The sequence below is a fragment of the Nicotiana attenuata genome, unplaced genomic scaffold (genome assembly GCF_001879085.1).
Source record: "Nicotiana attenuata strain UT unplaced genomic scaffold, NIATTr2, whole genome shotgun sequence".
NCBI classification, from domain to species: domain Eukaryota; kingdom Viridiplantae; phylum Streptophyta; class Magnoliopsida; order Solanales; family Solanaceae; genus Nicotiana; species Nicotiana attenuata.
Genome location: NW_017672241.1, coordinates 121,740 through 184,591, shown reverse-complemented (window position 1 = coordinate 184,591; position 62,852 = coordinate 121,740). Strand labels below are relative to the sequence as shown.

Sequence of the window (62,852 nt, the reverse complement as noted above, 5' to 3'; positions counted from 1 at the left end):
CCCCCCCTCAAAAACGCCCAGCGTTCTGCCCGTACCTTCCCCTTCGAAATTTTTTTTGTTTTTTTTGTTTTGTATTCTCTCAAGTTCTCAAATTCTTCAACTTTCTCTTGCTCAAGTTACTCTAAGGTATGTTCCTCTTGTTCTCTTTTCTTGTATTTTGAAATTTTTTTTTGTAAGTTTAGTCTTCTTTCTCAAACAACCCCAAAAATCCCATAGTTTGCATTGATATATCTTGTTGAATATGGTGGTCTTACGATGCACGAAAATTTGGTGCAAGAATTTGGTTGTAAATGTGTTTGACGTAGTAAACTATAAGTCCCTCTACTTCATATAAATTTGGGAGGTCCACCTTGTTCCACCATTGTTGAAATAAGAGAGCAAAATTGATGCCCACAAGGTGTTCGCTAAAATGCCTAAGAGAGTAAATTTGCACACCAGTGAAGTCTAAGTAGCCGAGTGTATTTGTATTTGAGTTTGGGCGAAGTGTGGGGTGTTTGGAGATTGTGTATGTTGTTGTAAATGTTTGTAAGTCATTGTTAGTGAGCAAAATTTGGTGTAGTAATTTAGATTTTAGTTCTCTTATGCTTGCACCATAGTTAAGTTACGGGCATATTAAACTACTTGAATTGTACGGCATAGGGAAGTCTTGAGTACCTATAGCCTTGTGATGACACATTGATGCATGTTGAGTCAATATTGTGATTCGATTATGCATAGCCTTCGATTTTAAGTGTGGGGTCCTCTTAGCCCCTCACAATGACCTTAGGCAAAAATTTCTTGATTCACTCTCATCTTTGTGTTTGTCATGTGTAGGTTGCTATGGCTCGTGACAGTGCCGCTAAAGGAAAAGGGGTGGGGAAGTCCTCCACTACCGCTCCCCCGCCAAAGAAACGCAAGCAAAGTGAGAGCTCTTCCCGACAAGCCAAGGGAAAGCAAGTGGCTAGCGGGTCTACGAAGCAATCACGGCCTCGGTTGGAATTTGTAGATGATGACGCCAAGAAATGGCATGATACTTTTGTTCCATACGGGAGATATGTGTCTGAGATGGGGATAAATGTAAAGGCTTTAGAACGAAGCTTCCCCGATGTACTTGCTACATTGATCGACAAGAAGATGGGTAAGTTCCTTGAATGTCTGGGTCCGGCAAATCTCAGCATGGTCCGAGAACTATATGCAAACTGGAGCATGAGAGATGATGAGTCGTGCGTCAAGGGAAAGACCATTCCAATGCATAGGGAGGCTTTGTGTCATTTTTTGGGAGTTGATAACCCGAACCCACGAAAGCTTATAAAGTTTGTTAAAAGCCCACGCTACCAAGCAATACGTCACACACTTTGTGGCGTTGATTCCAATGCAACATGGACGCGGACTAAGGGGGATGTTCACCTTGAAATGCTTAGGTTTGACTTCAACAAGACGGCTAAAGTTTGGCAGAACTTTGTGCAAGCTAGACTAATGCCAGTGGAGCATAATAGTGAGTGCACTCGAGCTCGAGTGTTCTTAATCTACTTTTTGATGACCGGGCGCCCCATAAATGTAGGTGAGCTCATGCTTCGGGAGATGGCTCGAACCCGTTTTGGAAGGAGGATCAAGAGGTTCTTTTATGGCAACATCCTAACACAGTACATGCTATCCTTTGAAGTACTGGAATAACCAGGCTATGATGAGGTGGTGGAGACACCCAAGACATTACTAGACATCACATCCTTATTAGAGGAGGAGCGCACACAATTGCGCAATGACTCTCCAGTTCGTCCATGGAGATGTTGGGCATAGCAGGGGGTAGTCCTATTCATCCCTCTGAGGATGAAAACACTCACAAGGGGTCTGATGATGAGGATGCGGAGAAGATAAAGTTACGGGGCCCATGGCTTTGGTACCCTTAGGAGATGATGATGAGCCCATTGCTACAGCTGGTGGGCATCCTGAGAGGGCAGTCTCCGACTAGCAGGGAGTTCTTTCTTTCCACCTTACTCTATTGAATTTCTTATGCATCGGGGACTATGCATTGTTTAAGTGTGGGGTGGGAGAACACTATTTGAGTTGTAATTGTATAACTTTTTTTAGTTTAGTTCAAGATTAACATAGCTTAATTTAGCTAGATTAAAAAAAATTAGAAAAAGCTTGGACTTTTCCCGACGATGGATCTGTTGGAAAATTTTCTTGAGGGATTAAAGTCTGATTAAAAATACCAAAAAGATTTTCTTTTTTTTAGGTAGTTAGGTAGCATCCCTTGGTTTTTCTTTCGACACCGGTTCTTTTCCAAGGGTGTAGCTCTAACCGGGTATTCTAGTTTAGATTTTTTGTTTTTATTTTTTTATTATTTTTTCTTTCTTAGGAGTAGGAAAAGGGAAATTGAGGTGCTTTGAGATACCTATTGACATGGTTGATGTTGGCAATTTAAGTTATGGCATGCGCTCTGTCTTTCTGCATATATTATTTAAATTGTAATGCCCAAGTAAAGTAAGTAGCCTACTCTTTGATGCCTTTCTCTCAGTTGATTGACTTGTATGCTACCTAGTGCATTGTTGCTTAAAAATTCTCAACTTGCTAGCTTGCTTGACTTAAGAGTTGCACAGAACCATCTTGAGTGAGTCAAGTGCCATGTGTGTGTAAGGATTTTTGATACTCTGTGCTATTTTGTGTAGTCTAGAACTTGCCCCGTGTGTTAATCAACGCGAAATCATTAAGTTATGCTAGTCTAGGAGATGATGTAGGCGTTTCTTGCTTGACCATGAAGGTGCTTGTCACTTATAAATAAAATTTTCCCATTGCTAGCCCTTTGAGCCTATAGACTATTTCCTTGGCACCCACATTACAAGCCATACTCCTACTTTGTTCTTGATTTGAGAATGTTGAAATTTTACCTCCTAAGGCACTTAGTCGCTAAAAAAAGTAAGGGGAGAGATTTGGGAGTTACTTTCGAGTGGAACCATGGAAGAGCCCTTAAGGTGCACTAAGATTGTGAATAAAAGTCACTAGCTTAAGAACTTCAATGCATGGAGTGTGTGTAGAAAAAAATGTGCAAGAAAAAGCAAATAAAAGTTCAAATAATGTGAAAAGATACACACCTCTTAATATTATTTTTTTCATTCGTGCTAGTGAATCCATGGAGGTGCTTAATTGAAAAAAAAAGAGGGCTATGTTATATATGGTGTATGACAAGTGAATGGGTTGAGAAGAAATTGAGCTTGATTTTCGAGTGTAGTATACTAAAGTGCTTAGGAGGGTTAGTCACTATTCCTAAATATATCCCACCCGTCCCTTAGCCTACATTACAACCTTAAAGTCCTAATTGATCCTAGATTTGGCTAGCTTAGATTAGTAGAGATATACACTACGGGCAAGCTTATGGTACGACCACGGAATGCACATGAATTCTTTGTGAGAGTGAGTGAATGTTGTTCAATTGTGTGATATCCTTAATTTATGTTCAATGACATATTTGAATATGTGGACTACTTTGATAATCACTCTTTGGTTTGTGGTGAGGGCACTTGGTCTCATGATGGATTGGTGATGTTTTACACTTTCTTTTGTTGGGTGAGTGTGTAAGTTGAGGATACTTAGTGTAACGAGTCATCTCTTGAGGTAAGGTGTTTGTGGAGAGGTTGCTTGAGTTGGTTGAATAGTATTGTATATACTTGGGCTAATTTGAAAACGGGAAGAATGTGAAATTTTCATGTTCATACTTAATTGCCAATATCGATCATAGTCCAAAGGTAGGGTGCTTGATTGAATCAATTGTGAAGTGCTCTTTCATAGTGATAAGTATGTTTTGGGGGATTGATTTAGTTCCATTGCTCGAGGACGAGCAAGAGTCTAAAGTATGTATATTTTGATATATATGGCCTCGCATTTTGCTCTTGTTCGATGATTTGAGATGTTTAATATGATGATTTGTGCTAAATTATGGTGTTTCTATGTGTAGGAATCATTCGGATGCAATTTGGGACGAAAGGGCGCGAATTAGAGCGAAATCGGAGCAAAAAGGCAAAAAGTCAATTTTGAGGGCCACAGCCAGCGTGGGGCGCTCGCTGTGGCCTAGTTTCCAGTAGTAAATTATTTTGAGCGCCAGGGCCAGCACCCCACGCTACCCTGGACGCTCGGATTTCTAGAGTGTCCTATTCCGACTTGGACTCGGTTATTTTCACCCCAAGACACCTCCAATGGATATAAAAGCCATCCTAAAACCTATTTTGAAAGGAGAACGTGATTTTGGAGAGAAAACAAAGGAGCAAAACACTTGGGAGCACGGATTTGAGCAATTCTTCCATCCCTTTTCTAGTACTCATTGATTTTATGTTAAAAACATTATTTTTGATGATTGTATGAACATGAATGGCTAAGAACCCTATTGTTCTAGGGTCATGGGTGAAACATGAATGTTGTTGTTTGAAGTTTAATTTGACGAAGTTGATTTTATCATATTGGGTTGTTTATTTAATTCAATTTTTAATTATTTTGCTGAGTAGCTAACAGTGAAATACTATCTACGAATCTAGAACTGAACTCGAAAGTGGGAATTCTAGATTCCATATAGAATTAAATAGACCAAGTTCTTGAACCCGGGTATCGGGGAACAGATTCGCAATTAGGATAGACATATACCTAATTGTCTTGCTTGATTGAAATACAGGAATTGTAAATGCATTCGTGTTAATCTTAATTCCATAGACATATAGGCATTAAGTTAACTTGAATAGGCGAGTAAGGACTCGACAGATTCTTATGAGTAATATCAACCCTGTCAATCAACAATCTAGATAAATCAATTAGTTATTTTAAACCAAGAACGCAAGATGGCTATGAGGGAGATTATGAAATATGGATACAGGCCAGGAACAGGGTTGGGAGTCAAGTCAGACGGAATCACAGAACCAATTAAACATAATGGGCAGAAAGGAAGGGGTGGCAAGTGATATCAGCCTCGTACCGTTAGCTCCATTAAAAAGGTTTTTGTGCCAGAGCATGTTGCAAGTCCAGGACAGAGTCCAGTACCCGAAGATGATATCGTCGACGGGATGGGAAAACTGTTCATGAGTATGATTGAAGAATGTTGCGAAGGGATTGACATCAAGACACTGACTATCAGGGATGCCGAACTAGGGGAAAAGCTGTGGAATTGGAATGCAAGTCCATCCTTGGTTTGCCAGGAGTCTTGGTAGTATGGAACTGTAAAAGTTTTCTTTTGAAAAGCGCATGGTCAATAGAGGCTTGTACCGTGTCTGTACCTTTTTGTCATTTGTCTCTTGTGAATGCTTAAGACGTTCCTCTTTTGATGAAATAAAAAGAATCATTTTCCTAAATATTGCAACATTATTTACCGCTTTATTTATACTTAGCCTTTTCTTTTCAGTAATCAAAACGCTAAAAAACCGCATTCCATGATTATGACATGTCGAAACCGCCGAGTGCAACGACCCAAATTACGAGGAGTATGACGAGAGCATGATGCTCAACAATCTTCCATAGGAGATCGAGCAGTTGGAGAGTTAGAAAAATCCCAACCTTAAAGAAACAGAAGTGGTCAATCTTGGACGTGAAGAATATGTAAAAGAAACCAGAATCAGCATTCACCTAGAAGCCGAGCAGAAGGAAAAACTGATTGAGCTCCTCCGACAGTACGTCGATGTGTTTGCATGGTCCTATGATGACATGTCGGGATTAAGCACTGACGTTGTCTCACATTGACTGACCACCAAACCTGCCAGAGCGTCGGTCAAGTAGAAACCCAGAAAGTTTAAACCTGATTTAAGTTTAAGGATAAAGGAAGAAGTGACCAAACCGATTGAAGCAAATGTGGTAAGGTTTACCAACTATCCAAGCTGGTTGGCAAACATCGTCCTAGCACCCAAGAGAGACAGAAAGATCACAATATGTGTGGACTACCGATACCTCAACAAAGCTAGTCCAAAGGACGATTTCCCTCTACCAAATATCTACATCCTCATCGACAACTGTGCAAAGCACGAACTACAGTCATTTGTGGATTGTTTCGCTGGGTACCATAAAATCTTAATACACGAGGAAGATGCAGAGAAGATGGATTTCACCACACCTTGGGGAGTCTACTGTTATAGAGTTATGCTTCTCGGCCGACATGAGGACCATGACAACCCTCTTTCACGACATAATTCATAAGGAGATTAAAGTGTATGTGGATGATGTCAGCATAAAGTCTCGAAAAAGTTTGGAGCATTTGGATGACTTGAGGAAATTTTTAGAACGCCTGCGAAAGGTACAATTTGAAGTTGAACCAAGCAAATTGCACGTTCGGAGTTCCCATTGGAAAACTATTGGGCTTCATTGTAAGCAGGAAGGGGATAGAACTGGACCCATCAAAACTCAAGGCCATCCAAGAATTACCGCCAACAAAGAGCAAAAAAGATGTCATGAGTTTCCTAGGCAATTTAAATTACATCAGTTGTTTCATAGCCCAGTCCACGGTTGTGAAACCATTTTCAAACTGTTGAAGAAAGATGCCCCCACAAAATGGACAGAAGAGTGCCAGAAAGCCTTCGACAGAATCAAAGGTATCTCTCAAACCCGCTAGGGTTGGTTCCCCCCAAACCAGGGAAGTCACTGTTGCTCTATTTGTCAGTCTTGGATAACGCCTTTGGCTGTGTATTGGGGAAGCATGACCAAACTGGGAGAAAGGACCAAGCCATATACTACTTAATCAAGTAGTTCACGCCATGCGAGGCCAAGTATACTCTGATAGAATGCACTTGTTGTGCTCTGACTTGGATTGCGCAGAAGCTAAGGTATTACATGTCAGCATACACCACACATCTGATATCTCGGGTCGACCCGCTCAAGTACATTTTTCAAAAGCCAATGCATACCGGAAAACTAGGCCAATGACAGACTCTCCTCAGCGATTTGACATTGTGTACATAACTCGAAAGGCTATCAAAGAAAAGCTTTAGCCGACCACCACGCAGAGAATCCAGTGGATGGGGATTACGAAATGCTTACCACGTACTTCCCCGATGAAGAAGTACTATTTACTGGAGAAGATATTGTAGAATCATACCCCGAATGGAGAGTGTTTTTCGATGGAGCAGCAAACTTCAAAGGAGTCAGAATTGGGGCAGTCCTGATTTCAGAATCTGGATAGCACTATCCAGCATAATATGGCTAAATACGAAGCATGTATCCTTCGGATCAGAATGGTAGTCGACATGAACATCAAAGATCTTTTGGTCATAGGAGATTCTGATTTGCTGATACACCAAGTCCATGGAGAATGGTCCCCCAAGAATGTCAAAATACTTCCGTACCTGCACTACGTGAAGTAGATGTGCAAGAAGTTTACAAAGATTGAGTTCAAACCCATCCCTAGGGTTCAAAACGAGTTCACCAATGCCCTTGCAACCCTATCATCTATGATTCAACATCCATACAAGAACTACATCAACCACATCAAGGTAGAGATCAGGGATCAACATGCTTATTGCTTCCACGTGGATGGAGAACCAGATGGTAAGCAATGGTATCACGATATCAAGAAATTCCTTGCGACCAAAGAATACCCGAAGATTGCTACTAATGGTCAAAAGTGAGCCCTCAGGAGGCTGGAAAACCACTTTTTCTTCAATGGGGAAGTCCTGTACAAGAGAACCCCAGACTTAGGTTTGTTGAGATGTGTAGATGCTGCTGAAGCAACCAGACTACTAGAGGAAATACATGCAGCAATGTGCGGACCCCATATGAATGGGTTCACATTAGCCAAGAAGATTTTGAGAGCTGAATACTTTTGGATGAATATGGAAAGCGATAGCATCCGCTACGTGCAGAAGTGTCACCAGTGCCAGATTCACGGGGATTTTATCCAGGTTCCACCAAATGAGCTAAACGTAATGGGTTCACCTTGGCCGTTTGCCGCATGAGGCATGGACGTGATTGGACCTATAGAGCCTGCAACATCAAACGGACATTGTTTCATTTTTGTATCTATAAACTATTTCACCAAATGGGTCAAGGCATCTACTTTCAAGGCCGTCACGAAAAAGGTAGTGGCAGATTTTGTCCAAAATAACATCATCTGTAGATTTGGAATACCAGAGTCTATCATCACCAACAATGCTGCTAATCTCAACAGCGACCTTGTGAGAGAAAACTATGAGAAGTTTAGAATTGTCACTGCAATTCCAGAACCTACAGACCATAAATAAATGGGGCTGTCGAGGCAACCAACAAGAATATCAAGAGGATTCTGCGAAAGATAGTGGACAATCACAGACAATGGCACGAGAAACTGCCTTTGGCTTTACTAGGTTATCGGACTACCATGAGAACATCCACTGGGGAAACACCATACATGTTAGTATACCGCACTGAAGTAGTGATACCCGCAGAGTTCGAGATACTATTTTTAAAAGTCATTCAAGAGGAAAAATTGGACGATGCAGAGTGGATACGGGTCAGGCAGGAACAACTCATGCTCATTGATGAGAAAAGAATGAACGCATTATGTCATAGTCAGCTATATCAGAATAGGATGTCATGCGCATTTAACAAGAGAGTGAAGCCTCGCCAATTCACATCGGGGCAGTTGGTTTTGAAGAAAATCTTTCCCCATCAAGAAGAATCCAAAGGAAAGTTTGCACCAAATTGGAAAGGTACCTACGTGGTTTACCGAGAACTGTTGGGTGGGGCTCTAATCATGGTAGCGATGGAAGGAAGAGTCAACACGAAGCCTATCGGCTCACACGCAATCAAGAGATACTATGTTTGAAGACGAATAGAGTTAGGTTTTTGATGTAACAAAACTACATTCAACCTGACTTCCTAGAGAGGGATACGTAGGCAACCTATGTAGGGTTCGGTTTCTCCCCCCCCCCCCCCCTTTTCTCTTGTAATAGAAAAATCGAAAGGAATACGTAGGCAATCCTTATTAGATTCAGTCATCTTTTGTAATTGAACTATGTTCTGGCCTGATTCCACTTGGATATGTAGGTTGTCTGAGTCAAACTCGGCCATTTTCATTCTTAATCTCATCATTTCACATCTATTGTAATCAAACTACATCTTGACCTGATTCTAATTGGATACGTAGGCTGCCTGAGATTATCTCTCCTCTTCCTTTACTTAAATTTTTCTTGTATAGCTAAGGCTAATCTTTGAATCCATTGTAGGCACCTCAGAATCAGACAGCTGATACGAAAAACCTATACATCACAAACCGTCTGCTCAACCAATCGGAGCATCTTGTACAAAACGAACCGTCGGCTTCACCAATTAAATTACTATACATAGCAAAACCTCTGCTCATCCAATCGAAGCATCTTGTACAAGTCAAACGTCAACTTCACCAATTGAAGTCTTGTATATAGCAAACCGTCAGCTCAATCAATCGGAGTGCCCTTTACAAATCGAACATCGACTTCACCAACCGGAGCCTTGTATATAGGAAACTCCAAACTTTGCCAAAAAAGCAATTCACATCGCCGCTCTATCGCAACGGACACCAGAATAGACAATCGCAAACCTTGTCACCGATGTTCTACCGATCGATGGCCGTAACTTAGCTTCACAGTCAAGAGTATCTCTTGGGCATTCTTTATTTTGTTTGCCATTACTTTTGAATGCTTTTAGCGTTTTGCTCCTGCAGCTTTAGGCATGATTACAATTTTAGTCAATCACTCCCGAGTAGAGAATACTTTACATTTCAGTGCAAAGCTCTCCCAACAATCGGAGATGCACTCTACAAATCAAGCTCTCCCGACAAACGGAGACATTTCTCAGTGCAAAGCTCTCCCAACAAGCGGAGACTCACTCTACCAATCAAGTTCTCCCAATAAGCAGAGACAATTTTCAAATGCTCTGACAGCTGCGGAACGGTACACAGCCCGGCGAACAAATCGAATCAAGATCAAGTATCCCATCATCCCGATCCCAAATAACAGCTCACCGGCAACTAGGCATCATCATTCCTGCATTATTTACATCACAGCTTAATATATTTTGTATTAAGCCCGAGATACGTAAGCAATTCAAAGCCAGAATTCGGCCCCAATATTCCAAAATCTTTCTATATTCTTCTTTAACTCAATACTTGCCTAAAAGTCGGGACAAAATTGGCTTTGGTTCAAGTTCTTTGCCCGAAAACTCTATCATCGTCTCCGGTCAGAGGGGGGCAGTTGTTGACGGTCAGTTTTGACCCTCCCCTTTTAAACTAATTAATTTATACTTAGTAATTTACAATAAAAATTTCAAAGTATTCTCCAGTAATAAATATCTATTTACAAATTAACCAAGCATTAGTTTTAAAATTAACCACATAGTATTAACATTATGTAATTACAAACATATTTATTATTTTAAGATTATTAAAATATTTCTTATATATACATTATAGAGGTTCTATAATTAATTTGATAGATTACTCTCTAATTTCTAGTTAATAAGATTATTATGTGAAAATTCAAAATTAGTGTTACAATGCGAAAAATAAAGTATTTTGTATTTTTTATAAATAATTAATTTAAAGTAACCAGTAGTATATATAATAATTATAATTTTTACCACATTTATTGAAAACTATTAAGTTTATCTAAATTAAATTCAAAAGGGGTTAAAAAACCAAAAGGCCACAGTTGCAATTCTCAAATCAAAGGTAAAAATGCCCATTTTTTTCTTCAAATTATTCTTCGCCCAATTGACAAGACTAGTTCGAAAATACACCCAACCCAAACACCCATCTCTTTCCACCATGGCGATCCAAGTCACTCTATTTGCACCAATCAATGCTTGCCACGTCAACCTTCTTCAACACTCACATAAGAAACACAAATGATCTGAGCCATTTATCAACACCATTGACGGCCCATGATTATTCCCATTTTCTTTTTTAATTTTGACCCACTACCAGATATTATCTCCACCATTGGATCATACAAATCCAATGGTTCCCGTATTTTCCTAAATTAATTTATTTAGCCACAATTTATCAAGGTCGTTGATCAAATGATCAGACATCCCATATTACATCTTGCAAACATAACCTTAGAGAACAACCCCCAATTACCCAAACCCTAAATCATTGTCTCTAACCTCGCCGCCTCTCTTTCCCCCTCCTCTCTCTTTTCTCTCAACCTCACAAGCTAAATCAATCACCAGACCTTGCACAAATTCGTGCAAGGTCACGAGTTCATCAGGGATTCATCTCTTTTTCCTTCCCTAGCCGTGATTCCCGCTGAATTTTCTTTGCTCATCATCAGAGACGTAAACCCCCAAATCCGAATCCTAACCCAAAAAGATGAAACCTCAAATCGCCATTGTTCTTTCAAATACGTGCCATGCAAGGCCATTTGTTTTGCTCCTGTATCTTAGACCTTTTCACTCTTTCCCTTTTCACCATTCGATTTCAAAGTTCTAATCGAGAAGGTCAGAACAAAAGAGTGAAATTTCATCTCACCAGATTTCTTCCTTCGTCTCTTCAAATCAAAGTAAGTTTGAGATGCTAAATGGCTTCAATATTGGTATTCAATACCCAGAGGTCAAATGCAATGACCTCTGAGTACTAGGGTTCTGACCAGCGATCTCTCATGCTTTAACGATCGATCCCTCATCTCAAGTAAAATCGACCATGCTTTTCCCCTATGTTCTTTTTTAATTTTCACTCGATTCGCTATCATCGCCTGTCATGCGTCACTCTCCACTACTGATATTAAATTTGTGAAACTCTAGAGCCTTAAATGGCACTATAAAAGGGGCCTTTAATGTTCTCCCCACACAGACGAACACGACGACCTAGCACGGAGATCACTTAGAGTATGTTCTGAGATTAAAAGCCTAGGGTTCCTTACTGTTCTTTTCTTTTCATTTTTTGAGTATTGTCACTTATTCGAACTTGAAGTTCTTGATGTCTTATGCAACTAAGAGAGCCTTCGATTGGTATGCTGCCATCGAAAAGGTCAGCACATCCCTCATCTCTCTCTTTTGTTCATCTCATTTGAATGCTATAAATGTGTTAGTTATCTTGTGAGAATTACAATTGTTTATGGTGTTTGTGATTAGTATGGGAATGCTTATGTTGTGATAGTCTAATGTCTGCTTATGATTATTTGTCCTGCCTTTCGAGTCTTTAATTGATGATTGATCAAGTCATTAAATGATTCTTGATGATTTTTGTTTCTGAGTTCTAACAGTCTACATATTAAAGATGTAATGTGTCTCGAATGATTATTCACACTTACCTAAACTCCACAGCCTTTCATTAATGATTCTGTAGTGATCTTTGCCTTTTACATATTATTTTCCCTGTACTCTATTAATCTTATAGCCGAGTCAATTGTTGGATAACCATGATTGAGATGAATCTGAAGGTTCCTAAGTTTATATCATCTACCCTTTAACTTAAGCATGAAATCTAAGTGCTTTTCTTCTCTGTACTTATGTAACGACCTGATCGTTCGTTTTGAGTTCTAGCGCTCCGTTCAGCAGCCTGAGGCCATGAGCAGCTTCATTTCAGTTATTATGACTTGTACGCATGGTCGGAATTAAGTTCCGAGAAGTTCAAAGTCCATTTGGGAAGAGAATTCTCATTTCAGAAGCTGAAAGTTGAAATAATGAACTGGGATCGGATTTTTGAGTAAACGACCTTGGAATTGGGATCTGAAGGTTCCAGCAGGTTCGTATGATGATTTCGGACTTGGGCGTATGCCCGGTTCGGGTTTTGGATAACCCGGGAGTGTTTTGGCGCCTATTGTGGAAGTTAGCATTATAGAAGAAATTTCATAAGTTTGGCTTGAAGTGCATTTCAGTGTTATCAATGCCCGTTTGGGATTCCGAGACTACGAATAGCTCCATATGGTGATTTGGGAGTTGGGGGCGCGATCAGAAGTGAATTCGGAGGTCCGTAGGTCATTTTGGAGCCATTTGGCTAAAGATAGAAATTTGAAGGTTTTTGAGAAGTTTGACCGGGAGTGGACTTTTTGATATCGGGGTTGGAATCCGATTCCGGAAGTTGCAATAGGTCCGTAATATCAAATATGACTTGTATGCAAAATTTGGGGTCAATCGGACATGATTTGATAGGTTTAAGCATCGAAAGTAAAAGTTGGAAGTTCTAAAGTTCATAAAGCTTGGATTGGGGTTGATTCATGATTTTAGCGTTGTTTGATGTGATTTGAGGCCTCGAGCAAGTCCGTAACGTGTTTTGGGATTGGTTGGTAGGTTTGGTTGAGGTCCCGGGGGCCTCGGGTGAATTTCGGGTGGTTAACGGATCAAAAATGGATTTTTGGGAAGGCTAAGGTCTGCTGGTTGCTGGTATTTCCGCTTCTGCGGAAATGGGACCGCAGAAGCGGCCCCGCAGAAGCGAGGGATGGACGGCAGAAGCGGCTGGAGACGATGGGAGCTGGGACCGCAGATGCGGTCATTTTGCCGCAGATGCGGGACCGCACCTGCGGGGGATGGAGCGCAGAAGCGGAAACCGCATCTGCGGGACCGCAGAAGCGGTCTGGGAACCGCAGATGCAGAAAGAGCTTGGGCAGAATGTTGTTTTAAAAATCCGATTTTGGCCATTTCTCATCATATTTTTCTTGACTTGGGGCGATTCTTGGAGGATTTTTGGAGAGGATTTCCATCACCAATGGCAAGGTAAGTTACCCCCACCTATTTTGAGTTAAATACATCAATTATGTATGGATTTGAGCATGAAATTGTAGAAAAACTTGGGGTTTGAGGGAAGATCTAGAAAATTAGTGTTCTTGAATTATGATCACGAATTTGAGCATGGAATTAGGAGTAAATTATATATTTGAGCTAGTGAAGCCATGGGTAATCTTTATCTTCGAAAAATTTTGGATTCCGGGCACGTGGGCCCGAGGGCGTTTTGGTCAACGTGTTGATCAGAGTAAGGAATTGCTATGAATTAGTTTGTAATGAATATTTAGGCATATATTAATGGATTTGCGTAACCGTTGGCTAGTTTTGGAGAATGGTGCATCAATTAGAGTCCCCGAAAGGGCGTGGAATGCCGGTTATGAATCTTCGGAGCGAGATGAGTCTCCTTTCTAACCTTGTGAAGGGGAAACGTCCCCATAGGTGAATTAATTGGTTATGTGCTCCTATTTGTGGGGGCTACGTACGCACGAGGTGACGAGAGTCCGTGCGTAACTACTATTATGCTATTGTCCGGGTAGCTAGGACCCAAAAGCATGAATACTTGGATTATTTGTAAACTCTTTGATAGCTTAAATTGCTTATATCACATGGAATTTGTAAATGAATTTCTAAAGGGATTTAACCTTACTTCTTAAAATTTGTTAAAAGAGAGTTGGATATATTATGATAAACACTCCCTGATAAGTTCTTACTTGATTGATTTAGCATGTATCTCTATGTGTACCTGCGTCGCATGTATGATTTGCGAGCAGGGTATGTGTTTATTTTATGTTGACCGCGTCGCATGATTAATTCGCGAGCGGGGAAATAGATGCATCTATAGGCGCGCCGTCAATCCTCGGCAAGTGCACATTTAATTCTGTTGGATCGGGCCGTCGCCTCGGTATGATTTGCGCATGATATCTTTTATATATTGATGCATGAGAAATCTTAAATGATGATATTGCCTTTCATGGCTTGGGATGAATTGATTAAAATGAAGAGAAGTAAATCTTGAAAATCTTTGTTAATTGTTAAAAGGGTGTTTACCTGTTTTACAGCTTTATGAAATAGAACATGCTATATGAATCCATGATTTCCTCACACATTTAGTTTATTATTATTGGACCGTTAGTGAGTGTCCAGGTTGACCATCTCGTCTCTACCCCTTCGAGGTTAGGCGGGATACTCACTGAGTACACGTTGACTACGTACTCATACTACATTTCTGTGCATTTTTGTTGCACAGGTATATGCTACTTTAGATAGCAGCACGGATGATTCGGGGACTAGGTGAGTTGCAGTATGCGAGGCGGCCCGCAGCTTGTAAAGTCCCTTCTAGTAAATTGTATTTTCTTTCTGTCCATTGTATTCCGGACGGATGTCGTATTGTATTTGATATCCTTATCAGTAGATGCTCATGCACTTGTGACACCGGATTCCGGGATGGTATTGAAATATTTTGTATTGATATCTATTATTTAATTTTAAATGAAGCAGCTACTTTTGTACTTATGAAATTTAAAGGAAAAATCTTGGTCTTTTCAAAATTGTTAAAATTGGAGTTTAATTAAATATTTAGTTGGCTTGCCTGACAACGTTGCCCGGCGCCATCACGACCCACAGTGGATTTTGGGTCGTGACAACATGGTATCAGAGCACTAGGTTCCTAGGGTCTCACGAGTCATGAGCAAGTCTAGTAGAGTCTCGCGGATCGGTACGGAGACGTTTGTACTTATCCTCGAGAGGCTGCAGGACTGTTAGGAGTACTTCCCTTCTTGATTTCTTATCGTGCGATTTGACTTCATGTGAGGCTTAAGCCTTTGTTTCTTTCTTACTCAATCTTATGCGACGCGAAGCGCTTGATGTAAATCGAAAATTGAAGAACTGCAATGGTACTACAGATGTGATACGAGATGTTTCTCCCGGTATAGGTGATCAGATTATTGTCGTCGCCTTATGGAAGAATATTTTATTGTTTCAGCCCAGTAGCAGTATTTTCGAGGGCTTTGAAGCTAGGCACAAGTTGCCGCGATGCTTATGAACGAATGTTGCGCAGGAGTGATATGATGGTAGGATGATCGCCTACGTGTCGGGGCAGTGAATGACTTGAAGGAAAGTTTACTCAATACATAATCAAGAGATTCAGTATTTTATTTCCGGGAGGGAAGGACAATCGAGCTAAGGATGGTCAGATATGGACTGATGGAAGTAATGAGACTTGATAATTGCAAGCGTGGGGGAATCTTTCTTCTATATTGGGGTGCCGATGTCCTAATTGGACGTATTAAGTTGTCGGTGTTATGATCTTCTACAATTCGCCTTTAAGGCAAGGTATTGGGAAATAGTATCGGAGATACAACTATCAGATATCGCAAGATGCGGTGGTTCAGGATTGAATCAGTATTTCTATTGTTAACGGTTCAAAAAAAAAGATGACCTTCGAAAAGGTTTGGAGTTAGTAGCAAATTGAGGATTCAAGTCCCATGAAGATAAATTTTATTAAGGCAACAACTGAGCAGCACAAGATGAGAAAGGCATGTGGGAAGTGTCAGGCGGAGTTTAAATTGCTAAAAGGCCAGGTATATTAAGCAAAGGTTGAGTAGTTGATTAAGGGGATGAGTTCCGCCAAAGTGGGAGAATGGCGGAGATGCATATGGGCTTGCAGTGGAAGGACCACGTACCTTAAGGAGAGTTTGGAGTGATTTGATAATATTAGTGATTGGTGATTGGGGTCTACGGATTCAATTTGAAGTAGGGGTTCTTGTGCGGCCGGAGGTTCAATATAATGGAAAGGAGCCGCTTAAATAAAGAAGGATGCAGCATGGCTTTGAATTGAGAGGATGTTGTCGCACATTTCAATGATGTCCACAAGGGGTAAAATGGACTTGTGCAACTGGAGTGTGAGCTCAGACTCAGGAAGGGTCATTGATGTCGTAGTGATTGTACCCTGTGCAGTAGTGTTGGAAGATGCCGGGGAGAGCCTTCTATAGGTGAGTTAGCCAAGTGAGCAGATTAGCAGTCGTGTGGTTGGCGAGGCTTCTACGAAGAATCTTATCGGGTATGTAGCGAAAGGATCGATCGTGCGAATGTGGTGGATGATTTAGAGTATAAGGAGGGGGTTTTACAGAGGGATCTCGAGAATTTTGGCGGTTGATTGTGCAAGGTTATGTCAATAAGAAATAAAGAGGCCGAGTGAGTTCCAGATCGGTGAAATTATGGCTTCAAGCTAAGTGGGATAGTCCCACCGCTTGTGATGGGGTTGCAGAGTTGATTACTTGCAAGGTTTCTGGTTATTAGCATATTGATGGGATATTCTAGCTACGGGAAAAGAACATAAGAGGTGAATTGAGCAAAGGGAATGTTGAAGGTGTACCATGGTTGGTCTTGTTGGCTCATGTTCAGATCTGAGAAAGGATTCAGGGTTTATGCCTCGTATAAGTGTGGGTTTCAAGGGAAGTGATTCCACCAGGTACATCACCAATGGGGCACTCATGTGCTAGAAAATTTTTGGAATTGGTTATATTCGAGGCCGAGTCAGAGCGGGTGGCTCTCAGCAGCGGTCCTAGTGAAATTCAGAAGATGAAGTATGATACTTAATGATTTCGAGCCTATAGGTGCAGTTGAGAATCAAGCTTTTGCAGCAGCTTACGAATGGAGACTAGGAACGGTCTGTGATGTTTTGGCTTGTCGTGTAGCAGTTGAGAGATATGGGTCAGTTCATGGGATTTGAGACAGCATGGTCTCGTGATTCCAGGTCACTCGAGACGAGTGCAGATGGGAAATGCTATGTGTTGGATGGAATTAGTATTATTTCTAAGGCAATCAAGGATAAATTGGGAGAAGATAGATTGGTTAGCCATAATTTAGTTGGCATATTGGCGGTAGGGTTCAGCTCTTTTAGCGTGATTAAGTTATGGAAGTGATCTGTGGCGGTGCATATGAGGCTTGTCAGCCGCCGTAAATGATATTATTTTGAAGCATTCTACCGTTATGGCTTGTTATGTGGAGGCAGATTCCGGAAGGGCTGTGGTGGCTTAGACCACTACTTAGATGTTTGCATATTCTACGGTTATGGGAATTTACCTGTGTGTTGCTATGATTTTCCTGAAGTGAGTTAAGTGAAAAGTTCTTATATGATGAAGTGTTAGAATATTAATGTTAAAATCGTGTTCTATCGTATGTCGGCACATTGGGTGCAGTAAGTAGCATGGAAATTCGAAGTGAGGATCAAGGTTGCAGCTTGGTGCTGGTAAGCATGTCACGAGCTCGGATGAGCAGGAAAGGAACTTCGCTATTTAAAGTAAGTCGGCAATGTCTTCAGCGTCACCTGAGATTGGTGTTTTGTAAAGAGGGCTTGGATCATGGTTAATGATTCTTGATCGCTTTTCAACGTTAGTGCGGTCGGCGGGTTGGAGGTAAGACCCAGTAAATTGTTATGGTAGATTGTGGGGGAGTGTCCCACAAGAAGGTTTCATAAATGTGGCACGTAGTCACTTGATTGATTTAAGATCTAGACCAAGTATGAGGATTGTGGTAATATCATTAATTTGAGAATTTATGCCTGGAGGGCACTCTGTTTATTGGGTTATGGACTGTGGAGGTTCGCTCTGGTTATGATGGTTGTCCTTGTGTGTGATGAGAAGAGGAAAAATTAGTATGGGCCTTTGAAGGGTTATTGGCTTAGTTTGATATGATCAGGACCGACTTGAGGTCGGTGGATGGGTGTAAATGTGAATTTGGGCCCTATGTCAGGCCAGTTGTGTTCATTTCAGTAATGCGCTCCTTATGTGAGAGTAGTCAAGGTGTTATTTCATTGGCAGATATATATCATGAAGTGATGCGTTGCGCCGTGCGAGTTGTGAGACGGCCTGAGAAATTGCTTATGTGATGAGGATCCGTGTAGAAATGATGTATTATGAGCAAGATGGCTCTTGAGATCCAGTTTGTATATCGCACCCTAGTTGTGCTTGAGTTTTGTAGCTTATGACGCTATATGTTCCCTCAGGGATGGCATTATGCACTTAGCATGCTTATGACCGATATTCGGTACGTTGTTATAATGAGCAAATTTCGCTCGGTGGGCAATCTCCTTATGCGAGATCTATGATATTTGAATCGGGTGGTACACCGCAACAGGGTGATGTTGAGCACAGTTCCCTATATCTGTTTGATGTGCTTCATTTCCTGTTTTTTGAGGGAAGCTCATATTAGCCGTGAGCCCGCGTCGCATGTATGATTCGCGAGCGGGGTGTCGGTGTAGTATGTTACCGCGTCGCATGTATGATTCGCGAGCGGGGTAATTGGATTTCCTTCCAGAGTTCGTTTTCCTTTGGTATCACGTTCGAATTGGTAGCCTATCGGCACATTGTTGCATCAAACGAGACTTTTGGTTATGTCGGGATGGCTCATTGCCTGAGCAGTTCGTATTGGGTAAGACGAGATTGTTGGATTTAGGATCAGTGCAATCTGATTACGTGAAATATGTTAAGGAGCAAAGATCGCTATTTGGTTCAGAATATGGTAACGTTTCCTGTCAGAAGTATAGACTCAATGATTGGTTGGCTCGGCAGTTGATTATGAATTTCTTCACATCTCTTCTGTTATGACGGTATTGTAGGAGTTGGAGTAAGACCGTGAATGTTATGGGGTGCAATGGGAGCATCAGATTCGTGGAATTTCAACTAAGTTGAACAGAAAATGTTATCGTGGTCCGGTAAGTAAAGAAAAGGTATGAATTCAGCAAAGTTATACAGTCATGTTTGGGTACAGCGTGTAGTGCTTGATATGGTGATCGTATGTTGGAAACAGGTCAGGCATAGAATTCCGGATGTTGGAATTTGGCTCTAAGGCTTATTTGCCTTAATAAAAGGGAATATCTTCAGAATTGATCGAGCTGATGTGCTCAACAGAGTTATGGTAGCACGGGAAGGTGCATGAGGTGTTAAACAGTGATTTCAGACTACTCCAGTATAGTTCTCAGCACGTTCGAGGACGAACGTTTATTTAAGTGGGAGAGAATGTAACGACCCGACCGGTCATTTTGAGTTCTAGCGCTCCCTTCAACAGTCTGAGGCCATGAGCAGCTTATTTTAGTTATTATGACTTGTACGCATGGTCGGAATTAAGTTCCGGGAAGTTCAGAGTCCATTTAGGAAGAGAATTCTCATTTCAGAAGCTGAAAGTTGAAAGAATGAACTAGGATTGGATTTTTGAGTAAACGACCTCGGAATCGGGATCTGAAGGTTCCAGCAGGTTCGTATGATGATTTCGGACTTGGGCGTATGCCCGGTTCGGGTTTTGGATAACCCGGGAGTGTCTTGGCGCCGATTGTGGAAGTTAGCATTATAGAAGAAATTTCATAAGTTTGGCTTGAAGTGCATTTCAGTGTTATCAATGCCCGTTTGGGATTCCAAGACTGCGAATAGCTCCGTATGGTGATTCTGGAGTTGGGGGAGCGATCGGAAGTGAATTCGGAGGTCCGTAGGTCATTTTGGAGCCATTTGGCTAAAGATAGAAATTTGAAGGTTTTTGAGAAGTTTGACCGGGAGTGGACTTTTTGATATCGGGGTCGGAATCCGATTCCGGAAGTTGCAGTAGGTCCATAATGTCAAATATGACTTGTGTGCAAAATTTGGGGTCAATCGGACGTGATTTGATAGGTTTAAGCATCGAAAGTAAAAGTTGGAAGTTCTAAAGTTCATAAAGCTTGGATTAGGGGTTGATTCATGATTTTAGCGTTGTTTGATGTGATTTGAGGCCTCGAGCAAGTCCGTAACGTGTTTTGGGATTGGTTGGTAGGTTTGGTTGAGGTCCCGGGGGCCTCAGGTGAATTCCGGGTGGTTAACGGATCAAAAATAGATTTTTGGGAAGGCTGAGGTCTGCTGGTTGCTGGTATTTCCGCTTCTGCGGAAATGAGACCGTAGAAGCAGCCTCGCAGAAGCGAGGGATGGACCGCAGAAGCGGCTGGAGACGATGGGAGCTGGGACCGCAGATGCGGTCATTTTGTCGCAGATGCGGGACCGCACTTGCGGGGGATGGAGCGCAGAAGCGGAAAGGGGGAGTCCTGGTGAGGACCGCAGATGCGGTATTGGGGCCGCATCTGCGGGACCGCAGAAGCGGTCTGGGAGCCGCAGATGCGGAAAGAGCTGGGGCAGAATGTTGTTTCAAAAATCCGATTTTGGCCATTTCTCATCATATTTTTCTTGGCTTGGGGCGATTCTTGGAGGATTTTCTGAGAGGATTTCCATCACCAATGGCAGGGTAAGTTACCCCCACCTATTTTGAGTTAAATACATCAATTATGTATGGATTTGAGCATGAAATTGTAGAAAAACTTGGGGTTTGAGGGAAGATCTAGAAAATTAGTGTTCTTGAATTATGATCACGAATTTGAGCATGGAATTAGGAGTAAATTATATATTTGAGTTAGTGAAGCCATGGGTAATCTTTATCTTCGAAAAATTTTGGATTCCGGGCACGTGGGCCCGAGGGCGTTTTGGTCAACTTTTCGATCGGAGTTAGGAATTGCTATGAATTAGTTTGTAATGAATATTTAGGCATATATTAATGGATTTGCGTAACCGTTGGCTAGTTTTGGAGCATGGTGCATCAATTAGAGTCCCCGGAAGGGCGTGGAATGCCGGTTATGAATCTTCGGAGCGAGGTGAGTCTCCTTTCTAATCTTGTGAGGGGGAAACGTCCCCATAGGTGAATGAATTGGTTATGTGCTCCTATTTGTGGGGGCTACGTACGCACGAGGTGACGAGAGTCCGTGCGTAGCTACTATTATGCTATTGTCCGGGTAGCTAGGACCCAAAAGCATGAATACTTGGATTATTTGTAAACTCTTTGATAGCTTAAATTGCTTATATCACATGGAATTTGTAAATGAATTTCTAAAGGGATTTAACCTTACTTCTTAAAATTTGTTAAAAGAGAGTTGGATATATTATGATAAACACTCCGTGATAAGTTCTTACTTGATTGATTGAGCATGTACCTCTATGTGTACCTGCGTCGCATGTATGATTCGCGAGCAGGGTATGTGTTTATTTTATGTTGACTGCGTCGCATGATTAATTCGCGAGCGGGGAAATAGATGCATCTATAGGCGCGCCTTTGACCCTCGGCAAGTGCACATTTATTTTCTGTTGGATCGGGCCGTCGCCTCGGTATGATTTGCGCATGATATCTTTTATATATTGATGCATGAGAAATCTTAAATGATGATATTGCCTTTCATGGCTTGGGATGAATTGATTAAAATGAAGAGAAGTAAATCTTGAAAATCTTTGTTAATTGTTAAAAAGGTGTGTACCTGTTTACAGCTTTATGAAATAGAACATGCTATATGAATCCATGATTTCCTCACACATTTAGTGTATTATTATTGGACCTCTAGTGAGTGTCTAGGTTGACGATCTCGTCTCTACCCCTTCGAGGTTAGGCGGGATACTCATTGAGTACACGTTGACTACGTACTCATACTACACTTCTGTGCATTTTTGTTGCACAGGTATATGTTACTTTAGATAGCAGCACAGATGATTCGGGGACTAGGTGAGTTGCAGTATGCGAGGCGGCCCGCAGCTTGTAAAGTCCCTTCTAGTAAATTGTATTTTCTTTCTGTCCATTTTATTCCGGACGAATGTTGTATTGTATTTGATATCCTTATCAGTAGATGCTCATGCATTTGTGACACCGGGTTCTGGGATGGTATTGAAATGTTTTGTATTGATTGCTTTTATTTAATTTTAAATGAAGCAGCTACTTTTGTACTTATGAAATTTAAAGGAAAAATCTTGGTCTTTTCAAAAATTGTTAAAATTGGAGTTTAATTAAATATTTAGTTGGCTTGCCTGACAACGGTGTCCAGCGCCATCACGACCCATAGTGGATTTTGGGTCGTGACAACTTAGTATCTGAACTTTGAAAATAACTTCTAGGTTGTCACCATGATATTCTCATCTAGGTGTTGTTGCATCTGTTGACCTGGTTTTTTTTCGAATTAAACTTTCTCTCTACTGTACACATCCTGTTGGGATTAAGTTATTCTCCCTTCATAAACAAGTCATGATCATGTTTTGTTGACCGGTGGTTGTTCAGCTGTCTCATGTTTGGTTAAAACCTTCAATTACATGTTCCATTCAAAACCTACTTGGTATGGTACTTTCGTGCCTTTAATCTCTTTGAACTACTGTTGGTTCTTGTGAAGCTTACATGCATATATCATAAAGTAATCCTCCATAAAAAGTAGGACTCGGTTATTCTTTATTAATCAAGTGATAACTTTTAAAAACCGAGGCATGACTACTTCATATGTAGACACTAAACCGGATCCATGCTTAAGTTAAACTTGTTTTAATACAATGCTTCCCTTTATTTGTAGCTCCCTCACTTCATGACATGCATACCTGATTCCATGAATGTGCAAAACTCCATGTGTATACGAAGTCATAGCTTCACTTGAAGTGTTCATGTAACTCTGAATATTGTATGTCCCTGTTTGATTCCTGATTTCATGCTCTGACCTGAACCATCCCAATCTTTTACCTACTGTTAATTTGCAACCAAATCTGATCGTTAAACCTTATGAGGTCCTTGATGATACTATCTGAACATGATGATTTGTTTAATGCTAACACTGTTAGGATTATGGATCTATTGCACCCTCAGGGATTCCTTGTTTAAGTGTTTGAACTTGTAGTCATGTTAAGAGTCTAATCTTGTTCTTGATATCTTTGATAACCTCTATAAAACTGTTTAGCCATGACTGCTTTGTCTGAATCTTTATTGATGACTTTAAAAGTGTTAAGTAGTATTATCAATCCATGTATGTGCTAGAAGTAAACCAATCAATTCACTGTTGGTTTTCCAGAGACAGGAACATCAGTATCTGTTGTATTGTTGCATATATGACCCTGTATAGCTTGCCTTTCCTTTGAGTGTGCTCTTCTCTAGTGTTCGGACCGTTACGACATGCTTGTGATGTTTCGGCCCTTTCCTATATACATTTGAAAGTCGAATCCTTAATTTCACACGATATGTATTTTTGTTTGGTATCAAATGTATTTTATGTATTCTTGTTTTATGAGGGAAAGTATATTTTGTGGTAGGTAATGCTATAGCACTTAGTTTACATTGAAAAGGTCTCATTGGCATTTAAACCTATAAGGAAAACACGTTGTTATTGTTTAAGAGTATTTGAGAGTGGAGTTTAACTCTAGGTTAGGTTGCCTTTCCCGGCACAAGTATCGCCCTGGGCCTTGAGTCCCTTGGGAACTTTGAAGTGTCAGGGGATTCAAAGGGGGCGTCGACCTTGAGTAGAACTTCCTCCTTAGCCCTTAATTCATTAAAACATTTGAGTTCTTTAGGGGTTTAGTGTTTAACGACAACAAAAGATTTTCAATGTAAATTATTTGCCGAGTATAACTACCACATTAATATAATTTCCCATAGTATTCGAATATTGATAAATTTCTTGTTCCAGTAGTTCGTCTATATACATTTCATACATTCTATACTGAGAATGTGGAATATACATCTAATTACCTTTTTTTTTGGTGCATGTACACATTAGGTCCTGCTATGTTTCAGAAGAACTCAGGCCCAAACCAGCCTTATTGCATTTTCTGGAAGGTCCATGTCAGTTGTAGTCGTATCTTTCAATTGCTAGGCCTACTTTCTTGAGGACCAACCAACAGAGTCCAGTCTTCTTTCCCTTATTTCCTTCGTTATTTGTTATTCCATCTTTAATCTAGTTTACTGCTTTACCTACTGCCTTGTCGCTTTGTCATATTTTGTTATCATGTATTTAATGAGAGTCGCTTTGTCATATTTTGTTATCATGTATTTAATACTCATTTATTAGAACATGTACTTTACCTTCGTGCTTTAATATCACATGAAAAATAGGCAAGGTTTAAATAATATAGGATTTAAAGGGAAATAGTTAGTAATTAACCTTCACTTCGCCAATTATAATTTATCCATATCAATACCATGATCTGCTCACTTGCTTTTTCTCAAAGATTTTTTGAAGCTCAGACTCTAGTCAAAAACAGTAGCCTCATTTTCAGAAAGAAAATTAGGATAGAATTGTTGGTTTACTAACTAGGAATGAAATCAGATTTTTTCATAAAACAAGGTACTTTCACCTCAAATGAATTTTCAAAGATCGCTCCTCTTCAGACTTTAAATCAAGGTACATTTAGAATCACTTTCTTACAAACATCTTTTAGAATCATATAAACATCTATTACCTAAGTTAATTACTTCCTTAGCTTAATCTTATTATTACAAGCCTTATAAAATATGGACTACACTTTGGACGAGTTCAAGTGTCTGTTTGGTCACCCTATAAATTTATATGTTTATTTTTCAAAACATGCCAAGTTTAAGGGGCTATCTAAGATTTTAGCCTTTGTCGGATGATAGTACCCTTGTAAATGGAGGCTCTGCATCTTCCAGTTTCAGACCTTGCAAACAAAGGATGGTTTACATAGGACTACCAAATAGTTCCGTTTTTGTAGTTATTATTCTTATTTGTCTTTTGTATTATTTTTCTATAGTGATCTCATTTAAAATTTCAGCTCTAAAGTAAACTCATTTTTCTTTTCCTTTTGTCACTGTGACTGCCAATCCCTTCCAAATAAAGGGATTTTTACATTCCTATACACTATTTCAAATTTTATTACCCTTCCTACTCAAATTTTAATCTAATTATATAATATATACAAAATTACCAATTATGTACATTTTTAGGCATTTAATGATAAAAATTAAATCCTAAAATCACTCTAAGGTCTATATCCCACTCCCCCCATGTTTCTCTCTCCACCCCCCTCCCCCCACGTATCTTCAGTATCTCCCTCCACTAACGCCTGTTTTCACTCTTCTTCAAAATTTCCTCGACATTTTTTCATTCTTCTTTGAAAATCCCTCTCCATTTTTATAGATTCAAGCTCTAAATACTCTACCACACACCTCCATTAACGCTTGTTGCTTGCTTAACTTTCAATGAAGAAGAAAACACTTTCGAAGATCAACCCTAATTCCAGTAAGAGAGCAACAATTCCACCATTGATAGCCATTAAAAAGTTTTGAAGCTTTGAATTCGAATTTGGGTTTTCAAAAACCATTATTTGTTTGGATTTGGTGTTGTTGCAAACAATTGGGAATATTGTTTGGAGTTTATGTCTCAATTTTGAGGGTGTTTCGGTGAAGATTAGACTTGATTTTGGCTGAATTTCAGATTGAAACTCGAAGAAGAAGAAGAAGAAGAAGAAGAAGAAGAAGAAGAAGAAGAAGAAGAAGAAGAAGAAGACATGACCTACATTACACTCACGAAATTATAGTGAAATTGTATTATGGTGTTTATATATATTTTTTATTTAAATATTGTATGAAAGTTGAACAATATTGTATTTAAATTGTATGATATTGAAGTTGTATATATGTCACGACCCAAGTTCTCCCTCTGTGAACTGTCGTGACGGAACCTAGTCTCTACGACTAGGTAAGCCTAACAACTTGCGGAAATGAAATAAAGATACGAAACTAACAACTAACAGGTAGATATTATAAAGTAGTTTAAAATGCCGCTCGGCATATACAATAATAACAATCTCGAACTGAACATAGCACTCCAAAAATCCGGAATCTCATGAATCACAAGCTAAAGAAGTACACAGTGTTTCTAACTCCAGAAGTCTAATAACGAAGAAAATACAGGAAGTCTATAACTGAAGGAAGAATAGAGAGGACTTCTAGGTCTGCAGACGTGGCCGATATACCTTGAACTCTCTGGATTGCCTCGCCTCACTGGAAGTATGACTGAGAAGAAGAACCTGGATCTGCACACAAAAAACATGTGCAGGAAAGGGCATGAGTACACCACAGCGGTACCTAGTAAGTGCCAAACCTAACATCGGTCGAGTAGTGACAAGATCAGGTCAGGTCCCTACTGGTTTATACATAAAATATGATAAAACAGTATGAAATATCGCAGTAGAGTTAAAATTCTAACAGTCAATGAGAAATGAAATCACAGGAAGAAATAGCTTAACACAGAGATAGCAACAGGGATCTCCTGGGATACCGTTCCGTAGTCCCAAACGTAAATGTACATGGGATCTCCCGGGATACCATCCCATAGTCCCAAAAATAAATGTGCAGGGGGATCTCCCAGAATACCATTCCGTAGTCCCAAAGTAAATATCCAGTACAGGGGAATCTCCCGGAGCACCATTATGTAGTCCCAAAGTAAATACAGCACAGGAGGATCTCCCGGGATACCGTCCCGTAGTCCCAAATATAAATGTGCAGGGGGATCTCCCGAAATACCGTTCCTTAGTCCCAAAGTAAATATCTAGTACAGGGGGATCTCCCGGGATACTGTCCCGTAGTCCCAAATATAAATGTGCAGGGGGATCTCTCGGAATACCGTTCTGTAGTCCCAAAGTACACATGCATGGGGATCTCCCGGAATACCGTTACGTAGTCCCAAAGTAAATACACAACCAAATCAATGTACACAACAGTCTCAAGAAGGAAATCTACAGTTCTCTTCAAGTTCGTATCGAATAAACAGGTAATTTCTACCCTAAACATGCTACACAAAATCCAAATAGCAGTTAAAGCAGATAAGACAGTTAAGTCACGTAAGCATGTTTTCCTAAGCTAAACAAGAGGCTTCATATACTAGTACTGCTCAATTAAAGGAAAACATAGATATTTACTATATGAAAACGGAGTTTTTCAACAATTAGCACATGTACGCACTCGTCACCTCACTTACACGGCATTCATATAACAACAGTACCAAAATCCTAAGGGGAGTTCCCTCACACAAGGTTAGGCAAGCCACTTACCTCGAACCAAGCTCAATCAATCCGATATCACGCTTTGCCACGAGTATCCAACTCCGAGTGGCCCAAATCTAATCAAATTATTTGCATAACATAAATATAATTACCAGCAACTAATTTGGCTAGTAAAATCAAAGTTAAGGCAAGAAAATAGAAGAACGCCCAAAAATCCTCCCAGGGCCCACATCCCGGAATCCGACCAAAGTCAAAAAATTCGACAACCCACTCGATTACGAGTCTAACCATACTAGTTTCACTCAATTCTGACTTCGAATCGGCTTCCAAATCCCAAAAGTTCATTTTATGGAACTCCACAAATTTTTCCCAAATTCCATCCAAAATCACGAATCAAATGATGAATTCAACGATATATTCATGAATATGAGCAAAAATCGAGTTAGAATTACTTACCCCGAAGATTTTCTTGAAAAACTCTCGAAAATTCGCCTCAGGCCGAGCTCCCAAAGTCAAAAAAGTGAAATAAAACACTAGGCCTCACTTAAATAGTGCCCTCTGAATTTCCATTCAGCAGTCAGCGTATTTCTAACCGCGGCCGCACTCTCACTACCGCGATCAGGAAAACTCCATCACGGCCGCGAGTCCTGAGCCAACCTCTTCCGCTGTCCGCGAGAATTCCACCGCAAATCCTGAATCAACTCCTTCCGCGGTCCGCGAAGTTCCCATCACGGCTGCATCCTCCTACCGCGGTCCGCGTAATCCATATCGCGGCCGCAGTTCCAACGATCGGAGACCTGCAACTTTCCAACAACATATATCAGGTATTTTTCCAACACCAGGGCCAAATAGTGATCTGATAACCACTCGAAACTCACCCGAGGCCCCCGAGACCTCAACCAAACATACCAACCAATCCTAAAACATTATACAAACTTAGTCGATCCCTCAAATCACATCAAACAACGCTAAAACCACGAATCACCCTCCAATCCAAACCTAATGAACTTGAAATCTCAAAATTCTACAACCGATGCCGAAACCAACCAAACCACGTACGATTGCCCCCAAATTTTACACACAAGTCATATTCAACTCTACGGACCTACTTCAACTTCCAGAATCGGATTCCGACCCTGATATCAAAAATTCCAGTATCGGCCAGAAACTCCAAAAATTCAATTTTCGCCATTTCAAGCCTAAATAAGCTACGGACCTCCAAAACATGATCCGGAGACGCCCATAAGTCTGAAATCATCCAATGGAGCTAACGGAATTGACGGAGTTCCATTCCGGAGCCGTCTTTACACTACTCCGACTACGGTCCAAATTCTAAGACTTAACTCTCATTTGGGGACTAAGTGTCCCACAACATTCCGAAACTCAAAATGAACCATCCCGGCAATTCACAATAGTAGAAATAGTCACGGGGAAGCAATTAATAGGGGATCAGGGCGTAAATTTTTAAAACGACCGGTCGAGTCGTTACAATATAACTGGGTAGAAATAATGTATAAAAGTTGTAGATAAGTTGTATAATATATAATTAGTTGTCTGAAATTTGTGTTTACTATGTATAAATCAGATACAAAATATACAAAAAATATATTGTATAAAAATTGTATTTAAGTTGTTTGATATTGTAGTTGTATTTAACTATGTAGAAATAATGTATGAAAATTGTAGATTAGTTGTGCTTTTACATTGTGCTTTTAAGCTCTTTGCCTAAACGTGTTAAAACTGTTTAAAACATTACTTAATTTCATGAATTACCTTGTAACTTAATTCGGATCGACTTCTCATAAAAGGTAAACTTACCTATCTTCAGCATTACATGCCAAAAGGATTCCATCTTATTTTGCAGGAAAAAGTATAACCATTGTTGAGTATGATTTGTAGAATAATGCTCTCCAAATATATTCTATCCAACTAGGGCTGTCCTATTAATTATATTACTCCTACCTAAAGAAAGTGAAAAGCATAGGATATAATTCTTTGAAAATGGATGCCCTTCTGATTTCATATTTTGAATAGCAACTTCAACAAGTTCTTAATTGGATAATATTTAAATAGACTTGATGGACAGGGGATAGAGTCTGATTCCCTTAAGGATTTAAATTAGAATTTTTATTTTATCCTGAATCCTGATACAAAGAACCTATAAAAAGTTGTCCCCATATATTAACCTAATCTTTCTGTTAATTATAAAGGAATTAAAGGAATTCTTACTAAATTCCAACGTAAAACTGAAGGGTTAAAAAGAAGAAAAAGGATTAGAAGAAATAACACAAAATTGTAAGTACTATTAAGACATGGTTACGTGATCAACCAGATGAAAGAGTTGTCCACTGACTTGATCACCAAATTGCTGCAAGGGTGGAAGATCTGGAGAGAAAAGGGGAAAGAGTAGAGAAAAAAAAAAATATAACTAAATTCCTTGATTGAAGGCACTAATAATGGATTGGGAGCCTTTTAAGGTGGAATGTAAATATTTTGTAAATAAAACTTGTTTAGGTCGGGTAATTAATTAAACGTGGACATCTTTGATAACAAAGTTTGAAATAGTTGTATATGAATGTAAGAATCCCCCAAAGAAAACCCCTGGTCGAGTTTACTCTCCCTCGGCCAATCTAGGCTATTAGAGGATCTGACCTAATGTTCAGTTCTAATTCATATACATATATATATATATATATATATATATACTAGTTTCTCTGCACGTGCGATGCACGTGTATTCATGTTTTTACAATATATATACTAAAATTAATTAATACTCACATAATTGAAAAAAAATTGATTTTATCATAAATTACATATTTTAATATTCCAAAAGCTAGCATTACTTTGTAACTTTAAGACCTTTTTTATAAATAAAATAAAAAAGCACACTCTCCTACCAACTCGATCTCGATTTTTCTAGGCATAACGTTACCAATTAATTTTTGGTATATTTTCTTTGAGTTTGATTGCTTACATAGACAACGTGAAAAGCAAGATTTCTTGATCGACTTTTTTCCCTATATTCTTCAGCCATAACATAATCAATTACGCTTTGGCATAATTGTCTCTCAAGGTTGATAGTTCTTTTTTAGTAAAATATTCAAGCCTCGCATTTTTATGTGAATGTACATGTCATGTACAAAATCAAGCTTCATAATATAAAATATAAATAATTATTACATTTATTCATCAATAAGTATTAAGAGCTCAAATCTACAAAATCGATCATTTTTTATCCACTGAATAAAAATTAGATAATTAAGTATGATAAAATTAAGAAAAAAGGATCATATATCTCCTGGACTTTCATATAATTCTGAATTCTTATTATTATTATTATTATTATTATTATTATTATTATTATTATTATTATTATTATTATTATTATTATTATTATTTAAAAGAATTTAGAGCTTGATATCTTCATTGAGTCGCCACCTAAATGAATTAGATTTTTTTTTTATAAATGGGATTAGATAGAGGAAGCTTAGAGGAATTGACACATTAATCAAAATGATGGTTGCTTTGTCCCTTTTCTTTCCTAAAATGATTCGGGTATAGTAAAAATATATTACTACTATTCCTAAGAAGTGTATAGTGCGTATGTAACTTGAAGAATGCAACAAACTAATTAAAAGCAGTAGAATGGGGACTAATAGAACTGTTGGTAAATATATATGCAATTTCATTTTCTTAAATATATATAGAATTTTGTCTGCAAGAGCAAGAAGAAAATAATAGCAGAGTTATAAGTAGGGGTGTTCATGGTTCTGTTTGGATCGGTTTTTCCCTAAAAAGAAATCAAACCAAGTAAGTCGGTTTTTCAAATATTAGAACCAAATCAAACCAATTAACTCGGTTTTTTCTCGAGTCGGTTTATGTCGGGTTTTGTCGATTTTTCGGTTATTTGTCGGTTTTTTCTTAAATATAAGACATACACTACCAAACACATATTCCAGCAACCATATTTTTCAACGTAACACTATCAAATCAATTGTCATTTGAAAAATCTATTATTTACTAACATATATTGATGATAATTGAATCAAATAGTGATGAATAATTTAAGGACTCAATTAAAAATATATTTTTTTAATAGGAAATGGATTCTTACACTTAACAAAAGAAAACTACCAATCAAACTAGAATATAAAGGTAAAGAACTGTACTAAAAGTGCAAACGATTAACATTCACCATAAAATATTTGAAACTTTGTATAAAAATATACATTTATATAGGTGTTATAATAAATTTGAAATAGGTACTCCTATAGTCGGTTTGATTCGGTTTTTTCGGTTATTTTTTGATTAAAACTAAAACCAAACCAAATTTGATCGGTTTTTAAAATTCAAAACCAAAACCAAACCAAACCAAAAAGTATCGGGTTTTTTGGTTGGTTTGGTTTGATTTTCGGTTTGGTTCGATTTCTTGGGTTTTTATGAACACCCCTAGTTATAAGTCATATGGCAATATCTTTAGTCGTAGATCCATATTCTAAAGCTATTTGCGTTACAAGAGATTTTACTATGAATTTTTTCTAGACTTCATTAGAGTTATCTTATAGTCTTATTTCACACAAAAAAACTTGTAGAAATATAGCTAAAGAAGAAATAGTCACATGTCAACGACCCATCGCCCATGTACTCACACTAAACCATAAATATTCTACCTGATTGTAATTTTTTAAATTTGTTTTATCCACCCAATGTCACTTGGCTTTATTTTTTGACTGCATATATAAAATTTGAAACATAATTTGGTAAATTTCTGTAATATGTTAGTATTATATGAAGAATATGCACATATATTCAAATTCATAATACATGGTTATTAATACTAATTAGGAGGAATTATGCCTCTTATATGTCCGATTTAATATTTTAAGTATTCAAAAATAAATACGTGGACTTTGAGGGAAAATCTTCTTCTTCTCTACTTTGCATTTAGTTTGCAACGACATATGTATTTAACTATAGACAACAGATTTCACAACCAAGTTTGAGAAATCAATATAACCCTATTTTTTCATATACACGTTCAAGAGAGAGAAAGTATTACCAAAATGTCTCGCAAAGTAAAAAGTCGGAAAATATAAAAAGAATTACTACTACTTATACTTGAAAACCCAACAATGAAAAAGAAGTGGAAAATCAAAATCGACAAATCAATTGAATTGGCATTTTAAAAGCATGAACTTTATGATAAAGGACACAAAAATTCCGAGAGTACTACTCAAACAAACGCTAAATAAAAAAAATCACTAATTATCTTACGATTATCTCCAAGTTTTAAATGTATCATTATCACTTTACAAGTAAAAAATATTTCTACCAAAATGAGACATTGAATATAAAATATCTTGAATGAAGTCATACCACATAAGGAAGCATTGTATAGATCATAACTAATATTATTAAGCTAATAAACATGACTACTAACTATATCTCTTAAATGGTGGAATAACAAAAAAAGCAAATAACGGACCAGAATTAAGTGCGCGACAGCAGTGGTTCGCCGAGTATAATTCCATAACGCTCTCTTTTGCGAATCCTTTTTCCAAAGCACATCCCTCGAAATATTTATCGCACTTGCACCTTAAAATGAAACCTGGTAAAAACGGCAAACAAAGTCAACTAAATTCTTAAACTTGCATCTGAAATCATGCATAAAAATGATTAGTTTGACAAATTTTGCCCAATCGACAATCAAATATAACTCCAATTTACTTAGAAAAGAAAATAACAGATAATAAAAATAATGATGATGATTATGCGAAATGTGAAAGTATATGTGTATAGAAGAACTTGGTGTTTTCGCGGTTCGCTCATGGTTGATTAAGCCATTAAGGTTATACAAGAGATGTGATTTGAGGGTAATGCGGATGACAATTGGGTAATTGGGAGTTGTTTGTAGGTGTTAGGTTTTGTTTTAAGAGTTTTTAGCAACAACAAAAGAACGTTTTATTTTAAGAGTTGTGACTATTGATGTGAAGAATTTAAAGTGTTAAAAGTTAGAAACATGTTTCTTCTGAATAGGTGCCTGATGGAAGGTTGCGTTTTGTAGGCTTTAGTTTTTTATTTATATTTTAAAAAACTATTTATAGGTTAATTAAAGGATACTTTGGTAATATATATATATATAAACTCTAATTTTTGTATCTGTCTCTGTTCTACTTATTTCCTCCACTCTCCCCTCTACAACACAAATTAGAGTGGGCTTACCCTCAGGTTTTGTGAACATAAAATTACAACAATAAACTTACAATAAGATAACCTTATCCAGAATAACCAAGTAGAATGCGCCACATAGGACAGAGTAGGTGGGAACGCCATTGCTTATTTCCACCTCTCATAGAAAAGCCTTTCTCCATCCTCTCAATCTAACTCCAAATTTTTCTCCTCTCAAAACCAATCCTTACTAATACCATATTTCTCATTCAGCGCAGTTTGGGAATAAAGGAAACCGCAGAGCAAAGACCAAAAAAGAAAGGCAAATTATGGCTTCTTCTTCTGCAGTTTCCATGGCCATGCCACTGACTTACACAAGTCAGAAGATACAACCAAGTGCTGTGGCTTTCTTGAAGCCATTGCCAGTAAAGCCCTCAAAGAGTAGTGCAGCATCAAAACCAGTTGCAAGGTTTGAAGTCAAGGCTTTACTTAAGGAGAAGGTTGTGACAGGATTGACAGCAGCTGCCCTGACTGCTTCCATGGTGATTCCCGACGTAGCCGAAGCAGCTGACAGTTTTTCACCATCCCTCAAGAACTTCTTGCTCAGCATTGTTTCAGGAGGAGTTGTGCTTACTGCAATTATTGGCGCTGTAATTGGTGTTTCCAACTTTGATCCTGTCAAACGGACTTGAGAAACAAAATTCTGATATATCTCCACTCTCTTCTTGTATCTATCTAATGTTCCCCTGATGATTTATATAATGTTTACATAACCAATCAATGTATTATCTCTACTTTAGCTTATTTCTTCGCATGAAGAAATCCACCTTATCAAAGGAAACATTGAACTGCAGTTTGCTGCTCTCGCAGACCGCGGAGAGCAATACAATTAATTCCCGCTAATACGCTAGCTAATATCTCTGCCTTTTCACCAATCAAATGATTTTCAGAGAGCTGAGCATAGCAATAGCCAAGACTCAGTAAACCTGTGGATGACTCGTTTTTATCTACTAAAAACTAAGAAATCCACCAATGCAAATGATAACATGCCTTATGAGCTTCTCCCAACTCGGCATCCAAAATTTATCCATATAAAATAAGAATTGCTGAAAGATTATTCCATTTTATACATCTAAAAATACGAACATCTGAAAGATTATTCCATCCAAGCTGAGTGTTCACTTACAAGAGGGGGAAAGTGAGAAACACGACTGGCTGGACCGTGGAGAGAACGGATTAAAGGGAGGGGGGATTACCAAATCAAAAAAAAAATGAAAATATGTTTTCTTCCAAATCAATTGGATACTAAAGCTACATTAGACCAGTAAGTGGGATTTCAAAGCAAGAATGCAAATAATGCACCTTCCTATGGCGAAGAGAAAAATAATCACCTGACTACAATAATGACTTTTTGCCTATATCTCTCTGAGAGGCCAATGGGTTTCTTAAAAATGGATGCAATAAGAGTCTCTCATCTGGCTTCCTTTGTTCAAGAAGGACGGAATTTTGAAATTAAATCAAGGAGATATCTGCTTTCTGCAGAATGTTTCACTTTCTCTGCCTTGATAACTGTAATCTTCACCTTCTGCTCATCACAGTAAGGTTCCTCTTTGATTTTAAGCCTGAATAGAAATTGTGTAAAGAGACATTTTCTAATAATTTCAGAAAATCTGGTATCATCAGCCTCTTCATTCATCATGTGTAGCTCCTTTGCAGGACAGCCCAAAATCTCTTCCCCAGATTCCTGGAAAGCTGTCACCCATGTCAACCCAGTATGATCTTGAATTTGAGCTTGAAGAAGGTATCTGTAATCACATTCGTCAAACTCTTGATTGCACCTATCACAGTGCCATCTCGAGTTTCCTGACCTGGTAACTTTCTTATTACATTGTCTATCTCCAATCATCAGAGGGCAAGCAGTGTAACAGAAGCTGTCAGTTTTGACGAATGTTATAGTTGCCTTAACTGTAATCCAGTCTGGTTTATCTGACCTACCAAGCCCTTCATCCTTGATCTGAGACACGGTCTTACGTATCTCACTTTTTGATCCTACAGGCATGTTTTCCCTAGATATAGATTGAGAAGCAACATCTTTTCCTCCCCGATCAAACCACTCTCTTAGAGTCTGAGCCTCTGCAAAATCTGGATCTATGAACAGTTGAGTGGAAGAAATGGTTCCAATGGATTTCCCAGTGAAGTCACTAACTTTTGCAGCTTTGACAGCTAAAACAGGGGAAAACCCAGCTTCTGCCATTTCTTGCAGCTTTTGACCTTCCCTGTTACAGAAGTCTCCCCATAGTGTCAACTCAACACTTCGCCCAGACTGGTCCTTTAGATTCAAGATTCTTCTTTGAGTTTCCATTCCATTCTTTCTCAGGATCGGAACAGAAGGATTGACAGCTATTACAATTCCAATCACATCTATTATTGAATTGCTTTCTGCACTTTCAATATCACTAATAGGTCTGAATGAGAACTGCTGTCTTGGTATAGTGGTATCTTCATCTGGACAGAGATCTACAGTTGAAGTTATCTCCAAGAATATTTCCCATTCATTCTTCAGATGGTTGAAGTTCTTCTGAGCAGGTTTCAAGTTGCCCCTTGATATCATGTACACTTTTCCAGCTTCAATTTTGTCATAAAAGCGATCAACAACCGCATTAAAGCAAGTGACACGTATTTCACCCCCATCAGAGTCAAGGAGATCAAATGAGAAGACCTTTCCATCTCCTCTGGAATTATTATAGCGACGTAGATCCCCCTTTGCAGTCACTCTAGCCTTAATAGCCCACCGACCCTGATAGGGGTTCAAAGCAGCAATTGGAATAATGCGGGCAGGTGCTTCATTCTTCATTATTGTCCCATGGCTTTTGTAATTTGGAGGAGGTTGATATGCAGGTTGAATTGCAGGTGGGTAGTTCTGCATGCTATTACCTGAGTTTAGGGAGCTCAAGTTGTTGCTGTTAGCAAAGCTTGTTTGGCCAGATCTTTGAGCACTCAAGTTACCATTGTTAAAGATTCCAGACCCAGAAATGCCATTAGATATAGCTTTCTGAGCCCCAAAATTAGATTCTACAAGCACTTTAGGATTCCCAATTATCTCACATTCTGGTATAATAGTTTCCATGTTGATGACAACAATAATTCTGCAAAAGGAAAACAAGATCAACACATCCAGCCCAAGTTCCATTCAAAGGTATAATCCAGATTGATATACGAAAAAAGATAAGACATTACTTCTTATTAGCTAAAATAGACACTTGCTTGATCCCCTAATACACTGCTTAATGCACAGAAGTGCCACACTCTTCTAATTTATGGGACAGCATTTTCAGCACCCAATTCAAGATGACACCAAGGCAAAGATGACACAACTTTGGCAGTGCAACAATTTCCAAGGGGAAAACTGCTTCATGTTTCTGACACAATCGTCGAGGAACACATAGAAAGCTAACACCAAATCAAAAAATGAAACAAAATTACCAATTATTGACAAGAAACATGTGTTTTGTAATGTTGCACTATTGCTCATACTCAAATTATTAAGGAGTAATTCTCCACCATCGAGCCGAACAGAAAATAGTTTCCTTCCATGACATTAACCTTCTAGTTAAAGCTCAAACAACAAATCACAGCCAAATCTAACTTTATGATCGAAATGACATGCGCACACCAGAAAACTTGGAGAAAACATAATGAAGTTATATATGTGTATTGCCTTTTGCATATAAAAAGAAGTGCTTATCAATATGATTAAAGGATAATCCCCTATCACGGCATTAACATTCTAGTTAAAGCTCGAAACAACAAAATCCAAGCCAAATCTATCAAAGTTAAAATTGGAATGACCAATGTATGGATGATAAAAACAAATGTGACCACAAGAGAAATAGCACAAACCATAATGAACTAATATAATTGCATTTTTTTTTTTTTTTTGCCTAATTGCACATCCAAATCAGTGAGGAGTAATTCTCTACCAAGGCATCAACATTCTAATTAAAGCTCAAACAACAAAAGCAAAGCCAAATTTATCATTTTTTACATTTGAAATACTTGTACATAAATAAAAAAATGTTTAAGTTCTATTCACTGACGGTATAAAAAAAACTTACACAATCAAGTCACTTACTACGAGTATCTCTTAATAAGCATTAATTAGTAATCTATTAAAAGTAGTAACTAAAAATCACTGATAGTGTAAAAAAACAGTCACACAAGCATGCGCACAGCAGAATAAGGAGAACACACAATAAAGCAAGTATCACAAAGCTTTATATGCAATCAAAAGTAGAAGCACATGTCATCATAAACACTGTACATGTAATATTTATCTGAAGCTTGAAGAAAATAATAATAAATTCATACTTGCGATTTTTAACAGTGGTACAAATGTACTCAATCAACTGAATGACGGAGGTTTTGCGAACGCGGCCCGTTTTGACTCGGTCATTAAGCTGAGCAGCCAGCATAGCCTGCTGACTTGACTCAGAATCTGAGATTAGGAGTCCGTACCGATCCGCAGCGGCGCCGATTAGCTTGATGTCCAATACCTGAACCACTGGCTTTGAGTTCACGTCGCCGGCGATAATCGCCGGGATCGCGTTTGCGGTCAAGTTCACAGGCATTCCACGAAATTTGAAAAATCTCAGCGATAACGGATCCGGAACGGAAATTTGAATTTGAGAGGATTTTGGGGATAGTGATGAAATTTCTCGTGAAGACTTGAATTCGAGAATTTATAGAAGCGGGTAGTGAGAGTCTCGAAAGGGATAAAATGGCGGGTTTAAAAACCGACCTATGAGGAAATGACAATATCCAAAGTTATCCACTGTTCAAAAACCAAATTGGATTTTGACATTTGCCCAATTTACACTTGGCCCAGTTTTCTTCATGTGATCCACTGATTTATGTGTTATAGGCTATAGTACTATTGTAACAATAGCACGGGCTAGCCTATTTTCGGATTGGTTATTTAAAAATAGGCAACATTTACAAAGTCGTTGAAATAGCCACTATTTTGCTGCAAACGGAAAGTTCCAGCATAATATACTGAAGATCGGTGCACCTGTGTATAAACTTCCAGTATATTATGCTGGAAGTCCAACACGCGAAAAGTTCCAATATATTATGCTGGACCGGTATATTATACTGGAACTCCAGTATAATTACTCCAGTATATTATACTGGAGTATTTTTTCGGATTTTGAACAGTGTTTTCGTTATTTATCTTTACATGAAAAATGGACAAATTTCGATTACTTTTGAAACTGTGGCTATTTTTGAATAATCACTTGTAAATCTGGCTATTTTTTAATATCTCCCGTACTAATTTCAATTTTTTTCTAGGGAAATTTACACAAATGTCCCAAATAAGTCTCAACTTACCAACTCTTGCCATTAGTCTTAGACTTATCAAAACTAGCTAAGTACATATAAAAATTGAAAAACTAAATAAATAAGGTTCTTTCTCTCAAATTCTGAATTCAATTAAAAATTATGATTCCGTCACTGATCAAATATATGTATCCTTCTACCAGTTCAGCTACCTAGTAATTCACAATATGACTATAATAAGAGATCATAGGTAGTGGAGCCTTGAGCCGAAGTCAGTGAAGATTTGTTACTGGTAGAAAACTGGAAATACTTAATCGAAATCCAAATTTGTTCCTTGTTCTATATGTGCAAAAGGATTAATTGAATGACAGATTAATGTCGCATTAGGCAAAATGGTATTGAAATTAGTTATTAGTTATCCCCTCTACATATTACTAACGTGTTGGCGTAGTTTGGACGATTAGAAGTACAGTCGATATCCATGCAGATATACTGTATAAAAGCATCTATGCCTCGATGTATTGCTTGTGAAATCATTAGAAAAGAGGCAGAATGTTAAATTTGCAAATGTCTACTCTAACAATCATAGCCTATTTAAAATACACAATATAAAATAAATTAGTGTAGTTGTTCGCGCTTCGCGCGGTCACAATAATAAATTAAAAATATGACTAGAAGTTAGTTTCATAAGTTTTAAAAGAAAATATAAAAGGTCCAAATATTCTTCTATACTTTGTGAAAAAATCACTTTACTTTCCGTTACAAATTTGATCCATTCATGTCCTCGCTCTCGAATTTTGGCCGAAATTGCCTTTACTCACTAATTTTTTGCAAAATAAAAGACGTAATAAATGATTTTACTATTTTTTTCAAGACTCTTTTAATGAGAGATATTTCGTCTGAAATATAAGAGAATCCATTTAAATTACGCATTTCAACTTGAATAAGTAAAAACAAAGAATTAAAAATAATAAAAAAGGAGAAAAGATAGTAATATAAAAATTGGTGGGGTAAACCTGACATATTGCCCGCTTTGTTTCTTCTCCCTCTAAGCTCTTTTCATAGAATATTCTGTTTCATAATAGAAATTGTTGAAACTTGTATTTTCATATGGTTGATATTTTTTATTTGTCTAAAGTAAAATTTGAAATAGACAACCTAAAATGGAAACAAAACAAAAAAGAAATAAGAAAAAGGAAAAAACAGGCCATGAGCTATCATTGCCCTCTATTCTTTGGACTACATGAATCAGAAGTTAAGGACTTCAGGTGGCAAATTCACCCAACGGCTTTCTTGAGCCAATTTACATGGACAGGATGTTAACAGTTCAAACCATATATGACCTGTGACGGTCTAAAATATTCGTCCCAACTTAGCTTTTCCATGCCATTCTTCTTCCCCTAAAATTTAAATATAAAATAAAACAGAAATTCTTGAAAAATAACACATGAATATATAATGCGTAAACAGATGGATACTAAAATCAACATTTCTCATACTTAAGTATGCACGCAGAACAGTCACTTCTTGCATCACTTTTTCTCACATTGATATTCCAAAATTCATTGCAAGAAGTCTTATAGCAATTGTTGTGAGGACATTTTTACTCAATGGATGCAATTATGCTAATATTATGCAAATAATTGAAATGATTCGAAGAAATGATTCTGCTTATAATTGTCACTTCATCCTATCTGTTCTTGCAGACATTCCATGAATTGAACTTGCTAGAATATTGTGGGTGACCTTTTCCAAAATCGGAAAAGGCCTAAAAATGCGACTCAATTAACATAAATGGCCTATCTATGTCATTCGTTAAAAGGTCGCCCTATTCATGCCACTAACGTTATACTTTTGGCCTATTTATGCCATTGTCTACTAACAGTTCCATTCCTGGTTTTTAAATAATACTAAGAAGTAATTTTTCGACCCCACCTTTGTCACGTGTCTTTATATTACTGGTTCTTGTTTACTTGACCCTACATTTCTTTTAACCCTGATTATGTATAATTAACCATGCCCAACCCGATAAAATCCCACCATCTTTTAATCCAACCCCTAATTCCTTGTCACGACCCAAAATCCAACTAGTCGTGATGACACCTAACCCAACCTGCTAGATAAGCCAATTAACATCTATCCAATTTAATGAGATTTTTTTAGACAAATAAATGATAAAATAACGAACCTTAATACTTTTTGCAAGGACTGGTAGTACAAATCATGAGCTTTTAAGATTTAAATTTTTCAAACTAAATTGAAATAAACACAACATCGGTTTCAAATAAATACAAATCACTAAACACTGATCTTATCGGGCCGTGACAAGGAATTAGGGGTTGGGTTAAAAGATGGTTGAATTTTATCGGGTTGGACATGATTAATTATACATAATCAGGGTCAAGTAAAGAAGAACCGGTAATATCAAGACACGTGGAAAAAATGGGGTCGAAAAATTAATTCTTATTATTTAAAAATCAGAAAATGAAATTGTTAGTCGACAATGGCATAAGTAGACCAAAAGTATAACGTTACTGGCATAAATAGGCCAAAAGTATAACGTTAGTGGCATGAATAGGGCAACCTTTTAACGGATGGCATAGATAGGCCATTGATATTAGATAAGTGAAATTTTTAGGCCTTTTCCGTTTCTAAATTTGAACATTCTCCCTTTTTTCACTTCTTGGAAACTAAAAAAAATTATCACATTAAAGATCATCAAGATGCAAGAATAGACTTACGCTCTTTGATATAAGGTACTACTTATAGTGTCAAAGTGAAGAAACTTTTTGCTGAAATACGAGCTCAACAGATGAAGCTTGAAGCTTCTCCAATGGAAGCAACTGGTGTGAAATGAGATAAGAGAGAAGAAACAAAATTGGGAAAAATAAAAGTCTGTATATTAACTGAATACTAAAGTCCATATATATAATTGACTCCACTAATCAACTCCACTAACTAACTAGTGACAGCTAAGCTATAACTGCACATAATATTACAACTAACTAACTAAACTGAGCTGCCACGTGAGATTGCTATCACATATGAATACATATTAATACTCCCCCTCAAGCCGAAGGGTGTAAAATATTGAGCACTCCCAGCTTGCCCATTAAATGAAAGTGTTTCACTTTGCTGAGCCCCTTCGTCAATAAATCCGCTAGTTGATCTTTAGTGCCAATAAAGGTAGTACGTATGACTCCTTTCTTGATCTTATCTCAAATAAAGTGACAATCAATTTTGATGTACGTAGTACGTTCATGGAAAATCGGATTTGCAGCAATCTGTATAGCAGCCTTGCTGTAACTGTGAACCACGACAGGCTGTGTAATGACAAATCCCAATTCCTGAAATAAGCCAAGTAATCATGTTACCTCAGCCACAACAGATGCCATGCTTCGATATTCTGCCTCTGCAGAGCTTCTTGAGACAGTTTGCTGCTTCTTAGACTTCCAAGACACCAGGGATTCACCAAACTTGACAACGTAACCAGTCACAGATCTTCTAGTGTTAGGACAAGCAGCCCAGTCAGAGTCACACCAACAAGTAAGATGATTGTTGATTCTGCCTTCATAAACACACCTAAACCAGGTGCATTCTTGAGATACTTCACCACTCTGATGGCAGCTTCCCAATGTGATTGTTTAGGCTTTTGCATAAATTGACTGAGTGTCAACACTTATAGCTAATATCAGGTCTGGTGATGGTCACATATAGCAACTTCCCTAGCAACCTTTGATAAGCACAAACATCCTGCAATGGCAGATCATCTAATGCACCAACTGCCTTATTATATTCCATTGTAGTCAATTTTTGGTTTGTTTCTAGTGGTGTTGCATAAGGTTTTGCTCCACTGAGTCCCATTTTTTAAATCAATTCAAGCACATACTTTCTTTGATTCAACAAGATGCCCTGTTGAGACCTTAGGACTTCTATGCCTAGGAAGTACTTAAGCTCCCCTAGGTCCTTGACTTTGAACTTATCATGCAGTATACTCTTAGCAACACTCACAAGCTCTTTACTACTTCCTGTGATAAGCAGATCATCTACATAGACTAGAATGATCACCACATCCTCACCTTTTCTCATGGTAACCAGAGAGTAGTCATGATTGCTTTGAGCGAAACCTCTACTTGTCAAGGCTTCGGTCAACTTAATGTTCCATTGTCTAGATGCCTGTTTGAGTCCATACAAGAACTTGCGCAATCTGCATACCTTCCCCNACACACCTTCTTCTCCCCCTGACTACTAAAGCCTTCTGGCATCTCCATGTATACCTCCTCACATAGGTCTCCTTGCAAAAAAGTATTATAGACATCCATTTGGAACAGTTCCCAGCTCTTTGATGCTACTAGTGGTATAATGGATCTCACTGTAACCATTTTTGCCATGGGAGAGAAAGTATCATGATAATCCAACCCTTCCTTTTGACTGTAACCTTTGGCAACTAATCTTGCCTTAAACCTCTCTACTTCCCCATCTGCCTTAAACTTGATCTTGTATACCCACTTTAATCCCATGGTGTTTTTCCCTTTAGGCAAATCAACTATCTCCCAAGTTTTGTTTTCTTTAAGTGCTTGTGAGCATGTGATTTTTGCCCTATTCAAGATACTCTGATAAAATCAAAGAAATAGATTTTTTTCCCAATTATTTGCCATTTTACAGGATTTTTCATAGGATTTTATTAATTGTTTGCCTTTTTTGCGCACGTTTAATTTTTATAAAAGTCATGAAAAATGCCCCAAAAATGTCAAAAAATACCATGCATTGCATATTAGACTTTGTGTTCATATTTTAGGATTAATTAGTTAATTAATTGCTTTATTAAAATGAAAATCACAAAAATTGGCTCGTTTTTAAGTTTTTAGCTTTTAATTTTAGATTAGTAATTTTCTCTTTTTTTTAATTTAGGATCAATTAATTTTTATAAATATTATAATTTGATAATTAGTTTAATTTTACAATTTAGATTAATTTAGGAATTTGATTTAGGATTTTAATTTAAAAAAAAGAAAAAAAAAAGAAAAAGGAAATAGGAAAAGGAATTGAAAAAGGGGGTTTTTATTGTTGAAATTGTGCCAATTTTAATACCCAATCCGTCCAAACCCAGCCCAATCCCTTCAAAAACCCGGTCCAACCCTAATAAACTAAACGGTGTCGTTTTCCCTCCCCTTAATCCCAGCCGTTTTGATCCAACGGCTTGCAACTGAACCCTTGTTTCCCTTAAAACTGTCTGAATTGGACCCCCAAACCCTAGAGACCGGTCCTCATACCCCCCCCCCCTCTTATCTCTATCATCTCTCAAGTCCCCCACCGTCCGCTGCCGACCGAAAATCACCTCACGGCGGCGGCGACGCTCCAAACCACCCAAACCTATACCAGATGATCCCCAGCCTCCCCTTTACACTCTCCCACTATCAATTTCCCCAAAATCCCCACCCATTGCTTTAATCTCCCCACCTTATACCAGTATAACGTTAGGGGCATAAGTCTCCTCCAAAATTCTTTCCCGCATTTACTCATTCTATGTAAATTTAAAAAAAAAAGTGAAATGAAAAGAAAGAAGAAGAAAAATTCAAAACTATGGTGGCATAGGGTCTCCAATCTCTAGCTACGTCTTTCCCAACATAGGGTCCCATTCCCTAGTCGATGCCAGCATAACCTGGTAATCTTTTCCAACATAGGTTCTCATTCCCTAGTCGATGCCAGCATAACCTGGTAATCTTTTTCAACATAGGTTCCCACTCTCCAGTTGATCCCGACATAACCCGAGGACCTTTCCGGCATAACCCGATGACTTCCCCGGCATAACCGAGGACCTTTCCGGCATAACCCGATGACTTTCCCGGCATAACCCGTGGACTTTTTCCGGCATAACCTGATGACTTCCCCGGCATAACCCGAGGACCTTTCAGGCATAACCCGATGACTTCCCCGGCATAACCCGAGGACCTTTCCGGCATAACCCGATGACTTTCCCGGCATAATCCGTGGACCTTTCCGGCATAACCTGATGACTTTCCCGGCATAACCCGTGGACCCTTTCCGACATAACCCGATGACTTTTCCGGCATAACCCGTGGACCTTTCCGGCATAACTCGATGACTTTCCCGGCATAACCCGTGGAACCTTTCCGGCATAACCCGTGGACCCTTTCCAGCATAACCCGATGACTTTCCCGGCATAACCCGTGGACCTTTCCGGCATAACCCGATGACCTCCCCGACATACCACGAGGACCTTTCAGACATAACCCGATGACTTTTCCGGCATAACTCGTGGACCTTTCCGGCATAACCTGACGTCTTTCCCAGCATAACCCGTGGACCTTTCCCGACATAACCCGACGACCTTCCCCGGTATAACCCGAGGACCTTTCCGGCATAAAGCGGTCATTTTTCCAGCATAACCTGGTAATCTTCCCAACTTAGGGCCTCCGATCCCTATTTGATTTCATTTCAGATATAGGGTCTCCACTCCCTAATCTCTTTTTCTCAAGGTTACACAATCCTGATTTTATTGCTTTCAATAAAGAAGTAGTTTAGATTTTGTTACAATAACTCAAGAAATTTTCCTAGTGAAAACTGGTGCAGAAAAAATTTCGTTCGTTTGTTTGTTTTGGTGTCTGAACAGGTTTTTACCGTAAGGCACGAGGTTTGAAGATGACTAGAAGAAGAAGTCTCAATCCAAATAAAAGAAAAGAGAAAAACAAGAGAAGAAGTGAACTCTAAGTGTAGAAGCGGAGAAAAGATGCGGACTGCTCAAGATATAATTGAAGTCACAAGCCTTGCATGTCCCGCCTTGATCCGAAAAGCTGAAAGAAGAATGAACTAGTGGTTGCAATTAACGAGCATCAAGATTCAGATCAGAGTCTACAGGGAGAACCAGCCAAGACTCAAGATCAAGTTTTAGAAGGTTTTGTCACACCTCCTTTTTTACACTACACCCCGTGAAGGGTATAATAAAGGAGTTTTTTCAATTAAAGGACAATCGAAACGGGATTCATTTTATTAAAGATTCAGAGTCGCCACTTGGGAGATTTATGGTGTCCCAAGTCACCGGTTTGAATTCCGAATCGAGGAAAGGGTTTGACTCTGTTTAACAGTCGCGAACCAGAAATCCGAGTAAGGAATTCTGTTAACCCGGGAGAAGGGGTTAGGCACTCCCGAGTTCCGTGGTTCTAGCACGGTCGCTCAACTGCTATACTTGGCTAAATCTGATTTTAATGCATTCTGAACCTCTGTGCAAATTTTAGCTTATAACCGCTTTTATTCATTTTTTAAAGAAAGATTGAACGTCGTCTAAAACATGTCTTTGGATCGCGTCAAATGAAATGCACCCGCAATCCGAAACACATTTTATTCAACGTTTTAGGATTTGGATTTGGGTCACATGAAATGCGCACCCAAATTTAGGAAGGTAATATTATTAAAATAACGCGCCTAAAGCAACTACGCGTTGTTAACTTTGCGAGTGCCATGGAAAATTTAGCTAATGGCACTCCTCGATTCTAAAAGAGTTATTATTAATTAAGTGAGGGCCATGAGTTCTGGGGATCACTATAGAAAGGTGCATCACTTAGCTATAATTGTAGTTAAGAAGATTATCTACATTATAGGTCGTCGACGGACTAGTGGTTAAACATAACCAAAATTACTTCAAAGCCAATTACGAAACAAGAATGCAATTCAATGTCACATGGCTCCATGGCTTAACCACTGATCAAAAGGGCCCATTACTAGAACAAATCAGAACTAAAATCAACACAACCAAACTTATCAAATTCACATCAACGCAGCATAAATGCGTTTGATGTTTAAATCAGTGACACATTTCTTCATCATCAATAATCCCATAACAATATTCTGTTTGTTCACTCAAGTCCAATTGAACAAAAATAAATACATCAACCAAAATTTTACATCCCAAAGACAAAAATTTTAACGAAATGTAAAAAGAAAAACCAGGTATTTATGAATAACGCTTCATATACAAAGACAAAGAATTAATCGAATTGAAGCATTTAGATTGCAATAAACCTCCAAATCCAATCACTTCAAAGCAATTTCAATGGAAAACAGAAAATCAAAAACAAAAACTATGGCTAATGTATCATTCCAACACCAAATAATACAGTAATTGACAAAGGAAGAAACAGACCTTTTATATATGGAAAAAAACTTCTTGAACACAAAGGTCGAAGCGAACAGAGGACTCGCCTGAAACTGGACCTCGACATACCCTCAAACTCGAACAACCATACCTCGACATTGATTGGTTTTTGGACTGGTTTCAGGTGCTAAAACAGTCATTTTTAACTGGTTTCTCACAGCCACTGTTGCTGCGCTTTTTTTTCCAGTTGTTGCAGATGATTTTTCGGATTTTTGGTTGAGGAAGAAGGCTGTTTTTGGGTGAATTTACAACTGATTTTTACTGGGTTTGAGGGCTGTTTTTAAGCTCATTGTTGCTGGGTTTTGGTGGTGGTTTTAAGCTGATTTTTGCACCGGAAAACAGAGCTATTTTTTAGCTCGTTTTGGACTGATTTCAGCAGATTTGTGGCTGAGTTTTTTGAGCTTGTTACATGAAGGGAATGGAGGTTTATGGCTGGATTTTTCTGGAGGAAAAGAGGAGAGGAAATGGATGCTTTTTTTTTGTTGCTTTAGAGTTGTAGGAATTGAAAAACTTGGGTAGGGTTTCTATAATTGGATATTTTATATGGAGGTGGGAAGGGATAATAGCTATTTGATTAGAAGGAAAATAGATGGCTAGGATTAAATCTTGCACTTAAATGGGCTAATGGGTTGGGAAGAATGGGCTAAGGGTAATTGGGTTGGACCATGTCTTTTTGTGTCTCAATTTTGGGCTAAGAAGAATCCAAAAATTATTATTCAAAACCATAGCTAAATTCCTTTAATATAAGATAACTATACTACATGATGCAAAAACAAATTCTAATTAATTAAACTAAACTATATTAAAACATAAAACTATTATACATATATTTTTTATATTTTCTAAGATTATATAAAGGTAAAAATAAGATACTATTTTTGAATATTTTTTACTTTATGAAAGGTGCATAAAATAAACTATTTTTTTTTTGTAATTTTCATTTTCTTGTATTAAAATAACGTAAAAGAGTAAAAATTAGTTGAAATAGCTATATTAGGCCTAGATTAAATATTTACATGCTAAAATATAAAAATATTGGGGAGGGTCAAAAATCACATGTCTACGGGTTTATAGATAGGAATCTTGTAACTCGTAGTTGATAGGCTTAGCTAATTTAGCTTTTTATCTTTTATTTCGGTGTAATAAGGAGTTCAGCAAGCCGAAACAGCAGCAACAGCAGTGAAATCACAGTTTCTCGGTAGTCCCAGCTACCAAAACTTCCAGAACTATACTGACCTGATTCCTTTATAGCCAAGGATATGTAGGCAACCTCCGAAGCAAGGTTCGGTCAGATTGTTTCCAAAAAAAAGTGCTTCCCATGGAGTTTCAAATGGATAAAAATCGCTCGTAATTGCTCATTTTATCTTTGCCCGAAAACCCTTCGTGTTTCCGAGCAAAGAGGGGCAGCTGTTAGCATGTGATTTTTGCCCTATTCAAGATACTCCTATAAAATCAAAGAAATAGATTTTTTCCCAATTATTTGCCATTTTACAGGATTTTTCGTAGGATTTTATTAATTGTTTGCCTTTTTTTGCGCACGTTTAATTTTTATAAAAGTCATGAAAAATGCCCCAAAAATATCAAAAAATACCATGCATTGCATATTAGACTTTGTGTTCATATTTTAGGATTAATTAGTTAATTAATTGCTTTATTAAAATGAAAATCACAAAAATTATCTCGTTTTTACATTTTTAGCTTTTAATTTTAGATTAGTAATTTTCTCTTTTTTTATTTAGGATCAATTAATTTTTATAAATGTTATAATTTGATACTTAGTTTAATTTTACAATTTAGATTTTTAGGAACTTGATTTAGGATTTTAATTAAAAAACAAAAGAAAAAGGAAATAGGAAAAGGAATTGAAAGGGGGGGGGGGGTTATTGTTGAATTGGGCCAATTTTAATACCCAATCCGTCCAAACCCAGCCCAATCCCTTCAAAAACCCGGTCCACCCCTAATAAACTAAACGGTGTCGTTTTCCCTCCCCTCAATCCCATCCAACGGCTCGCAACTGAACCCTCGTTTCCCTTAAAACTGTCCGAATTGGACCCCCAAACCCTAGAGACCGATCCTCATTTCCCCCCTTCTCTTATCTCTATCATCTCTTAAGTCCCCCACCGTACGCCGCCGACCGAAAATCGCCTTACAGCGGCGGCGACGCTCCAAACCACCCCAAACCTATACCAGATGATCCCCAGCCTCCCCTTTACACTCTCCCACTATCAATTTCCCCAAAATCCCCACCCATTTGCTTTAATGTCAGATCTGAGACTTCGACCTCAAACCCTAAAACACCTGAAAAACCTCGAAAATCATATCAAAGTAACCCACAGCCTTCCATCACCGCCAGCCCACCACCATTGCTCCTAAATTCCTCTTTTGATTTCTTCAAATTCCAAAAAAAAAACCTAGATTGCTCATGTGTGCCGATGTTCCTTCCGTTCTCCTTCAAGTTTCAAGACTCGATTGAGATTAAAACATACATTAATTGATCGTTCTCAACCAGAACGATTGATTAAAATACTTTTGATTTTAATTCGAAAAAAAAACCTTTCTGAGTTGGCAGATTTGTTAGGTATATCTCTTGATTCTTGGTCTTTTTCTTCTTTTCTTGCTTTGATTTTACATGTATTTTATGTTTAGTTAAGTTCATTAGGTTAATCAGTATTTGAGTTCATTTTTAGTTTATTGTTAGAATTATTCAAGCATGCTGAATTTTTAATTTGTTTAATCGTATATCTTGTTTAATTGCACCAAAGTTTAAATTAATTATGTTAATTATTAGGTTTCATTGCATTACCATGTTTGTTTCTTTGTTTGTTACTGTTTCTACCACCAATGTTTGTTTAAATTTAGTTTTTATTTAGGGTTAATTAGATAAGCATTTTCGTTTACTAATTAGCTTAGTTTTAGGTTTAAATTGCATCATCATGCTTCTGTTTGTCATTTCGATTTGAATTTTGGATCCCTTTTTGTTTCTGCCTCTGTTTGCTTTGATTTGTAAATTACTAGAAACTTATAGGGACCTAATTAAACTAAAATGAAACTTAGGGGGATTTCAGAACTTTAAAAAATAAATATCTAAAAGAAGAAAGTTCTAGAAGTGTACCAGCTGTCCAAATTGGTTTTAAAAGATGCTGAAAATGGACAACTGGACATTTTATCCTCTGCAAATATGTTGTACTATCTAGGGAATTTAGGGTAGAATATTCCTTAGATGCCATTTTTGGATATGCACTATAATAAAGAAAGGCATTCACTCATTTTCACACAATCATCAGCATACAAACCTGAAAAATTCTCTGAAACAGAAATCCAGTCCCAACTTTCCTATTTTTCCTTCTTTTTTTTACAAATTTGGGAAGAATTCTCTTTGAGTTCTGGGTTTTTGGAGTCAAGTTATGAACTGATAGTGAAGTTGTGGTTGATATATACTGATGTTTTCCTGGGCTGCTGAACTACCTGTTTTTAACTTAGCATTTTGGAATCGAATTTTAAGCCACTAGGTACACATCTTATCCTATGCTTAAGTGCTTGTAAATCTGAGGTTAAAGATAAATACATGTTGTTTTCTATCAATGATGTGTGTTTATGCTTCCTGTTATGATGTGATTTATCCACCTAAATACAACATCATTGAAGCTTTTCTTTGAAATATGTGACTCTTTGTTCATTTAGCTTTCCTATACCATGAAAATTTGTTTTCTTGTATGTGTGTTGAAAACATCACTGACCATTTGTTTATTTCAGCTTGTATACATTTTTTTTGTTGCATTTGTTAGGCAGTATGTATGTCCATGTGTTTGAAGCCTTTGTTGGTTTGTGAGTCTGACCTTTAACATGGTTAGATCCATGAATCACACTGCTTTTTCTACTCATTCTTACATTGGTTAATTGAGTTTGGTTTGATAATATAGTAGGTCTGTGTATTTAAAGATATTTTTGTGAATCTAACCTTTAACATGATCAGATCCATGAAAGTTTAAGCTGAAACAAAAGTCTGTTGGGGCAGTAAGAAACCTCAGAGATGGAATTAAATGCTAGCTTGCAAGAAACATCTCTATAGCTGATTTCTTGCAAGTTGAAGCTGGTTCGAAAGATTTGTAATAGCTGAAAGACTCAAAGTTAGGAAGAAAGTTACTCTTTACCTTAATTTTTTTTTTAAAAACATAGTTGTATTTAGGAGCATATTGTAAATTTATGGACTATCATTAGTAAATGGACTGTTGGAATGTTCTAATTTCAAAATTTTATTTTGTTTAATTATTAGTTTAGGTTCATAGCAGTATGGTCTCTTTGTAATGAGCATAGCCTATTATTGCAGAACTGTTTGAATGTAGCACAAGTTGGGCCAGACTTGCAACAAGGGCCCAATATGAGAATCACCTGAGCAAGTCTGGGCCCAGGCGAATGGGCCTGGGCGTTAAACCCAGCAGTTTGACCCCCTAGTTATAAATTTCCCTTGTGAATAATAGTACAAACACATTTCTTTTTCATGCCTTGCAAATCATACATAGCATACTCTCAAAAACTGGAATTGTATTCTGATTTTCCTTTCATAAAAGTAAATTGATTTATGGGTTTTGACAAATATGTATATCATGTAAGTCTTGGTTAGTTTAAATGTAGAGGTGGATATGCCCAGCTAGTAAACGTTAGTGACTGGGCCCGCCTAATGTAAGCCCAATGTGGGCCAGCTTTAGTAAAATCGGACTGGGCCAAATTCCAAGCCCAAGACAGCTTCAAGCGCTGATTGATCCCCAACCAAATAATTAATGGGCTACTGCTAGCCCAAACCCCTTATCCAAAATGATTAAAGTCCCAATACCTATATCCCAACGCTGTATAATTAATAGCTTTCATATTGAAACATCAAATATAGTTTTAAATATGAATCTTCTTAGTTTGCTTTAGTGAAAATACAACCCTTTGAAGTAAATTGAGGTGTTCCATCCATAAATGAAATCCATAACCCATGGCCCTCACATTACTATTGTAACTAGTGTAGAAAATACTTTGAATTCGTAGTTTGCTTTAGGCACGTTTGTAATAAATCATCATAGCTACGGGTACGGTTCCCGTGACGTAGTTGTGATACCTAATTTTCAAATTTGGGGGTACATTTATGTGACCTGGCCACAACTTCTAATAACTTTAATAAATTAAACATGTTGTAGATCGTGGGTACGGTTCCCGTGACACGATTCACAATGTGTATCGAACAAACAAGTGTACGACAATCGTAACTTGTTCCAGAATAATTCCATAAATGGTTAAAAGAGGTTAAAAGTTAAAAATTGCACAATAGGTTTAAAGCATGTAGTAAATCAGATAATTAGGCCAATTTTAATAGTTTAAGCAACCGTGCTCGAACCACGGAACCCGGGAATGCCTAACACCTTCTCCCGGGTTAACTAAATTCCTTATCTAGAATTTCTGGTTCGCAGACTTTCAAATAAAGTCGAAAATTTTCCTCGATTTGGGATTTAAAATAAACCGGTGACTTGGGACACCAAATAAACTATTCCAAGTGGCGACTCTTAAAATTATTAAAATAATCCCATTTCGAATAATGTCACTTAAATTGGAAAAACTCCCTTATATCCCATCTCGGGGTGGTAAAAAGGAAGTGTGACAGTGCTGTGATCTCTTGTTTCATTGCCTCAATCCACTTGGGGTCTTTGACAGCTTCTCTGAAGTTCTGTGGTTCAACTAAGGAGGAAAATCCTGCGAGATAACTTTGATATTTAACAGAGGTGCCTGCATAGGACAAGTAATCTGACAAAGGATACAAGCTGCAATGTGACTTGGGTTGGTCTTAGTGACATAGTCCTTCATCCATATAGGTTGTTTGCCTTTCCTGATTGATTTTTGTGCTTTTGTCTCAGTAGACACATTAGTAGGAGCAGATGGAATGTTATCTACAATAGGATCAACAGCAAGTGGAATGTGATCATTCTTCTCAGCACTAGTATTAGGTGGAGTGTTCTCTGCTTCAGAGATGTCTTCATTGTCCTTAGTAGCATTGGTGTCTTCAGGAATGGAGTTTTCAACTTCATGGGTCTCATTGTCCTGACATTGTGAATCAGGAACTATGTTGTCCTGGGCACAAGTAGCCTCATCTTCTCTCACTTCTGATGGACTATCCATATCTGATGCAGCATGTGTATCTTGCAAAGGATGAAGCAAGATGGCATCTGGGAAAATAGTATCAGGAGGAGCTTTGCATCCTGAAGAAACCTGTGTTCTGAATGGAAAATCTGTTTCTCTAAAAGATGTTGTCACATCCTTGCTGAGAAAAAATTACCTAGAAGCTAAGTCCAGCAAGATGTAACCCTTCTGTGTTTCTGGAAAACCAAGTAATACTGCAGGTTTAGCACTTTGTGCAAATTTATCTCCCTTGACCAAGTTAGTTGCATAGCAGAGGCAACCAAGTATTCTAAGGTGACTTAGCTTGGCCTATTGGTGATACAATTGTTCATATGGTGTGCTACCTAATAAAACAGTGGAAGGCAGCCTGTTTATCAAGTACACTACTGCTTTTACACACATGCACGATATCTGAGAGGAATGGATACTTGAAATCTTAAGGCTCTAGCAGTATCAAGGACGTATCTATGTTTCCTCTCTATGATACCATTCCGTTGTGGAGTGTAGGAACAACTACTTTGATGAATGATCCCTNGTACCTTCGAGAGCTTCGATCGAAAATCTGTAATAAGTTAGTTTAAACTCAAATGGACATAGGATAAAGTCATACCTTAGCAGTAGTATTGTTTGAGTAATGATATGTTCTAATTGTTTGGCAGTTGTTCACCTTCTATCGTGCTGAGTTTGTATGCTCCTTTACCAACAATTCTGAGGACAGTTATTGAGCTTGGCCTGAGACCCCACGAACTGCACATCAACTTTACTCGGACCTTCGCCTGGTTCCACCATATTCACTTCATCGAACACCCTTTCAAACTTTTCGATCACCTCCTTGTCAGGTTCTATCACCATAGAATTTGGTAGTGCTGTTGCTGGGCGTCGTTTAGTACCAGGCCAGACGAAGGAACGGGAAAGGCGTGGAATAGGTTTTGGGAGGGTCCACACTCTCTTTTTCATCTTTTTGGCTCTCCTTATGTCAGCCGTAGTGGGTTGGAAACCTAGCCCGAAAGTGTCCAGATTTCCGGGAAGAGACACTGGCTGTATGATTCCCTGCAGTGAAGCGCCCAAACCCTTTCCGGGCAAGAATCCATTCCTTATCATCTCTGAGGCTACCATAACAGATGCGTCAGCTATTTTGGGCATAGGAACACACTCCCCTTCCGGGATTTTATCAACTGGCACTGTGTCCATGACTTGGTACACCCACGGACCTTTGTCATTTTCAACTTCCTCGAAGGATGTAATAGCATTACAAGAATTGTCCTCTCCATGGACCACGATCTCCTGCCGATTTCCTTCAAATTTGACCATTTGATGCAAAGTAGACGGTACTGCCTTTGCGGCATGAATCCAGGGCCATCCCAATAAAAGATTGTAGGAAACACTGACATCGAGCACTTGAAACTCCATAGTGAATTCCACAGGTCCTATTGTTAGTTCCAACACAATATCTCCCACTGTGTCTTTCCCTCCGCCGTCAAATCCCCGTACACAGATGCTATTTTTATGAATTCTTTCCCTGTCAACTTTCAACTTTTCTAGAGTGGAAAGAGGGCAAATGTTTGCACTAGACCCATTATCAATTAGCACCCGAGTTACCACAGAATCTTCACACTTTACTGTGAGGTAAAGGGCTCTATTATGTTCAGTTCCTTCCAATGGCAACTCATCATCAGAAAATGTTACCCTGTTCACCTCAAAAATTTTGTTTGCTTCTCAAGATGATTCACAGTGATTTTATCTGGCACATGAGCTTCGTTTAGAATCTTCATCAACGCCCGGCGGTGTTCATCTGAATGGATCAATAAGGACAATAATGAGATCTGTGCCGGGGTTTTTCTAAACTGTTCCACAATCGAATAGTCCTGAGCCTTCATCTTTTTCAGGAACTCTTCAGCTTCTTCTTCAGTAACAGCCCTCTTTGTCGGTGCCGGATTGTCTTTAGCTATTTTAACCTTTCTCAATTCCTCAGGGGCGAAGCACCTCCCTGATCTAGTCAACCCATGAGTTTCGCACACTTCTTCTTTAATTTCCCTTCCTTGGTACATCACAGTCACCCTCTCATAATTCCACGGGACAGCTTTCTCACTAACCACAGACAACTGGGTCACCAGTTTAATGATAACTGGTTCTGTTCGAGTGCCTTTTACAACCAACACAGGCTTAACCACTGCTCCTGGTATTGTCACCTTAACAGGCTCTGGTTTTATTATCATCACTGGTTCACTAACTGTCCGGTCTACTACGACCAAGGCTTTCCCATCAACCAATTTCTCATTTGCTTTATTTTCACTTGCCTTAATCATCATCACAGTTTGTGACGGCTTCTTGTATTCTCCCTTCTGCACTAACTCGATCATGTGAGCCTCATGATGAATTGGTAGCGGATTCTGCGTGATATTGGGATTCTCCGGAGCCTGCACCTCAATTCTCCGTGTATCAATAAGTTCCTGAATGGCGGTTTTCAGATGCCAACATTTCTCCGTGTCATGTCCAGGCGCTCCTGAGCAATACTCACAGTTTACTGAATGGTCCAGGTTCCTTGGGGGAGGGTTTGGCAATTTGGGTTCGATCGGGTTCAACATGCCCAATTGCGTTAATCTGTGGTACAGGCTAGTATAAGATTCACCCAAGGGAGTGAAAGTCTTCTTCTTTTGCGACCTATCATTCTTAAATGTGGGATTGGGTTGGAAACCGGCTCCAGTGGCATTTCTGTTGGTTCTTGGGGGTAGGTAAGCGTTTTGAGATGGGTAAGTATTTTGGAGAGTGGGTGCGCGCCATTGTGCACGGGTAGGAGGTTGGGGGTATGTCTGGGCATGATGGACGGAGAAATGGGGAGTAGGAGGTGGGTAGTAATGCTGTGGTGGGCCATATGGAGTATGTGTGTAAGCTTGGGGGTGAGAGCGAGGTTGGTGATAATATGGTGACGGACTCCTGGACCAGACCCTTGATTCCACTACCTCCACTTCTTCTTTCTTCTTCTTTCCCAATACTCCTCCGGTGCCGCTTTGAATAGCCTGCGTAGTTGCTTTGAGTGCTGAATAGCTCATAATCTTGTTAGACTTGAGACCCTCTTCCACCATACTTCCCATCTTCACGACCTCATTGAAAGTTTTCCCCACTGCGGACACTAGATGACCATAGTAGGTTGGCTCCAAAGCCTGAAGGAAATAATCAACCATCTCATTCTCTTTCATCGGAGGATCAACTCTTGCTGCCTGTTCTCTCCAACGGAAACCGTACTCTCTAAAGCTTTCTCCGGGCTTCTTCTCGATTTTGGTCAGTGACAGACGGTCCGGGACAATTTCGAGATTGTATTGAAAATGACATGCAAATGCTTGAGCGAGGTCGTCCCAGGTGTACCACCGAGCATGATCTTGTCGTGTGTACCACTCTAACGCTGCTCCACTTAAGCTTTGACTAAAGTAAGCCATTAATAGCTCATCTTTTCCCCCAGCTCCCCTCATCTTGCTGCAGAATCCCCTCAGATGGGCTACAGGATCACCATGTCCATCATACAAATCAAACTTTGGTAACTTGAACCCTGCTGGCAGCTGGACATTGGGAAACAAGCACAAATCTTTGTAGGCCACACTGACTTGGCCACCCAATCCTTGCATGTTCCTGAAGGATTGCTCTAGGATTTTTACTTTTCGAAACATCTCTTCCTGTTCCGGGTCCTTAAGCGGCTTATCAGTTTCCCCCGGGAGCTCAAAGCGAGGAGTGTAGGAATATGGCTCAGGAGCTTTAAAGGTAGGCTCGGGAGGGTAGTACTGGCTATCGTGAGTTGGGAACAATGGCTCACTGGAAGATCTTTGCAACGTGGCAGGTGGAGGCGCCACAAATACTGGAGCAATTGGTGGTGGAGGACATGGAATTTGTTTGGGTGGTGGTGGTGGTGGTGGTGGTGTCTGAGAGGTGGTTCCGTAGTACTGCTGGTAAGTAGGGAAAGCAGGAAATGAGTTCACTGTGGGAGGATCTTGGGGTTGAGCTGGTGGTGGGAGGTAATTGGGGTTGGCAGGATAGGCTGGTGGTGGATGTCCCTTCGACCAGGCCTGGTACATCTCGGCCATTTGTTGCTTTAGTTTATACATCTCCTCCCTCATTGTATTAACGTCCACTGCCTCCTCCTCTCTGGATGGGTCGACAATGCTTGCTTCTAAATCCTGATTGGTCATGTTTGACTTGTCCTTGGAGCGGGTGTTGTAAGGATGGGTTTCCAGAATGCCAGTCAGCTTAAACACCTACCTGGGCTCATCAACAACAACTTTGTTAGCGGTTAGGGCATTAACAAATAGATAACCGCACATTGATGGGTGGATGCACCTAAGCAGTGAACCGTTTCTATTATGTCTCTGTCCATTCACATGCATCATCCCGGCTTTCCATTTCTTTTCTTGCCAATTAGTTCCCACTCTTATCTTTTCCTTTTCACTTTGTTTTGCTCTCCCTCTTTTGGTTCTCTTTCCTTTGGTTTTTCCCCTGTTTGTATCATTCCTTTCTGGTTTCCCTTTTATTATTTAGAAACGGTCGAATCCTATGGAGATTGCCTACGTATCACGACCCCGCGTGAATCAGACCAAGCGTAGTTCGTGAAAAATAAATGCAAAGTAGGAGCATGATATTTTTGGCAATTTCAATTTTATTGATAGCAAATTTGTCTATTACAAAGACTCAAAACAATTAACAGACTCTAAGAACTACAAACTCCATCATCCCTATTCAAACAAAATACAGACTCAATCAACTGACTGTCTTTTAACGAAAAGGAGATACAGACTCTGGTAAAAGAAATACAAACCCAAATGACCTAACTCCATAAAAAGGAAATACAGACTCGGAAGACAAACTTTTTTTTTAGTAGAAGAAGGAGTGCAGACTCAAAGACAATTACGAATACATTAAAGCTCCTGGTGCCCGCGGGACATCATTCGGTCTCGCCGCGGGCCTATATGCAAGTTCCCCTTGAAGTCTGTCCAGGTCGTTCATTATCTGCTTCACAAATATCATCACTGATGCCAAGAAGGTGGTACGGGTCATGTTCTCGCACATTTGACATTTCCTAGTAATGGAATGAGCAACGGTTAAGATTCTCTCTCGGATTCTTCCTTTCTCTTGAAGCAACCGCCCTATCTGTTGGGCCCTAGCCTCCAAAGTCCGCTCAGCCGCCTGGCTTTGTTCCCGGAGTTGTTGCAAGTCCATTTCTAACTGTGCCAATGCCATGTAACAATGTTCTCTTTCGACTTTGAATTCTTTTGCCTGTTTGATCATTCGGTTTTCTGTGGCAATGACCTTTTTCTTTAATCCTGTGACCTCATTGTCATATTCTTCTTTTAACTGTTTAACCATGCGGGCCCGTTCTTCTGCATTTTTAGCCAATTGTTTCCGGACCCCAGCTAATTCCTTTTCTGCCTTGTTGCGGTCAAAACTGTAGTCGTTCACCTTTTGCCTTAGATTTGCTATAAGCTTTGCATCTTTGGCACTCCTGACAGGATTATCGGCCTCTAACTTCATTTTTTGGATTTGGGCTCGCAAGGCTTCATTCTCTTTGGCCAATTGTTTTTTCTCACCTTCATCAGCCGCGGCTTGCAAGCTATTTTCAAATCGGAGGTCTTGGACCTGTTTTTCCAATGCTCCTATGCGGGCCCTATACTCATTTTCTTTAGTTAACTAAGCCCACTGTTCTCGTGCTGATTCAACAAATTCCTGGATGTGAGGTCGTTTGGCCGGTCTTCCGAATGCAACGTCCCTTCTATACCAGGCCTGATAATCAGGCGACACTTCTCCTTTGGCTCGATCTCGAACACAAGTGTTTGCCGCCAAATATTGACATTTGCTCCAGACTTGGCGGACCATTGCTTCAGGAAACTGGCCATCAGGGCCAATCTCAACCACTTGTAAACTAAGATCATCATCCTTGGGTACTATCTGGCATCGCCCCAGCTGCCTCAACACTCGATATGGGGCGTAAGGCTGGATGCTTCTAAGCCCCATCAGAAGGAAATGTGGTCGGGCTGCCGGCATGTATACGATTTCATCAACGGGTAACCATCCCAGTGTCCACTCTATTTGGCTAGCAGTGAGGGACCGAAAATATGTTGTCCAACCCGTGACTCCTTCTGGCAATTTGGCCCCTTTAATCCTCGTGTAAAACTCTTCTATGCATGTTTTTTCTGGAGACCCGTAGCTCAAAAACCGAGGACGATGACACAGATGCTCGATCATCCACATTTGTAACAATAGACTGCACCCCTCGAAGAAGGCTTCCCCGGCCTTGCAGGCTGTAAGAGCACGGAAGATGTCGGCCAATATCATAGGTGCAAGTGTACTTTTGGCTTGAGTAATTAACGTGCTGACGACCCCAGCTATTTTTATGTCAATGTTCCCATCCTTCCTTGGAAATACTAAAAGCCCCAGGAAAGCTACCATGAAGGCGAAACGTCGATGCTCCTCCCACTTCTGGCGGTTTCCTTTGCTACATATCTTACTTTCTGGGTTGTTGAACCCCCCGATATGGCCATATCGATGATATATGAAGCTCAGAGTACAAAATCCATTTGCCAGATCTGTGTTATGGACGGTTCTGACTATCTTCAAAGAGTCTAGAAATCTGTGCACGGCTACAACTCTGGGGGCAACCAAGTATTTGTGCCTCAACGGAACCTCATCCTTTCCAATGTAGCCAGCTATTTCCTCTAATGTCGGGGTAAGCTCAAAGTTCGAAAAATGGAACACATTATGTGCTGGGTCCCAACATGTAACCAGTGCTCTAATAATATCTCCCCGAGGCACAATATCGAGCAAACCGATAAGCCCTTTCAAATGTTTCTTGACTGCATCTTGCCCTTCTCTGCCTAAATCGTTCCACCACAGACGTAACTCCAAAGGGATTTTATGCATGATTGAAAATAATTCATTTTGAGTCGTGCTCATCCTGCACATTTATTAAGGTGATTTTAATCACTTATTTTAACCTAAAAGAGAAAAATGGCACAATCTCTGTCCAAATTTCCAATTTAAACAAACAGCCGGTCTTGCGGATACGGCCTTTCAGCACTTCATAAAGAAGATTTTAAGGTTGTGCCTGCTAACCGTTAAAAAATGACTCAGGGTGTCTGTTCTTGCAAAAAGAGCCTTCCGGCGCCCTTTTGGGGACATTCGGCTTATTTTAAACAAGAATGGCGGCACCCGACTTATTTATGATGAAACTAAAAAATTTGGCATTTTTTGGCTATTTTTTGAAAAAGGGGAGGTTGGACCCGATGAGGGTTGCCTACGTATCTCACATCCGGTGAGAATCAAACCAGCATAGTTCGGGCAGATAAATCTAACTATTTTTGAAAACAGGACTCTTTTGTTGTTTTTGTTGGCAAATTCACTATTTCTGAAAGCGAGATTCTTTTTTTTATATATATTTTCTTTTTCAATGGTAAATAAAATAAACTAATGTGAAAATAAAACTCTTTTTGTTTTTCTTTTCCATTGGCAAACTAAAAAGAACTTTTCTTCTTTTTTTCATTTTCAAAAATTCGGCAGCATTTCGGCACTACTTGGACATTATTTTTTTCTGGTATAGGTAATTAACTCTCTATACTGCTATTTTCTCTTTTTTTGTTTTTCCCACTTTTTCCCAAATATTCAAAGCCGGTCAGCATGCGGGTCCCAAACAGATAAATGCACAAATAGGATGCATCAGGATGGTCCATTATTTCGGGTACACCTGTCCTAGACGGACCCAACCCCTGTGTTGAGTCCCCTAAGTCTATGCACGTGATGCAGATAAGCATTCCTACTAGGGATCCGGCATGAAGTCAAGTTCTTCTAGGTTCAAAACCTGGGTGTGTGTTCTAGACTGTGTACCCGAGCGGACAACTCGAGTCGAGGAGGGGGCTACGTACCGGGAACCAAAAGGCCATCCGGCTTAGTAACTTGTCCGGCCTCTTTCTTATTTCAGGGTATTGACACTAACAGAATAGGGAGTCTCAACCGGTAAGCACATCCCCGGAGGTGAGAAGAGAAGGGTTTCGGCACAGTTTATATACGGTTCAGATAATATCAAAGCGGTAAAAAGCAACATTTTGCACATTTAGCATGAAACATGTAGGAAAATCAGATAAAGCCAAATACAACAATATATCTAAGCTCGAATTCTGAACCCTGAACCAAAGTTCTGGGTTCTCGTCCCCAGCAGAGTCGCCAGAGCTGTCACGCCTCCTTTTTACTACACCCCGTGAGGGTGTAAAGGAGTTTTTCCAATTAAAGGACAATCGGAACGGGATTTATTATTAACATTTAGAGTCGCCACTTGGGAGATTAATGGTGTCCCAAGCCACCGGTTGAATCCCGATCCGAGAAAATTATGACTCTGTTAACAGTCTGCGAACCAGAAATTCGAGTAAGGAATTCTGTTAACCCGGGAGAAGGTGTTAGGCATTCCCGGGTCCCGTGGTTCTAGCATGGTCGCTCAACTGTTGTATTTGCCTTTATCTGATTGTAAAACATGTTATAGCCTGTGTGCCTTTTATTAGTAAACCGCTTTTATTTCTATTTTTAATAAAAATTGCAACGTCGTGAAAATGCGTCTCGAACCACGTCGCACCAGTGCACCCGTGATTGTTAACACATTTCGACTTCGTTGAGATTTGGATTTGGGTCACATAAATGTGCACCCGAATTTTAGGAAAGTAATATTATTAAAATACGCGCCTAATGCAACTACCCGTTTGCACTTTGCGAGGGCCATGGAAATTCCGCTAAATGGCACGTCTCGAATTCTAAGGTTAAAGGATTGTACACAACTAAAGCAAACTACGGGGTTCATGGTTCTTAGCAGCCTAAGTAGGCTCCTAACGAGTCAATAAAGAAATTATAGATAAAACAAAAGTAAAATACTCATTTCACGTTCGATTTCATCTCTCACTATCTGATATCCATCATCCATAATATAGCCAAATCAAACAAAATAACAAATCCCCACACCACTGTAGCATCCAAAACTCATTGAGAAAGAAAAAAAAATCTTGAAATGAAACGAACTCACCACAGATTCAAACTTAAACTACTGTACTATAGGAAAGATGAATTAAGGCCTCGTAGTAAACCTATTGAAGTTCCAGATAAAACAGTGTTCTAATCTTGTTAACCTTGTAGCATTCCATGAGTGAGCCTTAACCAATTTTGTTCAATCTACCAAAATAAAATGAAACAAAACAACAAAGCAAAAAGCTTGATACTTGCTAACTGACCCATGAGTTAACTACACCTATTTTCTCTTACTTTTGGTGAGGGACACGGGAAATAGAATTTGCTTACACTTCAAATGAACAAGTTTAGCATCAATTACTATCGAAAACAAGGTAACCAAGCAAACAGGGCATCAAGCACACCTGAAGATCCAACAACCACAATTCATGAATCTGAGCATCGACGGGCGTGGATTGAGCTCGAAATTATCCAAAAAAACTGAATACAAACTATGATAACTCTGTTAAATATCAATTTCAACCATAGCAAAGGAACGAGCAAGACATGTAGACATTATCCCTAGACACGATCATTAGCTTAGCATTTTCAGAGAAG

The 62,852-nt window shown here is 38.9% G+C and overlaps 2 protein-coding genes across 2 annotated transcripts; one reads left to right on the top strand and one right to left on the bottom strand.

The window, feature by feature from the left end:
• The first annotated feature begins 33,809 nt into the window (after positions 1-33,809).
• Positions 33,810-34,391, top strand: LOC109212438. The gene has a single exon (XM_019376090.1). It carries the CDS (start codon positions 33,940-33,942, stop codon positions 34,300-34,302), a length of 363 nt encoding a protein of 120 aa, XP_019231635.1. The 5' UTR covers positions 33,810-33,939; the 3' UTR covers positions 34,303-34,391.
• On the bottom strand, positions 34,356-38,419 carry LOC109212437 (replication protein A 70 kDa DNA-binding subunit A). The gene is made up of 2 exons (XM_019376089.1): positions 37,979-38,419; positions 34,356-36,756 (listed from the first exon to the last, which is right to left on the bottom strand). The coding sequence occupies exons 1-2, from the start codon at positions 38,236-38,238 to the stop codon at positions 35,100-35,102; spliced, it is 1,917 nt and encodes a 638-aa protein (XP_019231634.1). The 5' UTR covers positions 38,239-38,419; the 3' UTR covers positions 34,356-35,099.
• Positions 38,420-62,852: the final 24,433 nt, after the last annotated feature.

What these genes read in the sequence shown, in the direction of transcription:
- LOC109212438 (XM_019376090.1), top strand. Translation starts at nt 33,940, where the DNA reads ATGGCTTCTTCTTCTGCAGTTTCCATGGCCATGCCACTGACTTACACA.
- LOC109212437 (XM_019376089.1), bottom strand. Translation starts at nt 38,238, where the DNA reads ATGCCTGTGAACTTGACCGCAAACGCGATCCCGGCGATTATCGCCGGC. An exon ending in ACCACTGTTAAAAATCGCAA is followed by an intron (nt 36,757 to 37,978) that starts GTATGAATTTAT and finishes TTCCTTTTGCAG; the next exon opens with AATTATTGTTGTCATCAACA.